Source organism: Cornus florida, unplaced genomic scaffold (genome assembly GCF_030987335.1).
Source record: "Cornus florida cultivar Cherokee Brave unplaced genomic scaffold, ASM3098733v1 CherokeeBrave_3.0.0_Hap2_Chr06, whole genome shotgun sequence".
NCBI classification, from domain to species: domain Eukaryota; kingdom Viridiplantae; phylum Streptophyta; class Magnoliopsida; order Cornales; family Cornaceae; genus Cornus; species Cornus florida.
The window spans coordinates 48,696,364-48,768,452 of NW_026775576.1; the positions used below are offsets into that span (position 1 = coordinate 48,696,364).

The 72,089-nt window shown below is 37.4% G+C and overlaps 1 protein-coding gene and 1 pseudogene across 1 annotated transcript; both read right to left on the reverse strand.

The window, feature by feature from the left end:
* Positions 1–26,922: 26,922 nt before the first annotated feature.
* On the reverse strand, positions 26,923–29,350 carry LOC132311461 (ubiquitin-conjugating enzyme E2 20-like). Its single transcript, XM_059809364.1, has 6 exons — positions 28,977–29,350; positions 28,076–28,103; positions 27,739–27,966; positions 27,572–27,635; positions 27,365–27,424; positions 26,923–27,247 (listed from the first exon to the last, which is right to left on the reverse strand). Exons 1-6 carry the CDS (start codon positions 29,087–29,089, stop codon positions 27,204–27,206), a joined length of 537 nt encoding a protein of 178 aa, XP_059665347.1. The 5' UTR covers positions 29,090–29,350; the 3' UTR covers positions 26,923–27,203.
* A 6,515-nt stretch (positions 29,351–35,865) lies between these two features.
* Positions 35,866–35,964, reverse strand: LOC132315175 (small nucleolar RNA R71; annotated as a pseudogene).
* Between the last annotated feature and the right edge of the window lie 36,125 nt (positions 35,965–72,089).

The window sequence follows — 72,089 nt, forward strand, 5'->3', positions numbered from 1 at the left end:
GTGTAGTTTCTTGGGTCTCTGAGTGTTATGTAGTTTGTGTAGAAAACTAAATAATAAAATTAAAAAAAAAGGGAAGTAAATGGGTTTGAGTTTTTATTTGTGTAGTTTGAATGCTCTATTGGTTGTCATTTGTCAATGATGAATAGAAAACTAAATAATAAAAAAATAATAATGAAGTAGATGGGTTTGAGTTTTTATCACGTATGTATAGTATATCCATTGAAATTCATTTTTGTAGTGGCCATGATTCAAGTGGCTCTAGCGGGGGACGGTGGAAAATGGAAACTACTCTTCATTTTCATATTAACACGCGCCACGCGATGGAAATTCCATTTACAAATTACAGGTAATTTTAAATTTTCGTCATTGTAGTTCTGGTGTGCTTTGTAGGAGTGATGCATAGTTGGTTTTTTTTTTTCTTTTTTTCCCCGGAATAGAATTGGTTTTAGTTTGGTACGTGCAGCTTTAATCCTTTTCTTTTTTCTTTAACAAAATTTTTTTTTTTTTTACTTTTTTAATCTTAGTGGAGATTTAAAAAAAATAAAAATAACTTCAACATTCTGTTTATAATGATATTTGGTAATTGGTATGTAACGACCCAGATTTCTCAACCCGGTGCGTTAGTGATGAACCGGAAGTTGACCCGATAACGGACCCGAAATGCGGAAGCGAAAGAAGCCAAATGACCTCAAGAGATGTACATCATCCCTAAGGCCCCAAAATGACTCTCCATGAAGCCACGGAACTCAAATGAGCCAAGCAAATGAAGCAAGAATGCCTAACCCGAAAAGAGATGAACTAAGGGCAAAATGGTTATTTCTCACTGAAAAGGGTGCCACCGTGCACACCATTGGAAGGACAATGAAAAATGAACAAAATTAGACTCAAGAATCGTTGGATTCTGAGTCTGGGCAGAAAATATATGAAATTCCAACACCCGATGCGAAAGTTATGAAGTAATGACTTAACATTTTCCAATATTTTCATAATAAACTTTGAAAACAAAAGTGCATAGAAAATGAGATACATGTCATTGGCCTCCGGCCTCATCTCATACATGTTAAATACATTGAAAAGAGTGCACTTACGTACACTTTACATATACGAATCAACGAATACAAGTTTAAACAAATAAGGCTACAAAGAGGCATCTTATGCTAACATTTGCATAAAATAGAAACTTAGAAACTGTAAGCCATCCAAGGAGCAATGGAATCTTCAAATCCTAAGTCCTATACCTGAAATATGCCCCAGTATCATCGGGGTGAGTAATATAAAGCTACTCGTACGAGATGAGCATGCATCGACCTAGCATTTTACAATTTTATCACCTTATGGTGAAACATGTTAAAGGGGCTCATGCCACCTAACGTCTATGTTAGAATGAGACCCAGGGAGCATCCTAAGCTACCTAGATCATTTCTATCATAATCACATTATTCATGCAATTCAAACAACATGGAAACATGTTATACAAGGCAACAAGATATAGATTCTCAAAATCTTCAACTTGAAATCCAAAACACGAAAACAATAAGTGTGGGTCATGCCACGTAACATCTATGTTCAAAATGAATCTATAAGGTCATTCATAAACTACATTTGAACATCAAAACACAAATTATGATATCGATACAATTTAACCAACAATGGAACTTCCAATACAACGCATGAAGCATGCTTTCACAAAGCTACATCTTAAGCTTAAAATAGGAAATCAAATAAGGAACAACAAGTTACGATATCATCTAGTTATCAACTTGAAATGAAATACAAAATCAAACAAAGTGGATACTCGGACGTCACGTCGGATCAGACCGACAACATAGTTACTTTAGGGTTACTAGCCCATGCGTAACCTCCCTATGTGCGCACTAGACTATATAGAGGGACAATCCCCCATACTAGAACCAAGTCCTAGCCGTAACCAAACAACGACATCCCCAAGTTTCCAAAATCAACAAATTGTGCAACAACGTATATATATCAACATGTATATACAAGATATCAACTATTTACCAAGCACAATCCAAATTTTGGAAACTTATACAATACATGCTCAAAATTTACAACTACCATGGCATATAAGATGTCAAATACAAAGTGTGCAATTCCTTACACATAACAACAATATATTCAATAAGGAAAAACATATTCTCATGAATATAAAAGTAACAACTATGTTATCCAATGCTCAAAAGTAATCAAGTGAACATACATCAAATCCAAATTCATGATTTAAATATAGAAACAACTTCCAAAATGCAATTAAATCCATGGAGTAATAAAGTAGAATATAATTAAACATAAATAGTTAAATTCTCTAAATTCCAAGTTAATCCAAATAACCTCAATTTAATATATATTGAAATACATGTCATGGTCATCATATATATAACATCAAATGACAAGTTAAGTGATTAAAACACTTAAAACAAAATTAATCAAGCTAATTAATTAATTTCCTCTAGATTTTTAAACAATTCCAAATGCCCTCAATTTAATCTATGTTAGAGAACATGCCAAGGCCTATTTAAATACCATATTACAACTTGATTTAATGCTTGATACAACCATGTGAATTAAACTTTCACTAAAGATAAATATCAAATAAAAGTTATAACTCTTAATCAAATGATCCAAATTTAATATATGTTAACCAACATATCTAAGCATAATTTTCTAGTATGTTACAATTCAAATCAAAGTTATACATCATCATAAATTTTAAATCTTATACAAAGAAATAAAAATTACTAACTTTCTAGATTTGATACACGACATACATATATGTTGTATAATCATGGCAAACACACAATACAACACACAAATAATCCTAAAACATTCCCTACCTCTATTGGAATGAAAATCCCAATTACCATCGAAATGAAATCGCCCCAAATTTTCGGTCCGCAAAACAGATTTTTCAACTTGCTACCTTCAACTTGTAAAATTCATAAAAAAATCAATTATAAACCAAATTGAATGAATCCAAAACCCAATGAAAGCTTAAACACTGTAATTTAATAATATCAATTTAGTTTAACAAAATATTTTCCCAATTAAAACAGTTTTGAACCACAACTTTGAAACAAATTCTGCCAAGAAAACACATTTTCAGCCTGTAGCTTCCAACTTTGAAAATTCATGAAAAATTCATTTGACATCCAAATTGGGCAAACCTAATTTATTTTGGAAGTAAGCATATGAGAGTGTAAAACTGAAAATTTAAGCCATGATCCAATGTCAAAAGGTTAGTGAAATAAATCATCTAAAAGTATGTTTTCTAGCTGCAATAAAAACATGGACAGCAGATAGTTTCGGATTTTTAAAAAAATTTAGAAATGCTCTAAAATTGTAAAAAAATTCTAAGTAGTGTAAAACCCATGAGGGAAGTTTCAGTAAAAATTTCAAGGCAATTGAAGCACCATATCTCTATACAAAAATTCATTTCTAGACCAAAAAAGAAAAGCTTCAAATTTCCAGCAACGAGCTTGCAACTTCAAAAATTCATAACTAATTCATTTTAAATCCAAATTATATGAAACCAAAACTAAATGAAAGCTAATTGAGTATATTTTTATATTCTATATTTAATTTGACAAGATTAATTTCAAGTTAAAATAGTTTAAGGGAAAAATATAAGTCCTTCTCTTCCATGCATGTAAAACACTCAATAATGACGTAAAAATACTTCAAAATAATAGATCAATACCTCACTAGAGAATTAAATCTCTAGATACCAAAACAAAACTAGGAGTTAGGCTAGATCCTTCAAGGGTTTTGAAGAGGAGGATGAGGGAAACAAAAAGTATTCCAAGTTCAAAGTTCTAAGGTGAGTGAAAGGGCACCAAAAATAAAGTCAAAGCTACTAGTCAAGCTTTTCTCCAATGGTGGCTTCCTTAGGGTTCTTGAGCGGAAAGTGATGAATGAATTAAAATGTGTAAACCCTAAGCTAAATTGGTGGGCTTCTCCACTCACTAGGTGCTCTTGCACTACCTCTCACACACACACTAATGCAAGACTAAAGGTGAGTCTTACACTTGTCATGAATCCAAGTAAGCTTCCAAGATTAAATATTAACCCTACACTTGTCAACCATCCATGCCAACAAGTGCACCAATCCTAGGACAACAAGTGGGTGAATCTCCACCCTCCATGTGTCATGAGATTAAGCCTCCAAGTGGTTCCACTACAAAATCAACAAGTGGCACCATAGAAATGTGACACTTGTCACATTTTCTGAAAATTGCAAAAAGGTCCTTTTTGAAAATATTTTCCAATTTAATTTGCAAAATGGTCTCTAAGATGAAAAAAATAATTACTTTACTTAATTACCCAAAAACCCCTCAAGTTATGGATAATTACAAGAAGTCTTGTTTTCATGGCTTTTACAAAGAAAGTAAGCATTTAATATGCATTTCTATCAAAGTAAAAATGTAGATGTCATGGAATTTAAATATCATGGACGTATGCCAAGCCGGAATCAAATCCTAGCACAAAAAGTGAGGTTAAGTAAGGAAAAATGAAAAATGACTAAAGGATGAAAAAGGGAAAAGACAAAAAAATGAATAGTGTCAAAAAAACAAAAAAATGTGGAAATGACTCGGTCCTCAAAGGAAGTTGTCAATCCAAAGGAAAGAGTCTCAGAAACCATTTCCGAGCACTCGAGACGACACTAAGAGGCAGGAAATTGAACCCGAAAAGGAAAAGATAATGAAAAAAAATTTATCCGCAAAATTTGAAGAAAGGGAAAGAAATGAAAATGACCGGGTCATTACATGGTATAACAAAACCTAGTTAACACAACCAAAATTTTCTGCACTTTCTATTGTTGATGTGTCTGAAGTTTTGTTATCTTTTATTTTTGTTTAACATTTTTATCTCTCACCATCTATGTAAATGAGATAGGTGTGTATTTATGGACTTTTCGTTGTCAAATACACTCCATACAAAGATAAAATACCTACAACCATTTAACTAAAAATGTCTAATGGTAAGTAGGGTCGAACCATGCATTCAAGTGAGTCTTTGTTTTAGAACATGAGATTTTAAAACATTGATTTTGAAGTTTGTCACTAACTAGAATTAACTCAAATCATAAAGAAATGAATGTTGAAAAACAAATATTTAAAGCAATATTAGAATAAGAAAATTCAAGTATATAAATTGAGAGCAACAAACTGATGAGTAATAAAACAACAATGCATTAATTGAGAAGAAAATTACAACTAGAACAAGAAGGAAAACTCTCTAAGAATCTATTATATCTCTATCTCTATCTCCTCTATTTTGTGCAAGAGGGTCACCTATTTATAGCCAGATGAACAACACGGATCCACTTACCTATTCCAACTTTTCCCATCAGAGGCTACCCACTTGCCTATTCCAACTTCTCTCATCAGAGCCCACTCCTTTTCATTGCCTAATCTAATATGTTGCTTCCTTACACACCACCGGTCCTTATCACTTTTTTTCTTTGTTGACTTTTAACCACCTCCTTCTCACTTCTTTACTTTTTTTTTCCTTTTCTAACTCATCATTATTTTTCCCTATTCTGCACTTCTTCTTCTTTTTATTTTTCTCTTTTCTTCTTCTTCAATGATGACGTGGTAAAAATATAACACCATTTTCTTGCACCTTGGATTTGAACTTGAAACCTCTTGAATAATAATTTGCACAACACACCAACTTTCTTACAATGCTCCTTGTTTACATTTTTTTGGTTATAAATAAGTATAATCTTCCTTTTACAGCCAATTCTTCACTTTCCCATTTTTATTTCTTTTCTTCTCATCCATGCTTTAACACCAACAAAACACAAACCAAGCATATAAGAATATTTAAATAATATAAAATTCTAATTAAAAGCTTATTTTGGTGCATGAAATAATAGGTTTTGTGTACTTATTACTAGGAATGTATGATATTGTTTTGAAACTCCTTAATTTATATGAATAAACTATATACATACTTTTTCTCCTGTAAATAAAGTGTGTATATATAAATTTGTTTACATATATTTGTTTGTTTGTATGTGTGTAAGAGTGAGTTGAAATAAAATTTCAATAAAAGTTTCTCATTTCTTTGACAATACACAGACCTCAATAATTTTTTTTTTTTTTTTTTTTTTTTTTTTTTTTTTTTTGTGCTGTCAGCTCTATAGGTGATAGGCAATTAGACATGCCCTTTATTTTTGTTTGTTGAAACACTACAAGGTAGGAATTTTCCACATTCGAGATGAAAATTTTGTTTTCATTTTATAAACGAAAAGATGATAAATCAGAAATTGGGGCAGCTTCTACGAGTACGAGTACCCATCCTAAGACTACAAGCTCTAATAAGCAGCAACAAAAGCCTCATTCAAAAATTCTAAGAGTTGAGCAAATGAAGGTTGATGATATGTTTTTTGTACGAGATCCTGGCTTGCATCTTCAAATATGAAAACACCCCATTAATGAACGTGATGAGCTTCAATGAAATTATATCTTAAGGGGGCCTTATCAACCAAATCTCCTTGTGTTTCCTTCCACTCAAGTTAGAACTCAATCTCGTCGATTTCAAAGTAGTTGTTATGAAAAATTCACTTAGATTGAGTATTCTCCTAAGAAAAATAAAGCATATTGTTTGCCATGTTTTCTCTTTGAAACTAATCCACCATCTCGTCTTGCTTTTACTGTCGAGGGGTTTAATAGTTGGAAAGGGGTTAATGATGGATCTAGGTGTACTCTTTTGCAACAAGTGGGAGGTCCTAATTTATTTCACTTGTGTGCCATAAGAGCTTCAGATGCTTTAATGAATCATTTACAACATATTGACAGAGTGTTGAATATATCATCTAGAGAAGTGGTGGAAAATAATCGATTACACCTTAAGACAACAATTGAAAGTGTTCGGTGGCTTGCATTCCAGACATGTGCATTTAGAGGTCACAATGAATCCGTTGAATCTTTGAATCGTGGCAAATTTATTGAATTCATAAAGTTTTCAGCAAAGTTAAATGACAAAGTTGCTGAAGTTGTCTTAGAGAATGCACTAAAAAATGCAAAGTACCTGTCACCAATGGTTCAAAAAGAGGTTTTATATATTCTTGGCAATAGGGTGAGACGAAAGATTTGTGAACAAGTTGGGGATGCAAAATTTTATATTTTGGTTAATGAAGAACAAGATTTGTCTAATATAGAGCAAATGGCCATTGTATTGAGATTTGTTGATAAGATTGGTTTGCTTAGAGAACGATTTTTTGGAATTGTAGGCGTTAAAGACACCACTGTCTTAAATTTTAAAAAAGAAATATCAGATGTCCTTACTCTTTATAATCTCCAAATTGATAACATGTGAGGCGAAGGGTATGATAGAGCAAGCAATATGTGTGGGGCGCGGAATGGATTGCAAGTGTTATTTCTTAAAGAATGTTATATGCATATTATGTACACTGCTTTGCTCACCAATTACAACTAGCATTAGTTGCTGCATCCAAAGATGTGCAAGATATATAGCTATTCTTTTCAAAGTTGAATTCTATTGTCAATCTTTTCAGTGCTTCTCTTAAGCGTTATAGTGAATTACAATCAACTCAAGTGATTTTATCCGCTAATAAGTTGGCTACTGGTGAACTTAAGAGTGGTAAAGGATTTAATCAGATTAAGACTTTGCAACGAGCACGTATCACTTGGTGGAGCTCTTATTTTGGTTCTGTTAGTAGCTTGATAGACTTATTTGGTCCATCTCGTGTAATTATTGAAAATCTTGCAAAGAATGGACTAACTAATTCTATACGTGGGAAAACAAAAAGTGTTTATCTTGCAATGCTATCATTTGAATTTGTATTTATCTTGCATTTGTTACGTGAGATGATGGGAATTACTGATATACTTTGTCAAGCATTGCAATGAAAAACTCAAGACATTGTAAATTTTATAAACCTAGTTTCAAGTACAAATGCACTCCTTCAAAATTTGAGAGAAAATGGGTGGTGTATTTTCTTTCAAAATATGGAATCATTTTGTAAAGAACATGGCATTGTAGTACCTGATATGAGTGCTTTTTATATGGTGGGTACAGGTCATTCTTGTCAACAAAATGATAGTATTACATTTAATCATCACTATCAAGTTAATATTTTCAATGCTGTCGTAGATTTTCAATTGATGGAGTTAAATCAAAGATTCTCTGAAAGTACGGTAGAACTCCATATTCTTGGCACAACTTTGAATCCTAAAGATGCTTATAAACCATTCAAAGTTGATGATATTTGCGATCTTGTAGGGAAATTTTATCCTAAGGATTTTTAAGATTAGATGTATGCTTTGAGAAGCCAGTTGGAGCATTATAAGATTGATGTACTCCATCATCTGAGTTTTCAAAATTTGTCCACCATTTCTGATTTATGCAAAATGTTAGCTGAAACAAGAAAGATAGAAACTTATTATCTGATTGATAGATTGATTCGTCACATATTGACTCTTCTTGTTTCTATAGCAACAACAGAACGAGCTTTTTGGGTAATGAAGTGTGTCAAAACTAAACTTCTCAACAAGATGGCTGATGAATTTCTTGCAGATTGTACGATTCTCAACATTGAAAGAGAACTTACTTAAGATATTTGTAATGTTTCTGATTTTTATTATTTTTCATTTTCTGGAATTTTCTGAATTTTTTTCGAGGGTATTTATGTCTTTTTTCATTTTTTGTGTTAGATACCATGGGGTGTGCCAGATGTGTCAGAGTGCTGTTTGGGATATTTCTTTGAGTTCAAGACTCTTAAAAATGCATTAATTGTCATTTCGGTATGTTTTTTGTTTTTCGGACCAGGAGGTCCTAGGTGGAACCTGCTATCGGGGTTGTTGTGCACGGGGTTGTGTCACGGATCCATTGCGTTTCATGCATGGTTATTTAATGCATTTTATATAATTACGTAATTGATTGTGTGGTTGTAATTTAATTAGAATATATATATATATATTATGATGTTATAAAGGTGATATATTTATAATTTTGTGGGACCCATTATTATACAACAATTATAATGGCCTTAAGGCCATTACAGAATCACCATTTCTCTCACTCTCTGCCACGGTTCTCTCTCTCTCTCTCTTTACTCTTTTTTTCCTTTTTTCTTTTTCTTTTTCTTCTTCAATCAAACCAAGATTTCTCTCTTACCTTTGGGAATTTGGTATTACCGCTTATGGCAAAGTTGGAAAGCTCGTCAAGATCTTCGTTTTGATCGAGACAAATATCCGTTTGGCCACCATTTGGGATTTCGAATATTGTGCATTTTTTTGGGCTTTTTCCTCAATTTGAGGTTGGGGTGCTCTAATCCACATTTTCTTTGGTTCTAGTGAAATTTTCCCTCTTGATTTGCTCCTAAGTATGTTTAATTCGGTTATTTAATTCATGTTACTAAGGTTTTACGTGATTATGTGGATTATATAAATATTTGGTTCAATTATATGTTTTTTGTGATGATGTGATGAAAAGAATATTAAATTTATGCCATGGTATGTTCTATATGATAAATTGTTTATTTGAAAGCATGATGTATAAGTATGTAGTTATTATTTGGAAACTTATCTGAAATTTAATTGTTGGCATAATAATTATGAAGCATGAGGCATTCATACATTCATTAGGAAAGAAAAAGGGAAAAGTGTTTTTGAAAAACAAAAGAAATTGTTTTGGGAGAAAAAGTTTTCAAAAAGTGTTTGTGAAAACCCGGACGCCTAGGAGTCGCCTTGGGTTGGACTGCACTAACGGTTTGGAAAGGTGAAACGGTTTTGTTTCGGAAATAGGGAGCGACATTTCATGGCATGGCATATATTGCACACTTGGTAATCGGATGACTTGTGTATGTATTTGTTGATATTATTACTGTTTTACTTGCTTCCCGAGGCATGATCCCGTTCAGTTGTATTCTATTCTTTATGTGGATTCACGGGGTCATAAGAGGTGTGTCTTAGATACTTCCTACGGAGTGGTTGGCTCACCCCTTTTATTATTAATATTTTCAGGGCACGGGAAAGAGGTGGCGGACGACAATCCACCACAAGTTTAGACGGGATTGGAGATCTATATTTTGCTATCTTTTGTAATTGAACTTTAATATTTTGTAAATATAATCTTGATTATTTTGTAAAACTTTAGTTTAAATTGTATAATGTTATAGTTATTGACTTTTAGTTGTAATTAAAGTGCATTCCTTGTAAAAGATTATGGGACTAGGTAGTGGACTGGTATTTTCATGTTTGGATGAGATGGAGGAACGGGACTCGTTTTATATGTATGTGTTGATTTTGAGAATATTGTATATTATTTGCATTTTGTGTTGGGACATGATAGATTAGTTTTAAGGTCAAGTGAGGCCATTGCATTTTATATGTATTTCAGTAGGTCGTAGTAGGACTTTTTCTGGAGAGGTCTTGCCAAATTATTTATTTATTTATTATTATTATTATTTGGTATCGTCGACCGGTATTTTTTGGGTCATTACAAATTTGGTATTAAAGTAATGGTTCGAATACCCATAGGATGACAGGTAAAGGCCTACCTATGATTACATGAGAAGTTGAATTGCATGCTTATATGCTTATGTGTGAAGTGTTTAAATATTTGAAAAACATGCATATTTGCTTAATTACTTAACTGCTTAACTGCTTATGTGATTACGTGCTAAGTGTTTAAAGTTAATGTATATTATTATCATGATCATGTTTATCATTGGTTGAGTATTCTGGGAGTATGTAAAGTGTTTAAGTGTTGTCATTTCATATCAATTCATTCGTGTGAGGACTCCATTTTCGTGCGTATTCTAGTGTCATCGTTTTTGACTCGTTTCCTTTTTCTTATAGCGTCATGCCACCAAGAAGGGATCCAGGTGAGAGTTCTAGCTCCAATCCCACGGAGAGGGATCAGGAGCAGGTTGAGGAGGATGTCTTGTTATATGATTTGGTCCCACCAAGAGGGGGACCGTTGAGCTGCCTACTCAAGTGGGGGAGATGGGGTTTTCGTGGGAAAGGTATAACCTTAGGAAGTTATTGTTTGTGACTTATGTCGCGGTTTGGTGCGAAGGTTCTTTTCAAACAAGTTTGTGATAGGTGTGATGGATGTTGCTAAAGTCACGACTGTAGTCTGTAAGTTGTAGAGGTGTATTCCAGGTATTCTAGTACGGTCCACGAAAGTGTGGTCGTTCTGACTGTTGAGGGGATTTATTGGACTCTATAAGTCTAGAATGGCGTGGGCATTAACTAGAGTCATGCCAATGCTGGTAATCAACGGTTAGAGGTGGTTCATTTTATGATCTTGTTTGAGTCTATTTTAGAGACTGGTTTACCGAGGAATGATTCCCATTACGGAGAGCTACGGGAGTGTGTTGCGGGTGATTGACTCTCGGTGAGTCGATTGCATAGCTCGGTCGATGAGCAGGGTTATGGGTTGGTACAGTTGTCGAAAGAGTCTCGTGGTGGTGTATAATGGTCAGTTTTTGCTATGTAGTGCATGATTGCATGATAAGGTAGCTAGTAAGGGGTCATTGAAGTGTTTGGTCATTTGCGGATGGAGTGATAGCTGATAGGTATTATGTACCAAATGGATTGTGTTTTGGAAATTAGAAGTTGTGGGATAGAGTTGTATTCCGGGTATGTTTGGAGTATCATGTGATAGTGCTGGGTGTTTGAGGATCCAAGAGATGTATTGTCGATTTGAAATGATTGGGATGAGGGTGATCCTGTAGGCTTAGCTGGTAACCCCATTTGACTTTGTCGGGGTCAAGAGTGTTCAGAGGAATGGTGAAGAGGGAAAATAATGATGTTGAACCAAAGGTGTGAAGTTTTCTTGCTTAGGTACGTAGATTGTCTTGGGAAGAATGGTCGGAGTATCCGATTAAGTGTTAATGATTGATTGTGTTGTAGATGGTTTGAAAAGACATTTAGATGTTGAGCATTCTGGTTTTTGTATTCATTTTTCCTTTGGGATTTGTTAGCATGGTATTGCCGTATGGAGGTTTTTTTTTTCTGATAATAAGTAGTGGTTGTTATGGGGAGTATCGAGAGTAAGGCATACTCTCTTGTTGTGATTATGTTATCCTAAGGACACTTGAGGGGAGATCGTTTGGCAGTAGCCTGTTAAGTTGGTGGGACATGAGTCTGAGTTGTCATTCGAGGATGATGGTAGTGGTAGTGTTGTGACGTGATGTCTTAGTATTGATGAGCAGAATGGTTCAAGGTATGATCCAACTGTGGTTTAGAGATTATGAGTTGTTTGTTGTGTGTTGTCAGGTAGGTAATGGGGTTGAGCGCCAATTGAGACGATTCTGGACGGTTTAGTTTTTAGAGCCAGTGAGGACGATGTTACCATATAGGCACCTTTTTCTTTTGACGAGTCTGTAATGACCCGGTCATTTTCTTCCTTTTCCTTTTTCCTCAAATTTTGTGGATAAATTTTTTCCGTTGTCTTTTCTTTTCTGTGGATGGTTTTTCGTCGCTTAGTGTCATCTCGAGTGCTCATAATTGGTTTCTGAGACTCTTTAATGTGAATTGACAACTTCCTTTGAGGACCGAGTCATTTTTGCATTTTTCGTTTTTAGACACTATGCGCTATTTCGTCTTTTCCCTATTCTGTCATTTTTCCTATTTCGTCTTATCTTCGTTTGTCAGTTTTTGGCACAACCTCACTTCTTATGCTCGGAGTTAGTTTTTGACTTCACGTATCCTTATCGTGAGTGGTTCCAAGAAATACGTATATTTACTTTTGCAAGAAAGTACTCTGGTTACTCCTGGTGCCCACAGGGGCATGGATGCATAATTCTTTGAAATTAATTTCTTTTCTTGGGGTATTTTTCATAAATATCTTTTGAAGATATTTTATTTCAGGGGTATCTAAGAAAATATCTTTTGGAAGATATTTTCATTCTGGGACAGTTTCGCAGTTAACCCTTTTTGTAGGGGTCATTGTGCAATTAACGAAAGTTATTGCAAAATATCTCGTCTGGAGCCTGGATCCTCTTATGGGATTCATTTCCACTTTTTGTTGACTTATAAATTCATAGAATTCCGTTCTAGTCGTTTTTCTCCAGTTTCTGAGTTTCTGGACCCGGTTGCTGCCGAACTTGTTCAGGGCATAACATTCTGCTCGGGACTCGGTTTTTGACGCCATTTCTTCCATTGTTCATATTTTCTCATTTTGAATCTTTTTTGTTCATGGAGTTTTTCCGTTTGAGCGCGTTTGCTCAAAATCTACTTATCCGAACCCAGCGGGACCCTTTCGGGGCACTTTTTGTGATTTACTATAAATAGGTGCCTTAAAGAAGAAAAATTAGATTTTCTTCTTCTTCCTCCTCTCCTTGCACGACCAAAGGCATCCATGGATGCCCATGGAGCTGCCATCTTCTCTCTCCTCCTTTAACCTACTTTTCCTAAGTGAAAATCTTTCGGCCTTTGTATTTGTTGTTCGCCTCGTCGTGCTCTATCATTACCCCTTATTAGAAACCATTTCTGACCAAATTTTGAGTCTGGGATTTAGGCCAAGTTTGGATTTTCATGGGGCTTCTTGGAGATTATATAGATCGTGTTGTCATCGACAAAACCTAGGAGTTTCGTCTGATCTGGAGCCGTTTCGTTTTGATGGCTTTTGGGATTTTCATCTCAAATTGAGGTAGGGGGTGCCTTAGGATTATATTTATATTGTATTGATTGTTATATGAGCATATACAATTTGTGAGCATATTTTGTTTAAGATTTAGAATTTAATTTAATTAATTTCTATATTTGAGATTTAATTCATATGGCTTTGTGTATAACATGGAATTAAATTGTGGCATGCTAGGAAATTAAGTTTTAGTATGTTGATTAACATATATTAAATTTGGGGTATTTGGATAAAAATTACAAAATTTATTTAATATTTATCTTTTGTGAAAGTTTAATTCACATGGTGATAGCAAACATGAAATCATGATGTAATGTGATATTTGGATAGGCCTTGGCATGTTCTCTAGCATAGATTAAATTGAGTGCATTTGGAATTGTTTAAAAATCTAGAGGAAATTAATTAATTAGCTTGATTAATTTTGTTTTAAGTGTTTTAGTCACTTAACTAGTCATTTGATGATATATATGTGATGACCATGACATGTCCTTCAAAATATATTAAATTGAGGTTATTTGGGATTAACTTGAGATTTAGAGAATTTAACTATTTATGTTTAATTAAATTCTATTTATTACTTCATGGATTTAATTGCATTTTGGAAGTTGTTTTTATATTTAAATCATGGATTTGGATTTGGTGTATGTTCAATTGATTACTTTTGAGCATTGGATAATATAGTTGTTACTTTTATATTCATGAGAATATGTTTTTTCCTTATTGAATATATTGTTGCTATGTGTAAGGAATTGCACACTTTGTATTTGACATCTTTCATGCCATAGTAGTTGTAGACTTTGAGCATGTATTGTATAAGTTTCCAAAATTGGATTATGCTTGGTAAATAGTTGATATCTTGTATATATATGTTGATATATATATACGTTATTGCACAATTTGTTGACTTTGGAAACTTGAAGATGTCATTGTTTGGCTACTGCTAGGACTTGGTTCTAGTACGGGGGATTGTCCCTCTATATAGTCTAGTACGCACATAGGGAGGTTACCCATGGGCTAGTAACCCTAAAGTAACTATGTTGTCGGTCTGATCCGGCGTGACGTCCGAGTATCCACTTTGTTTGATTTCGTATTTCATTTCAAGTTGATAACTAGATGATATCGTAATTTGTTGTTCTTTGTTTGATTTCCCATTTTAAGTTGCAAGATGTTAACTTTGAGAAATCATGCTTTAAGTGTTGTATTGGAAGTTCCAATGTTGGTTAAATTGCATCGATATCATAATTTGTGTTTTGATGTTCAATTGTAGTTTAGAATGATCCTATAGATTCACTTTGAACATAGACGTTAGGTGGCATGACCCACTCTTGTCGTTTTCGTATCTTGGATTTCAAGTTGAAGACTTTGAGAATCTATATCTTGTTGCTTTGTATAACATGTTTCCATATTGTTTGAATTGTATGAACAATGTGATTATGCTAGAAATGTTTTAAGGTGTTTATGATGCTTCCTGAGTCTCATTTTGACATAAACGTTAGATGGCATGAACTCCTTTGATATGTTTAACCTTAAGGTGATAAAATTGTAAAATATTAGGTCGATGCATGCTCATCTCCTACAAGTAGCTATATGTTACTCACCCCTACAATACTGGGGCATATTTCAGGTACAGGACTCAAGACTTGAAGATTTCATTGCCTTAGATCGTTTGGTAGCTTTATGTATCAAACTTGTATTCTTTGATTCTACGTATGTAAAGTGTACATAAGGACACTCTTTTTAATGCATTTGACATGTATGACATGAGGTCAAGCCATTAACTTGAAAGGTTACAAGTATGTTTCCTCTAAAACTCAAGTATTGCCATTGTAGCTTATTTACGAGAAATGGAGGCTTTGTATGCTAAAACTTGTTAATGGAATGTAAAGAGGGTTTAGACCATGTTGGTACATCTATTTTATTATATTGCGTGCACTTACATACTCACTTTGGCAAACAACACCATCCTTGATGAAACAAAAACTCTAAGTAGCATTTTTAGGGAGTTTTACCCTATTCTATTCCAGGGGCATTTTGGGTATTTCACAATGCATTTTTTTCATTTTTTCTCAAAAGTCACGTAGAAAACTCAATTTTGAGGGGGGTTTCTTCTTTGTGTTTTTCCAGAAAATGCCATCTTGGCCCTCAAAAATCCATATTTGTCCAAAAAATCCTTGCTGCCAGGTTTTGCAGATTTTTAGTGCAAATGTACTTGGTACTATTCATCGACTTTTTTTTGAAAAGTGTAACGACCGATCCGAAACTTCTGGGGGTCTTGTGGGTGTATTTTAAGATTGCATTTTCAATTTAGGCAATTTAAAAACCTCCCGAAGCCCTATTTCCTTTCTTTGGGCAGTAGCTCGGAGAAATTTTTACCCCCTTAACCAGATTTTTTTGGGGGCATTCTGGGCATTTTACAATGCATTTTTTTTGTTTCTGTTCATGAATGGGGTAAGAAACTCGATTTTAGGGGGGGTTTCTTCTTTGACTTTTTCCAGAAAAGTTCGTTTAGATGCCCGTTTTTACTCTCAGTTGCAGCAGTAGTGGGTTGACGACACTGTAGCTGTCACGGCCTTCGTCGGGCCGCCGCGACACTGTAGCTGTCACGGCCTTCTCCCTCATCTGGACTCCAAATCAATTGATTTTTTTTTTTAAATTGATTAATTTTTCATTTTCTATCCAACGGTGTGCTCAGTTGTGCCCAAATATTTCTGGATAATTACCAGTTTACCCCTTTTAGCTTTATTGCTCGTTTTTCTTTGTTTTGTCGTTTCTCCTTCGTCCAGAATCCGAATAATGAAATTCTTGAGTCCATCATGATTAGTTTTTCATTGTCTTCCCAGTGGTGTACTCGATAGCACTTGAATCCACTTTTTTTTTTTGCAAAATGTCCATTTTGCCCCTAGGTTCCTTTTTATCCGTTTTGAAACGACACTTCCGCATTTGTTTTTCTTTGGGTTCCATGACCTCATTGAGACTCACATTGGTGTCTTAGAGATACATTGTATCTCTAGAGATCGTTGTTTCACCTTTCGCTTTCGTATTTCGGATCCGTTATCGGGTCATCTTTTGGTCATCACTGACGCACCGGGTTTACAAAACTTGGGCCGTCACAGAGTCAGTGGGTTGTTATGACTAAGGTCAAGAATCTTGTGTGCACGGTGTTTGAGGCAGTGTCGCCTGGAAGGGTAGAGATGGAGTAGGTGATCAAATGTTGTTGGATGGTGTAATACCTCTAATTTTAAAATGATAGTCTCGGTATTTAATTAATTATTTTAATTACATTTTTAATTATTTATTTGATTTCTTGGCTATGTATTTAATTATTTATCTGAATTAACTAATTATGTGAATTAACTGATTATGTGTTTATTTGAAATACTTGCCTAGTTTGTTTAATTAAATTATTTCCCTGATGTTGTGTTATATGTAATTTAATTGTAAGGATTTAAATATTTTATTTTACGTTTTATATTTAAAGGAGTTAGATTTGGATAATAATAATGGACCAACCTAATGGGTTGCATGGACTACTTAGTTAGAAAGATAAATAGATACAGATATTACCCATGGATTGTTATATATATATATATATAAGGATAGTTGTATTATATATATATAATCCGATTAACATAAATAATAACATAATAATACTAATATTATTAATAATGTAAATAAGAATAATTATATATATATATATATATATATATATATATATATATATAATTTTACAAACTTAGTATATATTTATATATATTTAGTTGTATTTTCCTTCTCTTTTTCTTTTCTTAATCCTTAAGTAAATTAGAGTTGGAATGGGATGAGGATTTGTGTAGGGTTTATTTTGTATATACCTATATATATACAATTATAAGTCTGTAGAGATAGTTTTGGGCTATTCACGTACAAATCAGAGGTTGAATTTAGAGAGAGAAAGTAGGAGGCTTGGGTTTCAATCTGTAAATCCCTAAGGCAAGTTCTAATTTTATCTCTTCTCCTTTGACTTATGTTTTATACACGCTTAGTTCAGTTCCAGGATCAATTAATGGGATTAAAACAAACCTTCTTACATATTAAAAATCTGTTTTTCACAGTATGTTCATATATATAATGGGTTGTATAGTTTTTACATAATTCAATGATATGATGCATGAATTGTGATATAATTTGTTGTTTCGGTCGACCGAAGCGACTTAGCAGTGAGGGGTAGAGGTTGTTGTTACCCAAGAATTGACTCTAGAGGGGGGGTGAATAGAGTCAATGGCCAATTTTTTGCAAATTATAGATATACAATTTCTAATCAATAATATAACCTATTGTGCAATAATCAACATATGAAATCAAGATATAAAAGTAAACAATTTATAGCATAATTGTAAAAGAGATAAGGGAAAAGAAATTGCAAACTATAACACGGCGATTTTTGCGAGGTTCGGAAACTCCTACTCCTCGGCTCAAGATCCCTCTTGAGACTTCCCAATCCAATATAGCTTCTCCTTATGGGTGGAGAGCAAACCTTGATTAGAAGTAACTTCTTGCTAAGAGAAAACCTCTCTTAGTCTTCCTTTGGGTCACACCAACCCTTACAATATCCTTGCTAAGAGACCACCCTCTTAGTTTTACATAGGCCACACCAGCCCTTACAATTTCTTTGCTAAGAGAAACTCTTCCTCTTAGGCTTACAGTAGATTTGTAAATAGAATTTGTAGTACAAGAAATCCTCTCAAGAACTGATACAAATCAAACCTCACAATAGAGTATATATGAAATCAAGTGAAGCTCAAACTCTAAGTATGAAATGTATGAGAGATGATGAGGAAAATGCTGAACAAAAGCTCAGATGAAATACTAGAATAAAAGTTCAGCAAAGGCTCACGAAATGCTCTCTGAAGTTCACTTTGATTCAGCTATGGAAGCTTGTATATGAGATGAAGATCGATGTCTGAACAGAGGCTCTATGAGTGAGTAAAACCAGAACAAAAGCTATGTATAATGGTAGAGCCAAAAGCTCTCTTTAATGCACTTGAATGAATGTTCTTGAATGCTCTCTCAAGTAGTATAATAGAGCAAAAACTCTATGAAGATTAAAACAAGAGCAAAAGCCCTTTTAATCTTTACTAGAATCTCTCAAGATGGAATAAGAGTGAATGAGAGAGAGATGAAGAGAAGATTGAGAACAAAAGCTCTCTTTGCAATGTAATATAATGTCTCTTAAATGGTGTCAATTTGTTAGCAGACAACCCCTCTGTATATATATAAAATCGCAGCTCAATATAGCTGTTAGAAGTGGTTGGAGGAATTAAATGCAGGAAAATTGCCATTGTAATTCAAAACCCTCAAAGGAGCCGGCTCTTTGCAAAAGTGGAGGCGGCTCAATTTCAAATGGAGGCGGCTCTATTAAAAAAGTGGAGCAGGCTCTTTTCTGAAGGATTGTTTTACGAGCCAAGAAATGTTACTGGAGTAAAAGGAGCTGGCTCATTATTTTTGAGTGGAGGCGGCTCTTTTTCAAATGGAGGCGGCTCCAAAAAAATGGAGCAGGCTCATTTCTGAATGGAGGCGGCTCTATTAAAAGAATGGAGCAGGCTCCTTTTTTTGAATGGATGCGGCTCCATTTGCCTTGAGAGAGCTGACTCTATTTACATGAAGGCTGCTTTAGGATTGGACAGAAAAGAGTGTATGACTTCAAATGGACATAACTTAGTCCATGAAACTCCAAATGAGATGAAATTTAAGTCTAAATTTATTGCCTTGAAGTCAGCTTTCTAATCCAACTGGCCTTACTCAAAAATTCCAACCACAGAAGTAGATATGGCCGTTTTAGTGCAACCTGGTCAGAAATTTCGCATACCAGAATCATGTATTTTGTGAAGCTCATATTTCAGTCATTTTTAATCCAATTTAGGTGAAATTTGAGTCTAAACTCAAGGGCTCGAAGTCAGCTTTCTAATGCCACTGGCCTTGTGTAAAAATTCTAACTACACAAATAGTTATAGCAGTTTTAGTGTAAGCTGGTCTGAAATTTTCTAGGCTAAAAATAGCTTCTTTTGAGATATCCATCTTTCTAGCACCTAGGACTTTGATGAATGATTCAATTAAGTTCAAGGCCTATTTCTAAGAGTCTAAGGACATATGTAGATGATAAATTTCAAGTGCATTGTGTCCTAGAGTCATTTACCAAATTTTGGCAACAAAGGCTTTAAAGATGAAAAATTAATTCAATGCCTTTTCCTTTTCTTTTTAGAGACCAAAATAAATATAATGATTAATGTGCATGGTCCTAGAATTGCTAGCTTAAAAAATGAGTTCTTTCAAAGCTTATCAAGCTTGAATTAACTCTTTCTTAGCAAAGATTTCATATGACAATATATATAAATGAAGTTCCTAGTCTATTGCTAATGGTCATAGGAGCATATGAATGATATATGATATGCATGGTCCTATAATTTTGAGCTTCAAAAAATATTCAAATATACTTTGACATTGAATCTTAAGCTTTCACCATCCTATCTACCCTTTTCTTCATTCTTTAATCATGATCGTTTAGGCTTGATGAAGACTTGCTTTCTTTCTTTGAAATGCTTTGTGTGATCTTTGAAGTTCGAGTTTTTCTTTGATTTCTTGCAACTTTGATGCTTCCTTGAATCAATTGCTTGAATGTTTGGAATGCTTTGGAATACTTGGAATGGATCTTCTAGCTCATCATTGAGGATTGAATGTTGATCAACTATATATCACTCAATGAAAACATTAGTACATAAACATCATTAATGGTTTGTAATCATCAAAACATAAGATTGACCTTTAGATAAAATCCTTAGGCCAACAGTTGTATTTTGGCCGACCGGATTGGGTATTTCGGTCGATCGAAATAGCTGTATCGGCCGACTGGTTTGGTACTTCGCTCGACCGGTTTGGCACTGGGAACTGTTTCTATGATTTTTACATATTGTATATGCTTGTATGTGTTGAATCTATTTTAAATGTCTTAAATCTGTTTAAATATATTCATGGAGGTTTGGAATGCATAATTTAAATTACAATGCTAACGATTTGAACAATATAAAATTTTATAAATTTGCATATTGTTAAATGATGATTTAAGTTGCTTAAGAATTTAATCTAGCAATTTATGTGGATGTTGTATGATCTTAATCATGAGTTTGTAGTATAATATAATAATGTATATTATCAGATTTTATCATGCTTATATTCTGGAATTAATTAATGGATTGTTTAATTTTTCATCAACTGTTGGATATTTGTGGATCGAATGCACCAGTATGGGATGGTAGCATTTTAGGGACGGATTAACTTATCATTTAAGTCCTACCTATTTTTGTATAAGGGAATGAATTAACTAAAATGTTAAGTCCTATATGTGCGTTTTTGTATGTTGTCTACTATTCAGGTTGAGACAACCCTATAGTCTAGTGAGGTTCCTTTAGTGTGTGTGTGTGTGTATATATATATATATATACGGACTATATAGTTACTGTTGGATTGACTAAGATGTATACCTGTATCGGGTCTCTGTTTGGGATGTAGTAGATTAGAACTTGTTCGTGGACCTGAACCGCGATTAGTTTTCAAGTGTTCGTCAGATCCAACCATATAGGTGGTTCGTGCCTAGTAGAGACTATCCATTCATTCTTCTGATTCAACGTAGGAGTCTTCCTTATGTTTTAGTATTTGGATTCAATTTTATTTCATTTATTTATTTAGTTTCAGTTGGATTATGAATAGGGATCCACATGATGGATTCCCGAGTTGTAAAGTTATTAGAGATTTTGGATATTGTTATTTGGAGGATTATTTAATTAGTAACTCAAGGATTTATTATTTAGTTTTCTTTCCTCTTATTTTTATTTATTCTTATTTCTTTTTGTACTCAATGCTTGTTTAAATATTAATTGTTTGATATCCTTCGGTTCTGTGCTCGGACTTGATCACCCATGGCTCTAGAATCGAGGGGTATCACAGATGGTAGAAAGAATGACATATGGGAGTGACCGGTTCCAGGTGGTATGGGACACGGTTTCCGACGGGCTGTAATCTTTCCTAGTGATAGTATGCTATGAACATTGATGCTCTTATCTGATGGTCATGTTGTGAGTTGTATCCTAGTACTTGATGAATGAGTGGTATGGATCTGATTTGTTTTGGCTAGTATTGGTATTGTAGAGTAGTGTGTGCGAGGTTCTAGTGTTGATAATGGATGACGATCTGTTTATGGTGAGATTGCTTAGATTTGGGTTCGTAGTTCCGTACTGGTATCCAGTTGGTTCTTCTCCTTATGCATAAGGGGTTCAATTCATCTTAGGTGAGATTGGGTGTCTATTGTTGGATGAATGGTGAGTAGCGTGTGACAGGGTGTCAGGTGCATTCAGGTATGAATTATCAGCCTCTAGTGAGTGCGGGGTTCATTACCCTTCCATTTATTCTGGTCCTGACAAGAACTTTGTTTGTCGTAAGTCCTGGTCTTCGTTTAGGAGTTGTACGCGTTCGATGATGAACGGACCCGTGTGTGGTTTGTTTTACTGTTAGAGTTCACCGGTAAGGGTTTGGTTGTATTGGTCGACTCACTCCCACGGAGGGAGCTGAAGTCTTTGTTTTTTGTAGTGCTTGTTCTGAGAGTGGTTTTAACTGGTGGCGTGTGTGGCACGAGTTGTTGAATAAGGATTGTGTGTTTCCGGTGTCTGGTTGTGTCGTGAACTGTGCGTTCGAGGATGATTAGGTGATGTGATGTGAGTCATGTACTTGATGTTTTTTTTTTTGACATCTAATTTGAGCAGTGTTTTGAGGACTAGTGTCGGTATTGTCTCGGGATTTTATGATTTAAAATGTGAATGTATGATTCCTTTGAGGAGTAATCATAGTAATTGACTCTGGTTTCGAGATTTCAGGCATGAAATAGCCTTATTAAGTATTTTAATGAGACATGAATTAAATCAAATGATGTTATGATATCTACCTAGTGTGGATTTTATGAGGTGATCGGAGAGCTTTTAGGCTGGTCAATGATTGTGGTATTTGGCGCTATGTTGCTTTTAGCTTGTTATGATTAAGGCATGATTGGGATTTTTAAAGTAAGTATGTGACTGTATAGTCGTTGTGGTTACGTAAAGTGATTGATTGATAGTGAGTGGATCTAATAGTTGTCTTATGGACTGTGTGAGATTGTGTTTGAGGTTTGGACCTGAGGATAGGAACGACATCTGTGTTGAGACTTGATCGATGATGAGAATGGCCTGGCTAACCATTTCTCTTGAATCAATCCTTCTATAGCACGATGTCGCGTCAAAGGTCAATGATTGTTTCGATTTGTTAAGGACAGTGAGAGCATGGTATTGTGTGTTATGTCGGCGTGACAGTGTGGATTTAGGCAGTTAGTCGCGGGTAACAAGGTATGTTAGGTAAGACTAAGTGTCCGATAAAGGTTTTGTGGTGTGATCACTTAATTATCGAGGATCTTGTTTTTAGGATTTGTGTCTTGAATACAGGATAGTGCGCTTTACTGATTTGGTGACTTATGATTGTATAGTTGTTTGGAGATTCGTTGTTTAGTCATCTTAAGGTTGTTAAGTATAATGATTGTTGTATAGTGTGATTATTAGTCACTGGTGTGGATATGCGATGGTATAGTTATGTGTTAGATAGCGAGTGATTGGTCTGACAGGGATGTGCAGATTTGAATTTGAGCTTGATTGTGAGATGGACGGGGCTCCTTGTCTCGGGTTTTGTGTGTCCTTTTAGGGATGAATTGAGATTGAACGTTGTTATGTTCGGTGGTCTAGTGACCATTCTTCTTTCAGTCTTCGGAGTCTTGCGTTGCAGTGTAGAGTGGACCGATGCCCGTTTTGAGTTGGGTATAGCATAGGGCATACTAGTCGGTCTTGTGTTATGATGTTGTGAGTGGTGAGTATTGGGTTTTAGTGGCGGTGGTGCGTGATTGCTTATTAACATCTGGTGTCAAAGGCAATATGGTTGGCTAGTTCATAGTCTTGTGATCTTATAAGGTGTTTCTCGAGAATGTGTATGGCTGTAGGCCTCCTTCTTTAAGGAGGGTAAATTTTAAGGACAAAATCTTTTTAAGGAAGGTAGAATGTAATATTTTCGATTTTTATCAACTTTCATTTTCTGGAATTTTTTTATTTTTCTCGAGGATATTTTTGTCTTTTCTCGTTTTACGTGCCAGACACTATGGGGTGTGCCGGATGTGTCAGTACTGTTGGGACATTTCCTTGAGTTCAGGACTCTAGGAAATGCATTGGTTTCCATTGTGGCATTTTTTTCGTTTTTCTGACCGGGAGGTCCTAGGTGGCAGTCTGCTACCGAGATTGTTGTTCACGGGGATTGTGTCACAGGTCCATTTTATTTCATGCATGGTAATTTAATGCATTTTATATGGTTATATAGTCGATTGTGTGGTTGTAATTTAATTAGAATATATATATATATATATAATAATGTTATAAAGGTGATATATTTATAATTTTGTGGGACCTATTATTATACAAAAATTATAATGGCCTTAAAGCCATTACAGAATCACCATTTATCTCACTCTCTGCCACAGTTCTCCCTCCCCTTTTACTTTCTTTTTTCTTTTTCTTTTTCCTTCTTCAATCAAGCCAAGACTTCTCTCTTACCTTTGGGAATTTGGTATTGCTGCTTAAGGCAAAGTTGGAGAGCTCATCGAGATTTTCATTTTGATCGGAATAAATATCCGTTTGGCCACCATTGGGATTTCAAATTTTGTGCATTTTTTGGGTTTTTTCTTCAATGAGGTAGGGGTGCTCTAATCCACATTTTCTTTGGTTCTAGTGAAATTTTCCCTCTTAATTTGCCCCTAAGCATGTTTAATTTGGTTATTTAATTTATGTTACTTAAGGTTTTATGTGATTATGTGGATTATATGAATATTTGGTTCAATTACATGTTTCTTGTGATGAAAAGTATACTAAATTTATGCCATGGTATGTTCTATATGATAACTTGTTTATTTGAAAGCATGATGTATAAGTATGTGGTTATTATTTGGAAACTTATGTGAAATTTCATTGTTGGTATAATAATTATGAAGCATGAGGCATTCATGCATTCATTAAGAAAGAAAAAGAGAAAAGTGTTTTTGAAAAGCAAAAGAAATTGTTTTGAGAGAAAAAGTTTTCGAAAAGTGTTTGAGAAAACCCAGAAGCCTAGGAGTCGCCTAGTGGTCCGCGGCGTTATTGTAGTCTAGAGGGGACTAGAGAGAGACCCTAGCGTGGTTGAGTTACCTAGGATGGATACGACGCCTTGGAGTTGCCTTGTGGTCATGGATAGTTAGTCAATCCTCCTCTCGTGATGCCTTGGAGTCACCTTGGGTCGAACTGCACTAACGGTTTGGAAAGGTGAAACGGTATTGTTTCGGAAATGGGGAATGACATTTCATGGCATGGCATATCATTCGCATATATTGCACACTTGGTAGTCGGATGACTTGTGTATGTATTTGGTGATATTATTATTGTTTTACTTGCTTCTCGAGGCATGATCCCGTTCAGTTGTATTCTATTCTTTATGTGGATTCACGGGGTCGTAAGAGGTGTGTCTTAAACACTTACTACAAAGTAGTTGGCTCACCCCTTTCATTATTAATATTTTCAGGATACGGGAAAGAGATGGCGGACGACGATCCACCACAAGTTTAGACGAGATTAGAGATCTATATTTTGCTATCTTTTGTAATTGAACTTTAATATTTTGTAAATATAATCTTTACTATTTTGTAAAACTTTAGTTTAAATTGTATAATGTTGTAAGTGATGGACTTTTAATTTTAGCTATATTTTATGGACAGTAACTTGATGTAATTAAAGTGTATTCCTTATAAAGGATTATGGGACTAGGTAGTAGACTAGTATTTCCATGTTTAGATGAGATGGAGGAACGGTACTCTTTTTATATGTATGTATTGATTTTGGAAATGTTGTATATTATTTACATTGTGCGTTGAGACAAGATAAATTAGTTTTAAACCAAGTGAGGCCATAGCATTTTATATGTATTTAAGTAGGTCATAGTAAGACTTTTTCTGCAGACGTCATTCCGAATTTTTATTTATTTATTTATTATTATTATTATTTTTTAGTATCATTGACCGGTATCTTTTTGGGTCATTACAATATTGATATAGATCCGGTAGTTAATGAATTTTACTCTCTTCAAGATCGGAGGGTTCATTTTCAATAACTTAGGTTCATCTTCAATAGGTTACTTAAGAGAATGCTACATATGTTTTTGTTTCCAGATGTACTTGATTTGATATATGAAAACATCATCGTTTTTTTTTTATAAAAAAAAAATATATATATATATATATATATATAATATCTTTGTTATAAAAATTATTCTGTTCTTCAAATTTTCTTATGTTTTGGCCCCCTCCCCCCCAAATTTGAAATCCTGGCTCCGCCCCTATTTGAGACCCTTCTAAATTGAAGGGCGCTCAGAGCAGCCCTGGGTCCTATATGAATGCATCAAGTGGGCAGAAATAGCTTAGAGCCTTCGGCTAATTATTTCTGCCTGATAATCATTTTCATTAGAATTAGGCCGTGTCTTAGGACAGTCTTTGATGCCCTTAATGACCACTTGCGCTAAAACAGTGTTTCAATGAAGACTTGAATCCTTTACCTCTCTCATATGCTAGAATGAGGAAATACTACTTCACCTAAAGTAATGTAGCCGCATTCCATGTCATATGCATGCTGCTCTCACGCCCAAGGTTAATATGTCTAAAGACTCAAAACACCTTAAACTTCATTCTTAATTTGTGCTCATTGCTTTGCTACTATTGATCACCATGCAGAATTACTTATCTAAATCACTCTCCTTTTTGGCTTCTATTTTTTATAACCACAAATGATTTCTGATTACATAAGCCTCATGTTGCGAAGTTTTGGTTTTCACAGAGCTTCTTCCATTGAGTCATTCCCATTGACAACAAATATGATGATCAAGTCATTCTCCTTTCTTAAGTCGTTCTTTATTTATCTATTTCACCCATTCAATTGTGAAATTGCCCCCAAATCGGGGCATTGGTTAGGGTTTCTGGTACCCTATTTCAGTTCCATTTTACACATTTGAGAGTCCTAAAAGACTCCACTGCCAGATTGTGGAATTGATTTCAAATTAAGCCTCAAATTAGGGTTTCCGGTGATTTGCATTGGAGGGACATTGTTAAAAGAATTGGTATAAAGACATGGCCAAAACTCAAACACAAAAGGGGAAGTAAACAAAGAGAGATGTAATAAATCATCTTTATCTCCATATTCAAAACTAACAACAAGCTAGTAACATCCATATAAAATCCCTTTTTCTGTAAAGGGATAGCTGTAGATGCAAGGGAAAGTAAAAACAATGAATGAATTTGCATGCTGAAAAACACAATCTCAATTTAACCTTTCTTGCTACACAGAATGAAAGGGAATAATAATACACTCTCTGCGCATATACCTTTCTTGCTACTCAGAATGAAAAAGTGATACACTCTGCATAACTACACGAAACTTTTCACATCTCAAATACTAGGCAGCAGGCTTATATAGCTTTTCCACCATCTTCCTGTATTCTGCAAGAGATACAAAGAATAGGTTTCAAAATTTTATATTTGTGACTAGAAATGAAATAAAATAAATAAATAAAAGAAAACAAACAAACAAACATTGAACAAAAATGAACACAATACCTTCTTGATTAGCCCAAAGTGATGCTGCTTGAGTGTTCAGGGGTGAGCTTGTGTTTGGCTCTAAATATCAAATGAATAACAAAAATGGATGAAAAGAAAAATCAAATTATATGTCAAATCAAATAACTCAAATGGGTATTTGAGTTTTTTTTTCTAAAAAATGAGTTAAAAAACACATATTTAGTGAATTAATCACATAAAAATTACCTCCAAGCAGGCTCTGAATAGAGAGAAGTATGCTTCTCACATCATAAGCAGATGACCACTTATCCTGCAAGCATAATAATTTATAAGCAATCCCAACTTTATTAATTGAAAACCAGCAAAATCAATGCTATCAAGTCGAAAGAGACTTTTGATGCTATAGTCCTCACCTGAAGGATGTCCAAGCAAAGGTTCCCATAGACATCCACATTGGGATGGAAGCAGCAGGTTTCGAATTTCACCTTCGGAGGCTTGAATGGGTAGTCAGTAGGAAAGGAGAGTGAGAGCTTGTATTCGGTACCTTCAAATACTGTGTCTTTGCTACCAGCAATTGTCCCTTTCCAGCAAAATATGTTGTCTTCCTCAGGAAATGCAGATATCCCAGAATCCCCACTCATCTAAAGATTGTATTGCATAAAGAAAAACATAAATCAGAAATTCAAAGCTTCTACAAAGTAGTCAGACATTTATAGAGATTTTGAACAATAGGGAATTAGTGGTTCTTACCATTAGAGACATTAGTTCAGATTGCAACCTGTTTTATGAAAACAGAAACACAGAACAGAATCAGAAAATCTAGAAATCAAAAAATGAGCACACAGAAAAACAGAACCAGAAACACTAGAAATTACAAAAAAAATAAGAGCACAGAGGACCCGAGTAAGAGTTTTTACCCTAGAAACCACAAAACACTTCGAAGAAAACATAGAAAAAAGCTACATAGCAGAAGAGATTGAGATCTGGTTTATCAAAATAAAAACCCAATTTGTCAAAATCATAAACCCTAAGTCTCATTAATTGATCAAAAACAATAAATCAACTTCAAGAAAATTCAGGTCTTGAATTGCATAGGGCTTTATAGTAACAAAAACACAAAAATTAAAATAAAATAAAACAAAAATAACCAAAACCCTTGAATGTTGAACCCTCGAGCAATGCATATAAACCCTAGCCAATTGGAGGTTTTACCCTGAAGCCAATTTGATCCGTTTTACAAAAACAGAAACCCCAAAATAATCATAAACCCTAGGAACGATTTAATTCTTCAAAAAAACAACAAACTCAAGCTCAAGAAAATTCACAGCTTGATTTTCAATATGCTTTATAGAAACAAAATCACCGAAAAAAAAAAAAAACGAAGAAGGAACCCGAACTCTTGAAAAATTGAACGATCCAGAAAAACAAATAAACCGAAATGCGTATAAACCCTAACCAATCATGGGGTTTTCAAAAATATAGAATAAACGAAATTCAGGACAATTCAACAAAACCCAATTCAAGAAGTTAAAATTTTCATCCATAGAGAGAGAGAAACCGCTAGAATTTTTGAAGAAAAATTTCCCAAGCGATCAAAGATCAGATCTAGAATTAAAAATAAACAAAAGAAAAAGAAGAAGTAATAAACAACCTTTTGAGAACAGATTGGGTATCCACGCTCTTAGCCGTGGAGAGAGGCCCTTTCGAAGCCGGAGCAGTCGCCGGCGTGTTGTTGCCGTGATGCTGGTTGTTAACTGTAGTCATCTTCTTATTGCTTCTCTTTTCTGATTGGAACAGTAATAAAGAACGATCTGAAATAGACTTCACAGGAAACTATAGCTAGAATCGGAAGATTGTATATGACTCTGTGTGTGTATATATATATAGAGAGAGAGAGAGAGGGAGGGCGCAAAATCCAGATAGAGAGAAGAAAGAAGAAGAAAAGGAATAATGGGGTCTCTTCTTCCTCTTCTTGTGAAGCAATTAGAGAGAGAGAGAGGAGAGAGCGATAAGGGGGAAGGAGGCGTGAGGATTGATTTAAAACGGAACAAAACGACGTTGAAAAGGGGTTGTCTCAGGGAAATTCAAATTGTTTTTGACCGTTACACTGGCAGCGGCGTTGCTTTTCCTTTGCTGCGTTCCAACGGCTAGTTTTACCCACTCTCTTTGACCTAATTTTGCATCCTTTAAGCCTTTTATAACTGGGGTGGGCCGAATCAACCTTATGGACTTGGGACATTGAAGTAAAACGCATTGGACTGGACTATAGACTGTTGTAGCACCAAATTTAATTCCAGTTTGGGCCTACGTTTCAATTTTACTATTTTTCGAGTGTACGAACCAGCAAATAACACAGGCACAAACTAATCTCCTATGAAAAATTGAACTTACTATGTTTTGGCAACCGTTTTTATTTGGTATGTTTTTTTTGTTTCCAATAGTGCACTATAGGCACATAATTTTTTTCAACAGGTATCGCTGTCAGGCTCCGCGAGTTCTCGCTCAAATTCTCACTATTTATGACATAATTTTGCCGCTCTCACGCTTCTGCTCTCAAATTCACTTTCGCTCAAACTCCCGCTTTATGTGACTTAGAGCAAAACAAGTGTTTGATAATTTGGGATTTGAATACTACCAAACTTTTCATAAAGAGGTCAAATTTTGTACTTGTTATTATAGATAGTGGCAGTTTATAGGTACAAATATATACTAACTTACTCACCCTATATATATATATATATATATATATATATATATATAATTAGTGGATTTGAATATAGATTATGTTTTCAAAAATTCCTATTTAAGTATGTGTGTGTATTAATATATGAATGCTTAGAGCTGTATTCCGTAATCGAGTTATAACCGATTTCAAACATTTTTGGTCATGGCTGAGCCGAGTTCCAATTCATATATTGAAACTCGATCTCGGCTCGAGCACTAGTATTACATGATTGAGCTGAGCCCCTCGGCTTGGCTAGATTGCAATAAAAATTGATGATTCAGACATCCAAAATTGAACCTGGAGTGGTCCCACCATGTCACACAATGTGTTTTTTTTTACACACATAGTTATATTGCTGCTTCAATGGTAAGCAAAAGGCACTGAATGTGCATATGAAAGCTCACTCTTAATATTACAAGTTTGGTGGCTGAAAAGTTGAGAGTGATGAAGCTTGATAATGCAGGAAACCTTCTGAGAGAAGACCAGGCACATCCATGCTGAACATTAGAACAGCTTCCCTCATCCACTCCTAGGGATGGAACTTGGGCGAGCTAACCCAGCCCAACCCAAAATTTTAAAATTTGAACTTTAAGTTCACAAATCGGGCTCATGTTCGGGTTGAGTTTTGTCAAAACCCAGTCATATTCGGGTTGGTCTCTGGCTCAACCCGAACCTAAAATTTTAAAAAAAAAAAAAAAAACATTTTTTTTTCTCTCTCTCCTTTCTCTTTCTCTCTCTACCGTCATCCCCATACATTCAAGTTAGCAGTTGCAGCGGCTGAAACTTGCGAACGGCGAACCCGAACTAGAACAACAGGCGATGGAAACTGAAAGATCTGGGTTTTGATTTTTTGAACAATCTGAAATGATATGCCGATATGGGTTTTGAACTTCTTGCAGACAGATGGGTTTTGAAATATATGGGTTTTGAAGTTCTGATTCTTGTAAATTTTGTAGTTTGTAGTTGCGGGGAGAGAGAGAGAGAGAGCGAGGGAAAGTTTACAGAGAATAGAGATGGAGGCGATTGGGAAGGGTAAAATGAATATATATATATATATCCAAAAAAAAAAATTTATAAAAAAACCTCAACCCGACCCAACCCGCCCGAAAATATTCGACCAGGGTTATAACCCTAACCCATGTTGGGTACAATTCGGGTTGGCCTAACCCAATCCGATTCGGGTTGAAGTTGGGTTGGGACTAGGCTGGGTTGGGCCTACCTGAAACAACCCAAATCAGAGGTCCAGATCACTAACCGGGCCTTACCTGAACCCGAGGACATACTAGGGGTAAAATGGTCTTTTTACAATATGAAAGGATAATCCATCCTTAAACTAGTTAAATGAGGTTTAAAACAACTATTCTAGTCATTCCATGAAGCTCGATGAGGTTCTACAGTCACTGGATATGAATTCCCAAAAACGCCCTTACAGGTTCAAAGCAAATTCTGACACAGTTCCACTAAAACAACCATAACTGTCAACATGATTGGAATCTAAGGATGAGGTTAGTCCCATTGGAAATCCAACTGAAAATCCTTAAAAATGGACTCAAGAATGACCCTATTTGGGTATGAAATGAAAAAGTTATTACCGTCTGAAGTTAGGTGATCAAAGCTGATAAGCTGACAAGGCAATTTGTGCTTACTGGAGGACTTGAACAGGTTCAAGAATCCTGAACCGGTTCAAGATGGGTAGTATGCCCACTCGAGAACCATTTTCACCCCTTGAATCGGTTCAATTGGGGCTGAAGCGGTTCAAAATACCCAGAACCCTAAAAATGCCCCAAAAAGCTTAAAATCTTGGATTTTTACATATTTGCACTACTTTGGTCCCTATGTAACCTTATTCAAAGCCCAAACCTACCCCAAATCTTTCATTTGATAGTATGAAAACATAATTAAACTCTCGTTCATTCAAATGAACCGAATACAAGTCCAATACATCATTTAAAGACCGAATTACACAAGTATCATTTTATACAATTTCCAAAGAATTCAATACAAGAATGAGGCCTCCATGGCCAAAATTTATATAGCTTTAATATAAACAAAATGAAAGTGAATTCCTAACTACATCAATGTCCATGGATGCACTTCATTTACCGGCTCATCTCCGCATTCCTGAAAAATGTTAATAATGATAGTGTGAGCTCAATAGTTTAGTAGAGTAAGCTTAAAGTAGATTCCAAAAAATCCCGTGAGCCGCAACCAAAGGATGGGAATCGAAGAAAAGGGGTCATGGGATTAAGTCATTTCAACATTCATGAATTTCATAAATTCACAAGCCATACCATCAAATATGAAATGCAAATGTCCCCTTCTTTCTTTCTAACCCAACCTCACTAAAACCTTCCTAACCATCACCTTGGCTTACCATACAAACTATCATTTCATTTTCTAACCCTCTTTCCCACATCAACCTTCATCCTCTCAACTCACCCTCATGCCAAGAATATGCATGTCATACAACCATTCATCAATACACAAGTCATGGTTTACATCATAGTTATATTAAAACATTGAAACACAAAAATTGATCACACAATTCATACTTTCACATTTTCTCACAAAAAAATAGCATGCTTAACACAAATACAAGAAAACCATCATATTCTCAACTCAAATAATTAGATCAAAACCACCTCATGCTTAACATCACAACCAAAATTTCACAACTAAGCATGCTGATGAATGCTGAAAAGTGCGAATTTAAACCCCTTAAGCTTAGGTGTTCTATAATCTTTATCTATCTTATTTTCCCGCTTTAGATTGATTTTGTATTATTTCCATTTCAAGTAGTTATGCCCAAAATAAGCTAACTCAGCTAAATAAGAGCATAATTGAAACAATCTTGAGATGAATCAAAGAAAGGAGCAAAGTGAGAGCAAAAGGAAGCAAATGGTGGAAATTCAGCAAGTTTGATCGATCTCAAAAAATATTCGATCTATCGAAAGTTCATCGGTCTCAGCATTTCAAGATGGATCCAAGCTCTTTTGTCCTTATCCAAAGATCCCACAAAATTCGATCGATCCAACTTTCTTCCGATTGATCAAAAAGATTCCATCTTATCCAGTTGTACCACCCTACCTACCACATTTGTCTCTTTCCCAAAAATATCTTCAAAATATCTCAAATTTGTTTTTATCCAAAAAGGCGCCGCCATAGAGGATCGATCCAGCTTAAATTCGATAGATCTCAGCTATGTTCGATTGATCTCACCACAAGTTCGATCGATCGAACTTCCCAAAGCCCGAAAAAATTCAATTTCCAGCTCATTAAAAGTTGTCTCATATCTAATCATTGGAAGGAATATTGATGTATGAGCCCAACTCATTGGAGGTGATATTTAACCTACCTATATAAGGAATATGAGTCATTCTTGAGAGCATATACTTGATAGTAGATACATACACTAGAGACACAATTTCCATATTCTTAGTGAGGAAGAAAAGAAGAAAGGAGAAGGCTAGAGACACAAGCTTGGAGTTCTTCCATCAACCAAGAAGAGGAACAATCTCTACCATGAAGTTAGCCCTTGAGGATTGGAGGACACCATCAATGAGTGGCTAGACATCCTCCTGGGGCTAGAGTTAGCCCTAAGCATGCTTTCTACATCTTGATTTACGTATTTTTGAGGGAATTTGTATTGTGATAGATGTTTTGACATATTTATATACATAGATCTTGTTTATTCAATGATTTGTGTGGTTTAATGATTCCAATGGATCATTTCATTCTATCCATATGTCTATGTATGCTAGAATATATGTTCATGTGTTTGTCTCTATTTCTTGTGTTATTGATGCATGTTTATGTGTATTAATGTTATAGATCTAGAGATTGTCAAGACATAGTGCTTAATAGAATGTTTTTGTGGTTTATTTGATGGTTCATACTCATTTCTTGATGGATTGTGTCTCTCCCTTAGTTTAATTAGTTTAATTTCATGTCATTAACTTAATTGTAGTGTAGTTGTAGTTTAGATGTTAAATGGGAGGACAATCCATACTTGTTGTTTGATGTTCTATACTTATGAAAACAAGTAGTATATTTCTCTAACTTTGTGATGTGTTTGGATTGTGAGCTTAAAGAAGGGATTAATGGCCTAGTTTGATATATTTTGCTATCCACCATGTTGCTTAGACAATATATGCTTAATATGTCATCCATGCTTGTTGAAACAACCACACACACACACTATGTTGTAATATATGTTTTCCCCTTCATTAATCATTCATTAAGAGTGTAGAAAAGCTATGTTTAGTGGTGATCTCTAAACCCCAGGATTTCGCTCTCTTATTTTCTCCCTATTGCATTTAATTGTTTACTTTAGTTTAAATTGCATCTTAGTGTAATTCAACCACCAACCAATCTTTTTATCACTCGACCTACTAACCCTAATCTCGATTCCACAACCTAATACGACCCACCAATCTTTTGGGATGATCCCTACTCGTCCTAACTATATTTTTAGTGAAAGATAGTAGTGTCAATTTCTAAATGTAAAACTTGGCCACATTCATCATAGCCCTACACCACTATCTTTTGGTGCACAAACTTTGGATTGGGTTGACGACAACACCAAGTTTTTGGCGCCGTTGCCGGGGCTTGATGGAAGGCAACGTCATATTTGTGGAATCAATTAGGAATTAGTACTCTTTTGATCGTGTCTTTACATTATTTTCATTTTCATTTTGGTTACTTATTGTGTTGGTTCTTGTTTGACTAGGTGCATTAAGCTAGAAGGTGAGCAAAGGAGCATTTCAAGCAAGGAGCTAAGCAAAAGCAAGGAAAAAGCTAAAATCTAAAAATTTTGCAAAGCTAAAATTGAAAATTGAATTGAAGTGCTAAAGGACCCTTTGTGAGCTCTTTCTTAACTCAATCTTTAGTTAAATCGTTGGCCCGCGTGAAGGCTTCTATTTCAATTCTTAGATAAATCGTGAGCCCACGTGGAGGCAATTTACTTTTCTTTGCATATTGTTGATAGCATGGGAGTATGGGATCATTGTATATGGAGGAAGTTTGTTGATTATTGATTTGTTGCGAAGGTAAAGTGTTTGTTCATTGTTTGTTGCTTGTTGTGTTTTATTGTGCATGTATGGTCATAGATCATTGAAACCTACTCTTGTCCCTCTAAATTTTCATCTTGAATCCGTTGTTCAAAACCCTAGGGGAAGAGGAAGTTCTAGTCAATCCATTTCTTTAATGGAAGGACATAATGAGGACTATGTGGAGGACCTTGGTCACATAGACCAACAAGGCATCCTCCACCCCAATGTGCATCATGATAACATGCAAGTACCATTAGGCATGCCGAGACCATTCATTCACCCACCACAACAACAAGGCCAAGTTCCATTGAGAATGCCAAGGCCAATCTATGCTCCACAACCTCCCATCATTCAAGGCAATCAAGGTGCCCATGTTGCACCTCCAATTGCTAATCTTCCCCTTGTTTTAAAAGATCACTATGTGCCTAATGAATACAATACACCAACATGCATTCAATTGCCACCATTTAGAGCACACCACTATGAGATCAAACCACAAACCATTCAAATGCTTCCTAACTATTATGGACTTCCAAGTGAAGAACCTTACAAGCATTTGGATAAGTTTCTTGAAGTATGTTCCACCGTGAGATACACGGACATGCCGGAAGAAGTCTTAAGGCTTAAACTTTTTCCATTCACCCTTAAAGACAAACAAAATATTGGTTTAACAATCTTAGGCCTTTTTCAAAAACTTCTTGGGCAGAAATGCAACAAGAGTTCTTGAAGAAGTACTATCCGGTTTCTAAGACCAATGCCATGAGAACCTCAATTCGAGAGTTTTCACATGGGGATGGGGAAACGTTCCATGAGGCATGGGAAAGATTCAATGAATTGCTTAGGAAATGTCCACATCATGACATAACTAAATGGCAATAAGTTCAATATTTCTTTGAGAGCTTATCGGACAATTACAAGGGCATGGTTGATGCTTCCATGGGTGGCTCTTACATTGATAAGCATGAGGATGACGTGTGGCGTCTTTATGAGAGCATGAGTGAAAATTCTTTGCATCGAACTCTATCTTCTAAGAATAGTAGGAATTCAAGTGGAAGAAAGAGTGTTGACTTACATCAAGTTGACAATTCCAATGAAATAACTGCCGAGATGAAATCCTTATCTCAAAGGTTTGATCAATTCTTGATCAACCAAAACTCGGCAAATCAAGTATCTTCCGTCCCTAACCATTCCCATCATGCATCCAATGAGACAAGTATGACTTGTTCAAGTGTTTTACATTCTACTTCCAATTGTCCCCATGGACATGTGCAAAGTGAGCATCATGAACAAGTCAATGCAACTTTTGTTAATCAAGGGAACAATCCTTATGGCAATCATTATAATCCTAGTTGGAGGAATCACCCGAATTTCTCTTGGAGAAACCAAGGGGAAGGCTCAAACCCTCCCCAAGGTGGTTTCCAAGGGAAGTATGTTCCAACTCTGATGCAAAGCCAAGATTCTCAAGGTTTTAGATCATCATTTCAATCACAAAGAAATCAATTTTCTAATTCTCATTTTCCTAATCAACCATTATATTCTGAAGGAAATGCTAGGAGTTCCGCTTTTGAAGAGAAAGTTTTGACCGCTTTAGGCACTCTAGAGGCGAACACTCAATTGCTTCATTCTCATTCTCAATCCATTGCTAAGCTAAAAACCCAAGTAGGGCAAATAACTAGTACTTTAAATGTTAGAGAAAAAGGGAAAATGCCTTTGAATGCCCCACAAAAGCAACAATGTGTTGTGGAGACTCATTCCTCATCGGAAGGTCACACAATCGAGCATGTTAATGCGGTGACTACCTTGAGAAGTGGGAAGATTGTGGATAACCAAGTGGGTATGTCCAATGAAGAGAGTGAACCAGTGCAACCACAAGTTGACACCCGTCCCATTTCTCATCATATTCCTCCTTCATTGCATATGCATGATCTTTCAAATGAGAATATCTTGGAAAGTGATTTTGAAAAGAAAAATTTGCAAAATGATTTCAAAACTTCTTGTGTTGAAGAGACTTCAAAGAAAATGTCTGAAAAGGTTTATGAGCCAAGAGCTCCATTTCCGGATGCCTTAAAAGGATCCATTTCAATTGACAAGCAAAAGGCCAAAACAAATGAAATTATGGGTATGTTTAGGCAAGTGAAATCAATCTTCCACTTTTGGATGCAATCAAGAAAATTTCGACTTATGCCAAGTTTTTGAAAGACTTATGCACCCAAAAGAGGAAGAACAAAAGCCAAGCACCTAGGAAAGTGGTCTTAACCGAGCAAGTAAGCTCAATTTTGCAGCATAACACTCTTCCAAAGTTCAAGAACCCCGGTTCACCTACCACTTCATGTATCATTAGAGATCATATTATTAATCGGGCTCTTCTAGACTTAGGAACAAGTGTTAACCTTCTTCCATACTCGGTATATGTCAAATTAGGCTTAGGAGACTTGAAACCGACGTCGGTGGTTTTGCAACTTGCCGACCGATCCATCAAAAAGCCTAGGGGTATCATTGAGGACGTATTGATTAAGATTAATAAATTCTTCTTCCCCGTTGATTTCGTTGTCATTGACACGGAACAAATCCCGAATCCTAAGAGCCAAATTCCCGTTATCCTTGGCCGTCCTTTCTTGGAAACTGCGAATGCCAACATTAATTGTAGGACCGGGATAATGAAGATCTCATTTGGCTACATAAAGGTGAAGTTGAATATCTTCAATCCGACTCCCAATTCATTTGACAAACATGAAGAAGTGAATGTTGTAGAGAAATATCATAACCTTGAATGTGAAGGAATAGAGTCTTTGTGCAAAACCAAAATTCCAAAAAGTTCATCTTCAACCCTAAATTCCAATAAAGTTGTTTCAAAATCTTGTTTTGAAAGGGCGTGGAAGCCCAAGGATCATGTTGACCAAGAACCAAAAATTTCTTTTGAGCCTAATCCAACAAGTTCTCTAGGGAACCATTTGTTGGGTGGAGTTCAAAACACTTATCACCCCATCAAGGAAGGGATGCACTATAAGATGTTTGATCCGGGCTAAAAGAGCCCAACGTCTTGCTAGAGACGTTAAAGACTAGTACATTCCTAGGGTGTCACAACCCTATTCCTCCCTCATTTCTATTTTAAATTTAATTTCTTGCGAAGTCTAGATATTTACCTTAGGTTCATATACATTGCTAGGAACTGTGATTAGGATTGCATACACTTTCATGTTGAAAATGAGCATTTTGCATTAGTTCGATCGATCTCCAAGGAGGTTCGATCGATTGAACTCCATACCTACATCCACCTATATCCAATCACCTCTCTGTCCTATCATTCGAAGAAAACCTGCATATTTCAGCTTTCTGTCCCATCGTTCGAACTTGTTCTTAGATCGATCTTTAGTTCTTCAATCGATCCAACTTCATCTTGAATCGATCTGCAGTCTCAACACTTAAAAAATTTTTGAACCTGCATCCAACCTGCATCAAAAGGCTCTCTGTCCCATCGATCGAACATGTCTGCAGGTTTTTGCATGTTCGATCGATCGGAGTTCATCTGAGATCGATCTTAAAGAGATCGATCTCTGTTCTTTGACTTACTATTTTAAGTTTGATTTATTTTTTTTTTTGAATTTTAAATTTAAATTATATATATTTTATTTTGTTTTATATTCCAAAAATATTTTATTTTATTTTTATTTTATTTAGTTTTATTCTTATTCAAAAAAAAAAAAAAAATTCAAAAGCTTCAAAACAATTTTATCTTTTAGTGAGGAGAGATCGATCACAGTTCAATCAATCTGAGATTTTAATTCGATCGATCAAATTGGTAACGAAATGTTTTTAAAAAATCAAATCTAGGGTTGTTAGATCAATACCACAGATCGATCTAAAACCCTCCCCTTCGTCCCTTGCCGCTGCAACTCACTTCCCCACCCCCGGCGACTCTATCTCACGATCTTTCTCCTTCAGCTCGGATCTCCGATTCCATCTTCATCTCATCTCATCTCTCGGTTTTAGGTAAGATTTAAAACCCTTTTTTTGATTTCAAGCTCTATTTTCATGAATCCATGCCTTCTATGTTAGATCTATGATGTCTTGATGATGAATCTTGCCATTGATGAAGCTTTGAAGCTATGTATATATAGGTTTTATATATTTTTTATTTTAATTTCGATTTTTGGGGGGTCACGGGCCATGGAAAGTGACCAAATATGTTGATTTGTTGTGTAGAGGGGCCCACAAGCTTGTTTGTGAGGCCCCCGTGCCATCAAAGTCATAGATCTATGACTTTTTCGAATTTCACCTCACAGTTCGATCGATCGAACTTTTTCTCAGATTAATCTGTAACAAATTGATCTCACTTATTCCCAATTGATCGAACTTGCATCGATCTCACATTTTTGTGATCGATCGAACTTCACAAATTTACATCACACATTTCACACACCATCTCTTGTGTTTTATGCTATCTCATACATGCCTAATGCCTGTATTTTCTACATTGGATGCATTTTATACTTATACTGTCTAGCATGCTTCATATCATGTCACTCATTCCTTGCCACTTGCATAGATTCATGTTCCTTATCTGTTTTTTCTATGTTATTTGACATACATGATTCTATATACTGTGCTTTAATTCTTTATAACGGCATTGACTTCCTTTTTATAAGTTTTCCTTTTATTTTGCAGGCCATGGCTAGGGTCAAGACTATTGCTCGTGAACACTATCACCGCAGGGCCAGGTGGAGATTGGACGACGAGGCAGGTCCATCTCACGCCCAAGACCCCATTCATGAGTCCGAGCCAGAGCCCTCTCATATTCAGGAGGAGCCAACAGTGCCTACTCCACCTCAATCTCCATCCGCTGACAATAGACTACAGTTTTCAACCGAGGCATCTTCTTCACAGGCTGACGCAGAGGCTGAGCACATACCATCTCCATCACCACCACCAGCTCAGCCAGCCCAGGACTTAGACCGGCCATTGCCGAGATACTCACGCCTTCGAGTGGCGCATGAGTCGATCTTTGACATAGACTACTTCTCCCGGTCTGTTCTTACCAGAGTAGCATATGACGATATAGACCGGAGGGGCATCCCAGCCATACTAGCCCCTGTTTCATACCCAGTGTACCCGAGGTTGGTCCGGATGTTCTTCCAAAACCTCCGACCTGCCCCCGAGTAACTTGGCGGAGCTGCGAACTACCATTAACGGCTACTCTATTAGTATCACGGTGGACACTCTTTCCAGATCTTTTCGTTGTCCACACGTCTGCCCTCCTAATCTCCAAGATACCTATCATACTCTATGAAGACCCTCATATGCAAACATGGTCGTTGCACTCACAGGTCACTATGCCGGTGGCGAGACTTTCGCCACGCGGACTTATCTGCCAGACGACCTATGGTTTTTCGATTCGGTGCTATACCGAAATGTTTTTATAGCTGGCCACAAGATACAGAGGCGCAACAACTATCTTACAGCTTTATACACCTTCTATACAGGGCACTGGCTGTCCATTCTTGCGCTCATCTGGAGCATTATGATGAAGCTGTATGTTGACCATAACAGCAAGGCCAAGCCCAAACAGGCTAAGTATCTCCCATTCGGCCATCTCATCACACAGATTCTGAGAGACCAACGCTGTCCCTTCTAGCCACGAGAGCGTACTGAGTCTGGGGACTGCACATTCCAGAAGAAAGATTGGGATAAGAGCTACAAAGCTCTTATCAAGAGTCTACAGGACGACACTGTAGAGGCAGCTGAGGAGCTAGAGAGAGAGGAGTTGGAGCAGGCAGCGGACGATGTACCAGTCGATCCGACTGCCATACACATGGATATTGACTTGGAGCAGCCCGTAGAGGACCCAGAGCATCACTCTCCGATTGGGTCGCCCGTTAATGATGGAAAGCAGGCTCGAGATCATTATTCTCCCGCTCCAGCAGCACCTGAGGCTCTACTTCAAATACCCAGTTTCAAAGAGCGTCTTCAGACTCTGGAGGATGGTATGGTTTCCATCCGGGCTGATATTGCTTCACTCCGCACGGATGTCATAGCTGCATTACATGATCTATCCAGAGACATCCGCAGAGCACGCCCTGCTCGTCCTACCTCCTCTTCATGATTTCCATATCTTCTTCTCCTATTATATATCTGTGATATCTATCATATTTTTGCTACTGTTATATATTTGCGGCCATTCTGTTGGCCTAGACACTAAATGTACTGTACGATTCTTTATTTTTCTTTTATGCATACTTTGTTTATAGATGTCATATATGCGTATTAATATATCTGTCTATGATTGACTCCATCAAGTGCATCCCAGTGACTTCAGTGAGAGAAAGAACCACCCGAATTTTTCAGGACCACCCTTTTTCCTCTCTCCTTACTTCAATTTCTTATCCCATTCACACTTGCATTTCCACTGTGCACCTGTGATTATCCCCTTTATTGTCTAGTGAACTTTTATCCAGTGCCAATTTTTTAGGACCACAGTTAATCCCAAGTTTAGGGGGGCTATGCCACCTACTTTGGATACTTGTGTCCCGACCATTCTTTACTTAGCTGCACTGGTATACTCTTTTCTTTGTTCTCTTTGCACATTGAGGACATTGTGCCATTTAAGTTTGGGAGGGTAATGGTGTTAATTATAGTATTTGCTTTCAATTCACAATTTTGAGCATGACTTATGTATTTGAGGAATTTTTCTATGATTGGTCCATAACTAGTTATAATTTTGATCTTTTGATGATTATATTGCTTAAAATTTAAAAATTGCTTGACTTGAGAGTCCAATACTCCTTGTATGCCTTGTGGATGCCATTTAAGAGTAAATTTTTCGAAAAATTGATATTTTGCTTGCACTTGTGGTCCACATCATCTTGATTTTGTGATTATTTTGAGATTCACTTTAGGATTCTATACTAGCACAGGTGCACACTAGCATTCATTTGTGGGGTATATGCTTTGTTGACTATTGAATTGGTTATATCTCAATTGAGCTAATAATGCATTAAATGTTTTCATTTTGATAAAGGTGGATAACAACCCCTTTTCACTAAGTAGCCGGGATTTTAGCCTCATCAAGCACTGAACTTCTCGCGCCGAAAGGTGGAGGGCCCAAACTCTAGGTTAATAATTGAACTTGAAAAAAATAATAATAATAAAAATAAAAATAAAAACAGTTGCAAAAGCAATAAAAAAGTGAGGACTTCTCCTAAAAAGGTGAGAGGTGTGAAATGATTAGATGGAGGTTGTCTTGATTTGTAGCCTAGTTGATTTGAGCTTATAAGTCCTTAGGAGTGTTTGAACACCTAGTGCCCTAAAGCCGTCTGGTTTGGGAGCCATTGACCTAACGCTCGACCTCATGGATCGCTAGAAAGCTTAATAGATCAACACATTGCACCATGCTTCCATCTTTGATCCTAATATATATATATATATATATATATATATATATATATATATATATATATATATATATATATATATATCGAGTGAAAATAATAAGCGCACCTAGAACAATAAAGCTTTAATAAAAGGTCCACTTTTTTTCTTGATGATCGGGATTAGATTTGTATGCTAGTTTGAGGGTAAGGATGTGATCATTTCTTTAGTTGGCGTAGATAACAACATACTTGATGCCGGTCCACTCAAAAAGGATTCTAGAGTTATTTTGATTTGCATGATCATTTTCTTGATGTGTGGAGGACCATACTTGCTTGCTTGATGTTGAAATTTTGGGAGATTGCTTGAAAAGGGTTAAAAAATTGCATACTTGAGGTAGTTTTCTCCTAATGCTTGTTTGCAATATTGGTGCCTCTTTTATGAGAATGAGCTTAATGTTTGTAGGTATCATTTCTGAAAACCCTCACAAGACTTCATGTAATGTTTCTGATTTTTAACATTTTTCATTTTTCTAGAGATTATGTCACCGCAAGGGTATTTTCATCCTTTCACGTCTTGCGTACGGGGATTGTAGTAGAGTCCAATTGCATTGTGCATTTTAATTTATATGGTTATGTCGTGTTTACCTAGTGGTGCATGTATTGTATTTTGTGGAGCAATTTGAGACTAAAGAAAAATGGAAAAGAAAAGGAAATTCATGGGACCCACCACCACCAACTTTAAAGCCTTGAGATCACATTTTTGGTCTCTATCTTCTCTCTTCCCACTGGTTTCCCTTCTTGCTCCATTTTCTCGTCATTTTTCTTTCTCTTTTACATTAAACTTTAAATCTTGGTTCCATTCACAATCTTTGGAATTTTCGAGTGCCGTTTGAGGCAAAACGAAGTCCATGACGAGCTCTACGTGCTAGTACCAATAATTTCAGATTTGGACTTCGAAATTTGCATCCCATTTTAAAGGTTTTGTGCAATCTAGAGGTAGGGGCTCTTAATCCATGAGTTCTTGTGCTTTTGTGAGTTAATCTCTCTTTAATGATTGTTTGGTATGCTCAATTTGTATAGTTTATAGCCAATTGATTAGTTGTGATGTATACTTGTCAATTTTGTGTAGTTATGTGTAATGAATGGTTTATATGAAGAGCATGCCTATAAGTTGATTCTTTATATGCCTATCATATTAGATGCTATTGTATGAAAGCATGTTGTAGCTTCCTCAGAAATTCTTATGAATTGTGTTTTGCTAATTCAATTTGAGCTAATTGTGAAACGATGAATGTTGGCATGACATAAATGCATCTATGCATTTACATTGGGCAAGAAAGGGGAAGAATTGATTTTGAAATGAAAAAGGGGAGTTTTGGGGAAGAATGTATTGATGAAAGTGTTTTGATAAAACCCGGTCGTTGCGGAGTCACCAACGGGCCGGTATGTTAATGTAACCTAGAGGGAACTAGGGAGATTGCCCTAGCGTGGTTGAGCTATCTGGGCCCCAAAATGATGCTGCGGGGTCACCAAAGGTCAAGGACAGTAGCCAATCCTTCTCTCGCCACTGCGGAGTCACCAAAGGGGGTTACATTAACAATTTGGAAAGTGATGGATGAACGGTTTTGAAAATGGGGAGTGACATTGACATTCATTACATTCCATTGCATTATATTGTTAATGTTAAGCTCGGATATGATGTTGTATTTTTCCGACTTTGTATGACCCCGATTCATATCGCTCTATTCTTTGCTTGGTTTCACGGGGACACAAGAGATGTGTCTTAAGTGTCACCTACTGAGCATATTGCTCACCCCATCATATTCTACATTTTTCAGGTCATGGAAAAGAAGTAGTCGATGGTAATCTAACTTAGCCTTAGCTTGGAGTAGAGAAATGCATTTTTTCATATCTTTTGTAAATGAACCTAATTTTGTAAAATACTAACTCAAGGTGTATTAATTTGCAATGTGTGATGTATTGAGGTTCATTGTGTATATGGTTATTTGAGAGAATGTAATTAAGTTTTACTCACTCAAAATCAGTTTGTATATTTTAAGTAACGTGTGGTAAATTACGTTAATAACGTGGTTATTATTATTGCAATTTGGTGTTGAAATGTATTTAAAATAACACGTAAGTGTAGTGGCATGGGTGGTTGAATTACCAATGTTGGTGTATTTGGATTATCACTGGACAGTGAGAAAAGAAGTGAGAGATTCCCAGAACCGGTCGACGTGTGGCTTCCTATACGTCAACCAGTATCTTCACAGTGTGGGTCATTGTGGCTCACGTTGCAAACTAGTCGACGCATGGCTTCCCATACATCGACCGGTATCATGTCCCAAACCAGTCGACGTATGGCTTCCCATACGTTGTCCGGTATCCATTGTAACACACGTAATTATTTTATGACCCACTGAAATCCAATAATTATATTTTCACCACCGAAAGGACTATATTGCCCCGAACCTCACTTTATTTATTATGTGATTCACATAAATGACTATTACGTCCTTTGAGTCTTAATTTATTGGAATATGGCAAATTACCATTTTGCCCTTTTCGGACTATGATATGTAAATTTAACTTGAAATGACCGTTTTACCCTCGGACGTTTTTGGGTCGAGTAAGGACCCGTTTAATGATCCGAATCCAAGAGGAGCTGGGTCATTACAGAATGGTATCAGAGCAATGGTTCGAAAACCTTAGGACGACGGGTAGAGGCCTATGTAGGATTGCGTGGGAGGTTGTTTGCATTACGTATGAGATTAATTGTTACGTGTTTTGATATTTAAAGAAGCATGCTTTTTTGTTTAATTACTTATGTGATCACATGTTTACGTGTTTAAAATAATGTATGCTATTACCATGAGGATGATTGAAAACATGTTAATTTTGATGTGATGAGATGTATGAGAAGTATGTTAATGGCGAGCTGTGAGTACGGATTGTAGAAGTATGTGGTATGCGAAATGATGATGAGAATAGAAGTGATTATTTATTTCGCATAATAATTTAGTGAACTCATTGTTTAAACTAACGTGTTAGGACACGATCGTGTCAAGGGTTATGTTCTAGTTGTTTTGTATATATATATAAGTATGCCTTGTATATATACTTGTGTACCTTTATGCACGTATGCGGTCAAGTATAGAATAATTGTGTGTTTTGACCTGAGAAGGTGAGGAGCTTGGTTGCTCCAGGGTTGTTTGGGTGTTGGTACTCATCGAACTAGTGGCGTGGGTTTCTAGCTCGTGGATTGAGCTAATTTGTGTGCAATCATTTTGATCTTCTTGTCGCATTTGGTGAAGCGCTTAGAGCACGACAGTAGAACAGGTTCATATTTCATGGCTAGGTGTTCTTATTATGTGAGAATGTTCATAGCTTTGAATCAAGGTCGCATGATTGTATTGCATTGATCCGTTTTCTTTCCATTTTTAGAGTCATGCCTCCGAAGAGACGTAGAGAAGTAGATAATGATGGGGAGCAGGACGAGCTCTTTAAAGGGAATCTTTTGGTTAAGAATTTGGTTGAGGCTATGACAAACTTTGTACGTGCAATAGTCATAGAAACTCAGAGGTCGATGGCACAGTCAGAGAGAACAAGGGTTAGGGACGAATCAGGAGACAAGGATTTGTGGAATTAGGTTAAGGAAGTGGAGATGTTGTCCAAGAGTCATGTACAAAAGGTGTTAAAGGGTGATTCTTCTCATTCCCCCGTTGTTTTTACGTCATTGCTGGAGACATCCCTTAAGATTGAGAAGGCTTGTTATGAATACAAGCAGACAGATCATTTAAGAGCAGAGTGCCCTTGGGATCGGCCTAGTTCTGGAGTTTGTTTTAAATGTGGTCAACCTAATCATAGGAAGAAAGATTGTCCCAAAAGAGGTGGAATTCCAGTTGGCGAGGTAGATTCCGGGCAAGGACCGACTCGACCTTCAGTATCACAGACTAGTGTTTAGCCTGGAGCGTCACAAGAATGGGAGACTCAGGGTCGTATAGCCAGTCGGGTTGTTTCTCTTATTTAGTCACCAGAGAGACCTCCTGTAGTCAAAGGTATGTAAGTGCAATTATTTGTAGTATTCCATAAGTGTTTTCTTTTGGTAAGTGTTTGGTCTAACGAGTAATGGAGATGGTGATGGTAATGGCAAAGCTGTTGAACCTAGGACACGAAGTTTTCTTGCTTAGGCACATCGATCACCTTAGAAGGAGTGGATTAAGTAGTTGGTTAAGCATTTGTGAATGATTATGTCGTTGATGATTCTAAGGAGACAAATGGGTGTTGAGTATTCCGGATCTCATGCACATTTTGTTTGAGGATTTGTCAGCATGACATTGCCGTATGGAGATTCTTTTTTAACGTTATACAGTGATCATTATGGGGAGCATCGAGAGTAATGTTTGTTCTTTTGTTGCGATGATTTTGACTTAAAGATGTTTAAGGAAAAGTCATTTAGTTGTGGTTTGGTGGTCCAGTGGGACGATAGGTTTGGATTGTTATTTGGAAAGAATAGTAGTTGAGGTGTTATGACGTGATGTTTGGTATTGATGAGCGTGATAGTTTGAGGTATAATCCGAATGTAGGTTGAAAATTATGAGTGTTGTTGTGTGCTGACGGATATGTGATGGGATTGTGCATCAATCGAGGTAATGGTGGACAGCTTAGTCTTTAAGACCAGATCGGCAGGTGTTGCCATGTAGGCATCTTTTCTTTAAAGAATCAGTGGGTCATTGTGATTGAGGTCACAGGTCTTGCGCGCACAGCGATTGAGGCAGTGTCGACTTCAAGGGTAGAGGTGGAACACATGATTTGGTGTCATTGTATTTCATAGAGTTTTTCATTGGGAGATTGTCATTGCAATGATGGTTCCTAGTGTTGGTATGTTGAGGGCGTTGGTACTTCTATCTGATTAGTTCTGGTTAGCATAGCGTTGCGGAGAAGCGTGTACGAGGTTTTGTGTTGATTGTGTAAGACGGTCCGGTAATGGGAGAGGTCACTTAAATTAGTGTTCGTAGTCCCGTATGTGTTCTAAGTTGGCTCCTCTCCTTGGATGTAAGGACTTCCTTTCATCTCAGGTGAGATTAGATGTACATGGTTGAACAAGCGATGAACAGTGTGTGATAGGGTGTCGGATGTATTCAGGTGTGAGTCATTAGTCTCTTGTGAGCACGTGGTTCATTACCCCTCTTCATTTGTTTTGGTCCTGACAAGGACATTAGTTGTTGTGAGTCTTGTTCTCCAATTAGGAGTTGTGCGCGTCCGTGGGTGGACGGACCTGTGTGTGGTTTGTTATGTTGTTTGGGTTCAACGGTAGGAGCTTTGATTGAAGAGATTGACTCACTCCCATGAAGGGAGGTGGAGTCTCTGGTCTATGTAGTGCCCGTTCTGAGTGTGGTTTTGGTTGGTGGAACGTGAGGCAAGGGTTGCCAAATAGGGATTTTGTTTCAATGTCTGATGCTAATGGTGATGGCTAGGGATTATATCGTAAATGATAGATTGAGGATGATTGGGTGATCTGATATGAGTTTTGTACTCGGATGAGGTGATAGGTGTTCGATTTGAGCAGTACTTTGAGGATAAGTATTGATGTTACCTTAGAATTATGTGATTAAGGAAGTGAATGTGGGATTCCATTGAAGAATAATGAGATGATTAACTTTGGTTTTGAGGTTTTAGGCATGAGACAGTTGAAAGGTGCGTTTTAACGAAGTAAGACTTGAATCGAGTAATGATGAGTCGTTTACTTGATATTGGTGTTATGAGGAAATTAGAGATCTTTAGTGCTGATCGATGATTGTGACGTTTGGTGTTGTGTTACTTTTAACTTGTTATGGTTGTGTGATCGAGGAATGATTAGCATATTGTTTTGTGACTACGTGATCATTGAGGTTATATAGAGTGACGGATCGATTAGGGAATGGATCTTGTAGTGGTTTTGTGGACTGTGTAGGGTTGTGTTTGAGGTTTGAACCTGAGGACAGGAACGATATCTGTGTTGAGATCAGTGATAAGCGCCGAATATTGTATATTCAAGCGCCCTAAATTACATTAGTTAAGTTCTTTATTTGTGTATTTTATATAGATTATCTTCAATTGTATGTTTTTGCACATTTTCAGGTGAAATTGCAAAAAGGAAGCAAAAATAATGCTTTGTGGAGTTTTGAACATAGGAAGGTGCAATGCTGAATTCTGGCAGTAGTGAAATCCGGATTTGCTCACCATTTTTGACCTACCAAACTCGAGAACTGGACTTCCCTCATAACATCAAAGATTTAGAGCTCGTGCCACAACGAACTACCACCGGGTGGCGTGTGTGCATTGACTACCGGAAACTCAATTCGTCAACTAGGAAGGATCATTTCCCACTCCCATTTATTGATCAAATCCTAGAAAGGCTAGCCGGCCAAAGCTTTTATTGTTTTCTTGATGGTTATTCCGGCTATAACCAAGTGGCAATCGCCCCCTAAGATCAAGAGAAAACAACATTCACATGTCCCTTTGGTACGTTTGCCTATCGACGCATGCCTTTTGGGCTTTGCAATGCGCCGGCAACGTTCCAAAGGTGTATGATGTCTATATTCTCGGATATGGTTAAAAAGTTCTTGGAAGTTTTCATGGACGATTTTTCCGTATTTGGCTCCTCCTTTGACTCGTGTCTCAAAAATTTGTCTTTGGTGCTCCAAAGATGCAAAGAGACGAATCTCATTCTAAGTTGGGAGAAAAGCCACTTCATGGTCCAATAAGGCATTGTTTTAGGACATGTCATTTCTAAACGGGGAATCGAGGTAGACAAGGCAAAAGTTGAGTTGATCTCTAATCTTCCTCCTCCGAATTCCGTCCGTCAAATCCGTTCTTTTCTTGGCCATGCCGGATTCTATCGTCCCTTCATCAAAGATTTTAGCAAAATCTCACGGCCCTTGTGTAATCTCTTAGCCAAGGATGTTCCGTTCAATTTTGATGACGCTTGCATGGAAGCTTTCATTAAACTTCGCACTCTTCTCTCATCCGCCCCAATCATGAAACCGCCCAATTGGTCTCTTCCCTTTGAGATCATGTGTGATGCATCCGACTATGCATTAGGGGCTGTTTTGGGCCAACGTGTGGATAAACTTCCGCATGTCATTTATTATGCCAGCAAGACTCTCTGCAATGCCCAATTGAACTACACCACCACTGAAAAAGAATTGCTAGCTGTGGTGTACGATTTGGATAAATTTCGCTCTTATCTTCTTAGTTCCAAGGTCATCGTCTTTTCGGATCATGCCGCTCTTAGGCATTTGTTAGCGAAAAAAGAGACAAAACCCCGTTTAATTCGATGGATCCTCTTACTTCAAGAATTTGACATTGACATCCGGGACAAAAAAAGGACCGACAATGTTGTCGCCGATCATCTCTCTCACTTGCTTATTGAAAAATCTTCCGAATTCGCAGCCATCCGTGATTCTTTTCCGGATGAGCAACTTCTTCAAGTTTCACATTCCAATCTTCCATGGTTTGCGGATATTGTCAACTATCTTGCGATTGTCGAAATTCCAACTCATTGGTCCAAACAAAAGAAGGACCGGTTTTTCTCCCAAGTCAAGCATTTCTTTTGGGAAGATCCGGAACTATTCAAGTATTGCCCGGACCAAATCATCCGGCGATGCATTCCTGAAACCGAGGCCACAAGCATTCTAAATTTTTGCCATACTCTTGCTTGTGGAGGCCATTTCAGTGCCAAAAAGACCGCTAACAAAGTCCTTCAAAGCGGATTCTTTTGGCCTACCTTGTTTCGGGATGCATACAATTTTTGCAAATCGTGTGAACGATGTCAAAAACTTGGATCCATGTCCCGAAGAGACATGATGCCCCTCATTAACATTTTAATTGTTGAAATTTTTGATGTATGGGGGATTGACTTCATGGGACCATTTCCATCTTCTTATGGCTATGAGTACATCCTTGTAGCGGTGGATTATGTGTCTAAATGGGTTGAAGCCGAGGCTACCAAAACCGATGATCATAAAGTCGTGATCCAATTCATTCAGTCTCATATCTTTAGTCATTTTGGTACGCCCCGCGCAATCATTAGTGATTGCGGATCTCATTTTCGAAATCGTTATCTCAAATCCGTCCTTGCTAAGTATTCCGTCATTCATAAGGTTGCTACACCTTACCACCCTCAAACGAGTGGTCAAGTAGAGATTTCTAACCGGGAAATTAAGCACATTTTGGAAAAAATGGTTAGACCGAACCGCAAAGATTGGTCATTAGGGCTAAACGATGCGCTGTGGGCTTACCGGACAGCTTATAAGACACCCATTGGCATGTCGCCATATCGACTTGTCTTTGGCAAAGCATGTTATCTCCCAGTAGAATTAGAGCACCGTGCTTATTGGGCCATAAAAAGGTTCAATTTTGATCTCAAACAAGCCAGCTCTAATCGTGCGTTGCAATTAAATGAACTTGAGGAAATGCGTAATGATGCGTATGAAAGTGCCCAAATTTATAAGGCAAAGACTAAAGCTTTTCATGACAATCACATCGTCAAAAAGTCTTTTGCCCCGGGCCAAAAGGTTTGGCTTTTCAATTCCCGCTTGAAGCTCTTTCCCGGTAAACTCCGGTCAAAATGGGATGGTCCATACATTGTCACTACTGTCTTTCCTCATGGAGTAATCGAACTTCATGATCCTGCAAATGGATCACTCTTCAAGGTTAATGGCCAACGGCTTAAGCCTTGCATTGATGGCACAATCCCAACCCGAAAAGTTGAGGAAGTCCTTTTGACGGACCCAATTTATGAGGATTAGTGCCAACTCTAACTTCGTCTAGCTATCGACATTAAATTTAGCAAAGCAAGGGAATAAATTCTTTCGATGTTCCAAGCTTCCCTACCTTCTCAAATTGCTCGTGCCTTGAAATTTTCTGGGAAATGGTTTCGACAAGCCAAAATTTTGATTTTTTTTGGAATGCTCTTCAGTTGTGTTCCACAATTTTAGACTGGCTTCTTAGACCTTCTCAGCTCTAATTTTCATTCCCAAAAATTTCCATCGCTTTCTAGCAATTTCATAGGATCTTTGGCATGCAACTCATGTGCACAACCTCTCCCTTTCAATGCATTGTTGGATCATGGTTCCCCAAAATTTTCCATGCATTGGAGATGAAATTTGACATTTTTTCCAGGCCTTAGAAATGTTGAGCAATTTGACATTTTTTCCAAAAATATTCCATCCATGCATTACATTGGCATGAATTTACAAAGTTTTAAAATTTTTCTCCAGAAATTTCATTCATCCATGCTATGTGTGATGTTGTACAAGTTGGAAATTTTTCCATGCAATTGAAATTCATGCATACATCATTAAAGGAAAAAAATTTCCATGAAAAAAAATTTCCATGAAAAATTTCCATGAAAAATTTCAATTTTTCCATCCATGCAATATTTCAACTTTCAAGCCAATGCATCCAGGCAAATTGCAAATTGCATCATGTATACACAGTCTATCTATGCATAGGAATTTTGCATGCATTCACAATGCATAAGAATAAAAAATTCATGCATGCATCCAAAAAAAAAAAAAAATTTGCATTCTAAAATATGTATGCATAAGATATGTATGCATAAGTGCTCGGTTGGTCACTCATCATGTAAGATTTAAATTTTGCATTCATGCATGCATAAAAATGAAAACTTTTTGGATGCATCCATGCATCCATGTCGGATGAAAAATTCAACTTACATGATGCTCAAAACCCCTCACCTTTCTGTGCTCATTTCGAGCAATCCAAAGACCCTTTGGAGTGCTTGTAGCTTTCAACCCACAACCCCCTAGCCTACTGTCCTAATTTCGAGCATTCAAGATCCAAGTTAGAGTGCTCGCAGCTGCACACCAATGTCAGCACATCATCCTGAGGCTACTGTCTCCATTTCGCGCACTCGAAGTCCATTTTCGAGTGCTCGAACACTTCATGCATCACAACCCGAGACACTGCCTTCAATTCGAGTGCTCGCAAGCTCAATTCGAGCACTCGAATCTGCAACCCTCTCCTCTCGGCAAGCTCTCCCCCACACAAACCTCACCAAACTGAGCCAATCAAACCAACTTCCCTCTCCAACACCAAACCCATCTCGGCAACCTACTACATGCTCACCCATTCCACAACCATGCTCACACCCATGCACAAACCACACACCCCCCTCACCTCTCTGTCATATTTTCGAGTGCTCGCAATTGCTCGAATTCTCACATAAAAAGCAACCGACCCACTGCCAGATTTTAGAGCCAAGCCACCTCTCTTTTAAACCCAACCCAAACCACCCCATGCCACCCTCATTTCTCTCTCTCGGCTCCAACACCCCAACCCTCCTTACCACCATCCCATTCAACCACCAACACCCACCACCTCAAACCACACCACCTACCACCTTACCTTATTCCCAACTCTCCTCCAACCCAAGCACCATCACCTACCTCCTACCCATCACCACCACTTATCCCACGCACAAAGGGTCTTTGGTTCTCCATTGTTGGGTAAGTTTATTCCTTCTCTTTCTCTTTCACATTTTTGGTATAAATGGAGGATGGGCTTGCATGTAATGGAGATTTGTGATTGTTTGGGAGTAGTTATTGCAATTGCAGGGCCAAAAATTTTTGGGTTTCATCATCCATCCCACTCATTTTCACCTTCTCCTTTTTGTGGTGCACGCCAGGTGTTCGCTGAAATTCCTCAACCAAGTTCACCTCTCTAAATGTCTCGTGCCGGTCCTTCTTGCCCTCCTAAACCCTCTACGGGTGCCCGTGCTGTCAATCGTGAGCGACCACGTGATCCTTGGGTTGGCAAACAACTCAACTACGAGATTTCCTTTCCGCTCACGGATGCCTTTGACATTCTACCCACTACTTCGTGGGCTATAGCCGAATTGACTAACCGGCGTCTGCAGCACATTTGCGCGCCCCTAGCCAAGGTTGCCTACCCCCGTGTAGTGCGCCTCTTCTACCAGAATCTCCAATGCCCTGAAGAGCCACCCATTTCTCTCACTACATCCATTGATGGCACCACCTATGCTTTCACTATGACTGACATCATTCAGGTTTCTGGTTGCCCCATTGAGTGCCCCGCTGACCTTTTGGACCCTACTGGCCATACGTTGTATGAGCAGGTCGATGATATGACTGTCGAGCAGGTAGTGGCCGCCATCGGCAATGTCAACGATCCTAATAGGCCCCGGTCTTTTTTCCGCAAAACCAATCTTCCGGAACGCCTCTGGTTCATTGACATTGTTTTCAAGCACAATGTCTGCCCTTTGGCGCATAGCACCGAGCGTAGGGGCCTCCTTTTGCAAGCCTTATATGCTATGGACCAAGGCCAATGGTTCTCTATCCCGGAGCTCATTTGGACCACATTTATGAAGTTTTGGCATGACACTCATAATGCACGGGCTCCGCAAGTTGAAAATCGGAAATTGCCTTTGCCGTTTTTCATCACTCGGCTCCTAAAGCACAAAGGCTTCATTGTTCCTCCCCATGAACCAAAAGGCGAAAAGATTAAAAATTTTACCAAGCGCTGGTGGGTCAATGTTCTTAGCCATTCTAGTACCCCTCAGCCTGCTGCCCCCCTGTTCATCCAAGCTCCACCTCCTCCTCTTTCTGAGGATGCTTCCACGGCAACAGCCGCTGCAAGGGTAGAGCCTCCGGTCGACTCTCAGCAGGACCAGGCTTTCATCCGGGCTAGCATTGCTGGCATTCATGAGCGGATAGATCGTTTTGAGAATTCTTTATCCGCGTACACTCGGACTATGTGTGAGACTTCTTCACGTGCCGAAGAAGATCATCGTCTTGCTGCTAAAGACCGCCGTGTCGCAGCTGAGGAACGTCGTTTGGCTTTCGCCGAATGGCGTAAGACTCAATCTCTCCTCCATTCCATCCTCGCCCGTTTACCCTCTGGCCCGTAGCTTGTTGCGAGTGTTGGACCTTATCTTTTTGTTCATATGTAAATATTTCTCTTGTATCTTTTGTTTTACTTTTGAACTTTCAGAATTTGCTATGTATAGGTTGCTCTAGTAGACATGATCTATGTACAGCTCTTTTGTAATCATGTAAACTTCCTTTTGAATGCAAATTCTCTCTTTTCTGTTAACTTTTTGTTCATTATTTTTTTCTGTATATGTGCTTGTGCTATTAATGACCTTTGTGGTTGTTTCTTTTTGTTCTTCGTCATACTATCCAGGTGGCGCAATTCATTTCAAGTTTGGGGGTTTTGTTTCACCATGTCGTTTCCTCCCCCTGGGTATTTTTGTTCCTTTTTATTCTCTGTCATTTTTGTCATCAATTTTACTCCATATCCCACATTGAGGACACTGTGTATTTCAAGTTTGGGGGTGCAATATTGCATTTTTGGCATATTTTTGGGTTCATAATTTTTACTAAGCAATGATAATGGAATTTGAAACCTATTGGAGATGAAAGCATATATTTAAAACTTTGTGTATAGAAGTAGCTGATAATTTTGAAAATAAAGAAACTTTGAGTTGAAATGATCATGTAAATTCAAATTAGTCTGTATAAATGTCTCAATTAAATTCTCGCTAGATTTGACACTCTTTTAAGCCTCACAATGCACAGATGCACATTGGAAACTTAACTGTGAGGCATGCAACTTGATTGACCTTGACCTTGGCCTAGTTAATCTGATTTGATGAACCTGATAAATGAATATCTTTGGCATGATTTAATTTAGCTAAAAAAAAAAAAAAAAAAAAAACATTGAGAAAGAAAGAAAATAATGACCAGTTGACGTTCATAGCCTTTCCAACTCGAGCTATTAAGCCCTTTGGAGTGTCTCTACACTTAACACCCTAAAGCCATCTGGTTTGGGAGTTGTTGGCCTAACGCTTGCTACAGGGGTTGGTTAGAAAGCTTAAAGGACTTAAACATTGCACGGTCATTCAAAAAATAAACTGGTAATAAACATGGTTCGTTGGAGTTCGTAGCCTTTCTAACTTGAGCTATTAAGCCCTATGGAGTGTATCTACACTTAACACCCTAAAGCCATCTGGTTTGGGAGTTGCTGGCCTAACGCTTGCTACAGGGGTTGGTTAGAAAGCTTAAGGGACTTCAGCATTGCACAACCATTCTATGTTTCGCTTATGAGTTACAATAAATTGTCAACAAGCAGCAAAAGTTGTCTTGTAAATAAAACCATGCCTTAGGGACCTCATTTAAAGGGGAATTCAATGATTTAAAACTTGTCCTTTGGATTTGGAAAAGAAAGTAAAAATCGCATGTTGAGAATCCAATTCACTTTCACTGAAGCTAGAGTTGATTTCCATTCAAGAGATGATAATTGAGTTATTTATATAGACTTTGATGTTGATGCATGTATGTGGAAATGTATTTAGCCAATTTTTGTATCAATGCTTCATATATGCAAGGTAGTTTTCCCAATGACCCCATCTCCAGTTTTTGTCTGTTTCAAGTTGTATTTGAGCTATGTATCTATTTTATTTTACCATGGTAGATATTTTTGTAGTAGCAGTCCCATGTTTGTAATTCCATTGAATTTTGCATTTTGGTTTTGCTAAGGGACTAGCAAAATGTAAGTTTGGGGGTGTGATAAGCGCCGAATATTGTATATTCAAGCGCCCTAAATTGCATTAGTTAAGTTCTTTATTTGTGTATTTTATATAGATTATCTCCAATTGTATGTTTTTGCACATTTTCAGGTTAAATTGCAAAAAGGAAGCAAAAATGATGCTTTGTGGAGTTTTGAACATAGGAAGGTGCAATGCTGAATTCTGGCAGCAGTGAAATCTGGATTTACTCACCATTTTTAACCTACCAAACTCGAGAACTGGAATTCCCTCATAACATGAAAGATTTAGAGCTCTGAATCAGCTTTCCAAATCTTCAAGCGGTTCATCATTCGGAGTTTAGAGCAGAGAGTTATGATCTTCTTATTAGAGGTGCTTAGAACTGCCTGGCAGCAATAAGTTTCTGCCTTGCTCTTCAATTTCGACCAACTAGACTTGAGAATTGGATCTCCACCAAAACATAAAGTTTTTAGAGCTCTAAATCATATTTCCAAATCTTCAAATAGTTTGTCATTCGGAGTTTGGAGCACAAAGTTATAGCCATTTTACCAAAGTAGGTCCAGGCGAAGCAAAGCAAGCATGGAGCAATCTGCTCCATTTTCGAGTGCTCGAGGCCCTATTTCGAGCACTCGAGATTCAGGCAGAATGCAGCTCGGGACTCCTCATTTTCAGCCACTTGCTTCATTGGTTTCCTCAATTTGAATCTCCCTCTTTTATGAAGTGGTTGGCAATGTTTTTGGAGGGGGGAGAGAGGACTTTGTTGAAGGATATTAGGCAACCAAAGACTACACATATGCTATCCTTCATTTTTTGGAGAAGATTAGAGGAGAGAGAAGAGAGCAAAGAGGGTGGTGTTCTTGAGTGCTACAGTAGGAGCTCGAAAATGGAGATGGATTCTTCTTCTTCTTCTTCTATTTTTGTATCAATGGAGAGCTAAACCTCCATCTAGGGAGGTGATGAAGCCTCCCCTTTTGTTCATGTTCTAGATTAGGTTCTATTTTGGGGATTATAATGTATAAACTTTGGTCTTTTCATAGTTTAAGAGCTTATTACTTCTTGTAATGAATATTCATGTTTAAATGATTGATGTGAGTTATTTAGCTTGTCTTGATGATTCTTACATTAGTCTTATTGCTTTTATTTTCATAGTGACAATGAAGATATTAACTATGAATGGTTTTCAAGGCATGTTGATTTTGAAACTTGATATTCCATTGCTTAGGTACCTCCTTTGATGGACTATGCTTGATTTTTACCTTCATGTGCTTCATCATTTGATTGAATGCTTGATGGTCTTTTGCTTAAGTTAATGTATTTGATACTACACCCTAGTCTAGGTAGTTCAAATGTGTTGTCTTTTGATAGACCATTCTTGTTTTAATTTCATGAACTTTTTATTGGTTATGAAGCAACTATGTGTTGCTACATAATTCTTGATCATTACTTATATAGTGTTTATCCCCAATTTAGTCTTGATTTAGCATGTACTTAGGGCGTAGGTGGATTCACTTCCCTAGTTTCCCCTTTTATTATCTCTAACTCTCATTTACTAGCATTCTTGTTTTATGCACACTTCAATTACTAGCTTAGTAACAAACCAATCAACAACTCCTTATTACACCTTATCATTCTAAAATGACTCTAGATACTTAGGTTGCCTTAAGACTAGTGCAGTCCCAGTGGTTCGACTTACCCGTCCAATAGCCCTATTTTACAATGATTCGTGCTATTGCGAAGGTTGATGTATAGTTGATTAACCGATCAATCAGATTGAGGAGGAGAATGGCCTGGCCAACCATTTCTCCTAAGTCAATTCCTTTTTGACACGATGTCGGGTCAAAGGTCAATGATCATTCCAACTTGTTAGTGATAGTGGGAGTATGGTACTGTACGTTGTGTTGGTATGACAATGTGAACTTACATGATTTATCTTAGGTGACAAAAGGTGTTAGGTGGTATTGGGTGTTTAATAACGGGTTGGTGATACAATCATTGATTATTAAGAATCTCGTTTTGGGGATTTGTGTTCAGAATACAAGATAGTATAATTTATTATTTTGGTGATCCATAATTGTATGATTGTTGGTAAAATCACCGTTTAATCTTCTTGAGGTTGATCCGTATGATAATTACCGGTTGGCGTGATTGGTGGTCATTGTATGACCATGTAGTTGTATAGCCGTATATTGGATGGCAAGTGTTGATTTGATTGAGAGGTGTGAGTCTGAGTTTGAGTCTGATTGTGTGGTGGATAGGGTTCCTTGTCTAGGACTTGTGTGTCCTTTAAAAGAGGTTAATTGAGAAAGAATGTTGTCATGTTCAGGGATCTGGTGACCATTTTTCTTTCAAGCTTTGTATAGTGGTGTAGAGAAGACCAGTGTTAGTTTTAAGTCAAGTATTAAATTCAGCGGGTTTGGTGAATAGTGTTGTAAGTAATGAGTACCCTCATAAGGTGGTGATCATTGAGTTTTCTAGCGGCAGAGTGTGATTGCCTGTTGGCGCCGGTGTCAAAGGCAGTAAAGTTGTTGAGTCATTCGTATCGGAGTCTTGTGAGGTATTCTTAGAGAGTTATGGCTGCGGACCTTCTTCATAAGGAGGGTGGATTTCGAGGACGAAATCTCTTTAAGGAGGGTAGATTGTAACGTTTCCGATTTTTAACATTTTTTCATTTTTCTGGAGATTCTGTCGCCGCAAGGGTATTTTCGTCTTTTCACGTTTTGCGTACGGGGATTGTAGTAGAGTCCAATTGCATTTGTGCATTTTAATTTATATAGTTATGTGGTGTTTACCTAGTGGTGCATGTATTGTATTATGTGGAGCAATTTGAGACTAAAGAAAAATGAAAAAGAAAAGGAAATTCATGGGACACACCACCACCAACTTTAAAGCCTTGAGATCACATTTTTGGTCTCTATCTTCTCTCTTCCCGCTGGTTTCCCTTCCTGCTCCATTTTCTCTTCATTTTTCTTTTTCTTTTACATTAAACTTTGAATCTTGGTTCCATTCACAATCTTTAGAATTTTCGAGTGCCGTTTGAGGCAAAACGAAGTCCACAACGAGCTTTACATGCTAGTACCAACAATTTCAGATTTGGACTTCAAAATTTGCAACCCATTTTAAGGATTTTGTGCAATCTAGAGGTAGGGGCTCTTAATCCATGGGTTCTTGTGCTTTTGTGAGTTAATCTCTCTTTAATGATTGTTTGGTATGCTCAATTTGTATAGTTTCTAGCCATTTGATTAGTTGTGATATATACTTGTCCATTTTGTGTAGTTATGTGTAATGAATGGTCTATATGAAGAGCATGCCTATAAGTTAATTCTTTGTATGCCTATCATATTAGATGTTATTATATGAAAGCATGTTGTAGCTTCCTTAGAAATTCTTATGAATTATGTTTTGCTAATTAAATTTGAGCTAACTATGAAACGATGAATGTTGGCATGACATAAATGCATCTATGCATTTACATTGGGCAAGAAAGGGGAAGAATTGATTTTGAAATGAAAAAGGGGAGTTTTGGGGAAGAATGTATTGATGAAAGTGTTTTGATAAAACCAGGTCGCTGTGGAGTCACCAACGGGCCGGTAGGTTAATGTAACCTAGAGGGAACTAAGGAGATTGTCCTAGCGTGGTTGAGCTATCTGGGCCCCATAATGACACTACGGAGTCACCAAAGGTCAGGGACAGTAGCCAATCCTTCTCTCGGCGCTGCGGAGTCACCAAAGGGGGTTACATTAACAATTTGGAAAGTGATGGATGAACGGTTTTGAAAATAGGGAGTGATATTGACATGCATTACATTCCATTACATTATATTGTTAATGTTGAGCTCGGATATGATGTTGTATTTTCCCGACTTTGTATGACCCCGACTCCTATCGCTCTATTCTTTGCTTGGTTTCACGGGGACACAAGAGACGTATCTTAAGTGTCACCTACTGAGCATATTGCTCACCCCATCATATTCTACATTTTTCAGGTCATGGAAAAGAAGTAGCTGACGGTAATCCAACTTAGCGTTAGCTTGGAGTAGAGAAATGCCATTTTTCATATCTTTTGTAAATGAACCTAATTTTGTAAAATACTAACTCAGGGTGTATTAATTTACAATGTGTGATGTATTGAGGTTCATTGTGTATATGGTTATTTGAGAGAATGTAATTAAGTTTTACTCACTCAGAATCAGTTTGTATATTTTAAGTAACGTGTGGTAAATTACGTTAACAATGTGGTTGTTATTATTGCAATTTGGTGTTGAAATGTATTTAAAATAACACGTAAGTGTAGTGGTATGGGTGGTTGAATTACCAATGTTGGTGTATTTGGGTTATCACTGGACAGTGGGAAAAGAAGTGAGAGTTTACCAGAACCGGTCGACGTGTGGCTTCCCATACGATGACCGGTATCTTCACAGCGTGGCAAACCAGTCGAGGTATGGCTTCCCATACGTCAACCGGTATCATGTCCCAAACCAGTCGACGTATGGCTTCCCATACGTCGACTGATATCCATTGTAACACACGTTCCAAACCAGTCGACGTATGTTTCCCATACGTCGACCGGTATCTCGGCAGTGCGCTTTCCCACTGTTCATAGCCCAAACCAGTCGACGTATAATGTATACCGATTTCTGTCTCATATGTAATTGCTATTTTAAATTCTTAAATTACACTTTGGCACCCCAGTGAGGTTACACGTAATTATTTTATGACCCACTAAAATGCAATAATTATATTTTCACCACCGAAAGGACTATATTGCCCCGAACCTCACTTTATTTATTATGTGATTCATGTAAATGACTATTACTTCATTTGAGTCTTAATTTATTGGAATATGGTAAATTACCATTTTGCCCTTTTTGGACCTTGATATGTAAATTTAAAGTGAAATGACCGTTTTACCCTCGAACGTTTTTGGGTTGGGTAAGAACCCGTTTAATGATCCGAATCCAAGAGGAGCTGGGTCGTTACACTTCACTCGTCCACTAGGGGTAATCTAGGGGTTTAAAAGGCTTATTGCATATGCTAAATGCAATCGTGTTCCCTACGAAAGTGGCATTATCCATTTATTGTTTTCTAGTTCATAGTTGTATAGTTGGTCATTTCATTCCTTTACTTTCTAGTTCATTGCTAGGGACTAGCAATATTTAAGTTTGGGGGTGTGATGAGCGCTGAAAAGTGCACATTTAAACCCCTTAAGCTTAGGTGTTCTAGAACCTTTATCTATCTTATTTTCCCGCTTTAGATTAATTTTGTATTATTTTCATTTTCAGGTACTTATCCCCAAAATAAGCTAACTCAGCTAAATAAGAGCATAATTGAAGCAATCTTAAGATGAATCAAAGAAATGAGCAAAGTGGGAGCAAAAGGAAGCAAATGGTGGAAATTCAACAAGTTCGATCGATCTCAGAAAATATTCGATCAATCGAAAGTTCATCAATCTCAGCATTTCAAGATGGATCCAAGCACTTTTGTCCTTATCCAAAAATTCCACAAAGTTCGATCGATCCAACTTTCTTCTAATCAATCGAAAAGATTTCATCTTATCCAGTTGTACCACCCTACCTACCACATTTGTCTCTTTCCCAAAAATATCTTCAAAATATCTCAGATTTGTTTTTATCCAAAAAGGCGCCACCATAGAGGATCGATCCAGCTTAAATTCGATAGATCTCAGCCATGTTCGATTGATCTCATCACAAGTTCGATCGATCGAACTTCCCAAAGCCCGAAAAAAATCCAATTTCCAGCTCATTAAAAGTTGTCTCATATCCAATCATTGAAAGGAATATTGGTATACAAGCCCAGCTCATTGGGGGTGATACTTAACCTACCCATATAAGGAATATGAGCCATTCTTGAGAACATATACTTGATAGTAGATACATACACTAGAGACACAATTTCCATATTCTTAGTGAGGATGAAAAGAAGAAAGGAGGAGGCTAGAGACACAAGCTTAGAGTTCTTCCATCAACCAAGAAGAGAAGCAATCTCTACCATGGAGTTAGCCCTTGAGGGTTGGAGAACACCATCCATGAGTGGCTAGACATCCTCTTGGGGCTTGAGTTATCCCTAAGCATGCTTTCTACATCTTGATTTATGTATTTTTGAGGGGATTTGTATTGTGATAGATGTTTTGACATATTTATATACATATATCTTGTTTATTCAATGATTTGTGTGGTTTAATGCTTCCAATCGATTATTTCATTCTATCTATATGTCTATGTATGCTAGAATAGATGTTCATGTGTTTGTCTCTATTTCTTGTGTTATTGATGCATGTCTATGTGTATTAATGCTATAGATCTAGAGATTGTCAAGAGATAGTGCTTAATGGAATGTTTTTGTGGTTTATTTGATGGTTCATACTCATTTCTTGATGGATTGTGCCTCTCCCTTAGTTTAATTAGTTTAATTTCATGTCATTAACTTAATTGTAGTGTAATTGTAGTTTAGATGTTAAATGGGAGGACAATCCAATCTTGTTGTTTGATGTTCCATACTTATGAGAGCAAGTAGTATATTTCTCTAACCTTGTGATGTGTTTGGATTGTGAGCTTAAAGAAAGGATTAATGGCCTAGTTTGATATATTGTGTTATCCACCATGTTGTTTAGACAATATATGTTTAATTTGTCATCCATGATTGTTGAAACAACCACACACACACACTATGTTGCAATACATGTTTTCCCCTTCATTAATCATTCATTAAAAGTGTAGAAAAGCTATGGTTAGTGGTGATCTCTAAACCCCAAGATCTCTCACTCTTATTTTCTCCCTATTGCATTTAATTATTTACTTTAGTTTAAATTGCATCTTAGTGTAATTCAACCACCAACCAATCTTTTGATCACTCGACTTATTAACCCTAATCTCGATTCCACAACCTAATACGACCCACCAATCCCTTGGGATGATCCCTACTCGCCCCAACTATATTTTTAGTGAAAGGTAGTAGTGGCAATTTCTAAATGTAAAACTTGGCCACATTCATCATAACCCTACACCACTATCTTTTGGTGCACAAACTTTGGATTGGGTTGACGACAACACCACATGCTTCACAATATCAAGATATTCATGTAAGAAAATTCATAGAACTCACTAAAATCATAAGAATTTATACATTAAACTTCTCCTACCTCAATGAAGCTAGCCAAACAAGGCCTAAGGCCAACTAAAATTCAAAATCCTTCCAAATACAAGCAAGAGTGGTCTTAAATGAAAGCCTAAAAGATGATGAGCAACTTCCCTTCTTGATCTCAATTATATCTCACTTTAAACCCCAAAAAAAATTGGGTTAAAGTATGTAATATATATATAAGCATACATAGAGATTGAGAGAGAGAGAGAGAGAGAGAGAAGTCTAGAGAGAAAAGAATATTACGAAAATGAGGAGGAAAGGGTGGCTTGGCTTATCATCAATTTGGTTCCAAGGCCAAAAAATGTGTTATGTGTCCAATTCTTGTGGACTTCTAAATTTGGGCAAAGTTACCTCCTTACCCATGGTATTCCATTGTAATAACATTTCTACCCCCAAAATATCTACCTCTAATATAGATATAGATGTATACATAAATGTGAAAAAAAGTCCATTATGCTCCTTTCTTAAAATGACAAAACCGGGAAAAGTTCCCGAGTCCAGAAATCGTCTCAACCTCCAAAAATTCTAAAAATAAAACCGTTACTTCTAATTGACTTAAAATAATTTAAAATAAGCTTCTAAAACCCCCGGCTCAAAAAAATGATCAAAACGCCCCTCGAGGCCCGCGTGGCACGTTAAACGAGACAAGAATTAAAATAATCCAGAAAAATCAAATAAATTCCAAAAAATAGAAAATAGAGAAAATCGGTAATATTATAATCTCCCCAACTTCAAAAGATTTCATCCCCAAAATCAACCCACCTCACAAGAGAATGACGAAAGGATACAAAAACGGAGTACGTCTTCGAGTACCCCACGCAACACGCTATACCTCAAAATCCCAACACGAAGAATCTCACATCCTTTGTCACTCGCAACCTTATACTAGTGACCTAACGCAACAATGACCGGACGGTAACCACAGTCACACATAACCCTTCCCTCACAACACTAGCTAGGCATAAGGGCACACCCTATGCCGAACAAAATTCTCTATCGCCACATGCCAAGCACACGAGGCACAAGCCCCCAACCAACTCCTTGACTCCACTGAGTCCTGACCACTGAGAACCATTAGGATTGCCATCCTTCTAACCAGAACATACCACTAGTCGATACTAAATCTACAAACGACGACTTTAGTCAACCCACACGACAACACGCATCACAAAAAGAATCCTTCAATCCAAGTCACCACGACACTCAACCATCAACTTCCGTACTTGAGCTCAAGGGAACATACTCAACCCCGGTCAAAACCAACCCAACATATAAAATCGTACTACCAGGGAATTGTTGAATTCCACACACGGTAGGTCCAACCAGCAGCGCCTCATAGAATCTGCACTAAACCGCTCAACGAACCAATACGCGAGCTCAACCCATGATCCCAAATAAACTCTTAAAACCATCTTTGACAACTACTGCCTTCAATAACAACATTATAGCTGAACACCCACAACTGAAATCAAGAGAACCATCTGACCTATCAAATGTACCATCAAGTACCCGGGAAAACAACCCATCAGCATAGCTCAAGGATCAACTGATCCAACAATTGAAACTCCTTGGACACGTAGTCCCATACCTAGTACACCACCATCCACAACAAGTCACCTAAACACGTACAAAGAATACCATCCACCCCAAGCGAGACTTACTCTAAAATGGGATTGTACTACCACACGTACGCAACGCACAACATCGTACTCCGACTATCATGAAGAATACTAAAATTAATGATCATTGACCTTTGACCCGACATTGTGTTAAAGAAAGACTGACTTAGAGAAATGGTTGGCCAGGCCATTCCCATCGTTGATCTGACCTCAACATCAACATCGTTCTTGTCTTCAGGTCTAATCCTCAAGTATACATACACACCAATCTCTATGTCTACACTAGACACACGGTCTAACCATTCCCAACACAAAAGTCACATCACAGTTACTAGATGCCACTATTAGCTCCAAAACCCTAAGAAAACGTACACACCGGTAAACAAGTCACGCCTCACATCACATCAGTCACGATTTCTCGAAATGAATCCTTCAAAACTAAATACTTCACCTCCTACCATGGAGGTAAGTCGAACGATCAAGATCAAATCTTCGCTCGGGATCCCTAAAAAAAAAAAAAGGGAACTCTATAAAGTCCTTCTGTTCGCTAACACGCACAACCTCTTATATGGAAATACAAACTTACAGGCAACAATGTCCTTACTAGGACCAACATAAGAAGAAATAAGATCAAGTCCCTCTACCGCAACAGAACAGAACACGCACCTATCGATACCTTGCATGCACTATACCCAGAAAAAGGAACTGAACAAGGACGAAACAACTTGTACACTTATCATCCATATGTAAAAGAGAACAGTGCCCTTTCCCAACACTAGGGCTGGATAACGACTCCTAAGACATCGCATCCCATCCTGTCCAAAGAAGAACCTAACAAGCGGTAATCTACACCTCTCATTCATAGAAACAACTACGTAATGCCAACAACCACATCAAAAACCTTTAGAGTAGCATGACTAAAAACCCTTCTGTCACCAATTTATTAACAAAGCCAATGCATAAGAGCTCAATGGCTCATGAAATACACATCGTTATCCAATAAAACTGGCTAGAATACTTATACAATCTTACAAATACATCACTACTTTAATACATAACGATCATAACTGGTACATCATTACAACTTGAAACTCATACAAAATATTGATCGACGGTCGAAATCAATTATAAATCAACCCTCTTCGCAATAGCACGAATCATTGTAAAATAGGGCTATTGGACGGGTAAGTCGAACCACTGGGACTGCGCTAGTCTTAAGGCAACCTAAGTATCTAAAGTCATTTTAGAGTGATGAAGGGTTTATAAAGGGTTTGTGTTTTTGTCACTAAACTAAGAAATTAAAATGCATAAAACAATAAAATTGTAAGAAATTTAGAAAGAGAGATCTAGGTAGAGAAGACTAAGGAGATGAATTCACACTATACCCTAAGTACATGCTAGATTAAGTCTAAATTGGGGATGGACAATATATGCAATGGTCAAGAAATATATGACAACACTTAGTTACCATATATTTGTTAAGAGATCCATTAAATTGGCACAAGAATGATCCTTCAAAAGCTAACACATTGAACTACCTAAACTATGATGTAGAGTCAAATATATTATCTTAAGCTAAAGACCATCAAGCATTCAAGCAAATGACAAAGCACATGAAGTAGGAAACTAACATAACCCATCAAAGGAAGTTCCTAAGCAATGGACTATCCATTTTTCTATCAACATGCCTTGAAAACATTTCATAGTTTTCTCCCCATTGTCACCATGAGAATACAAGTAATAAGATTAATGTAAGAATCATCAAGTCAAGCTAAATAACTTACATCAATCATTTAAACATAATAGAGTTCATTACAAGAAGTAATATGCTCTAAACTATGAAAAGACCAAAATCTATACATTAAAATCCCCAAAATAGAACCTAATCTAGAACATGAACAACAAGGGGAGGCTTCATCACCTCCCTAGATAGAGTTTAGTTACCCATTGATGCACTAGAGGAAGGAGGAAGCTTGAAGAAAGACTCCATTTTCGTGCTCCTTCCTTTGCTTCTAGAACACACCTTTCTTGCTCTCTTCTCTCCCCTCTATCTTGTAAAAATGAAGCATAATATCTATGTGGTCCTCACTCTCTCTTATCAAGCTCAAGTCAAGGCTCTCTCTCTCCTCCAAGGAACACCTCCAACCACTTCATAAAGAAGGAAGATGGCATTGAGGAAACCAATGTGCAAGTGGCTGAAATTGAGCCATTCCCGAACAACAATCTGCCCAAAATTTGGGCACTCGAAGCAAGGCCTCGAGCACTCGAATTTAGTGTAAAAAAACTCCATGCTTCACTTGCTCCGCCCAGACCTACTTTGATGAAATAGCCATAACTTTGCGTTCCAAACTCCGAATGATGAACTGTTTGAAGATTTGGAGAGCTAATTCAGAGATTTAAATACTTCATGTTTTGGTGGAGATCCAATTCTCAAGGATGGTTGGTCGAAAATGAAGATCTAGGCAGAATTTCATTGCTGCCAGGCAGTTCTGCGCACCTCTGGTAACAAGGCCATAACTCTCTGCTCCGAGCTCCGAATGACAAACTGTTTAAAGATTTAGAAAGCTAATTCTGAGCTCTAAATCTTTCATGTTATGATGGAAGTCCAGTTCTTGAGTTTGCTAGGTCGAAAATGGCAACAAAATTCAGGTTCCACTGCTGCCAAACTTCAGCATTGTGCCTTTGCATTCAAAATTTCAACAAAACATCATTCTTGCTTCTTTTAAGCCAATGAACCTGAAAATAAACAAAAATGCACAAATGAAGATAATCTACATAATAAAATCAAATAAAGGACTTAACTAATGCAATTTAGGGCGCTTGAATATGCAATATTCGGCGCTTATCACACCCCCAAACTTACATTTTGCTAGTCCCTTAGCAAAACTACAATGAAAAACTTAATGAAAAGACAACCATGGTCATGCTACTACAAAAATATCATCCATGGTAAAATGAGATATATACATAGCTCAAAAATAACTTGAAACAGAAAAAGAGCTGGAGATGGGGTCATTGGGAAGACTACCTTGCATATATGAAGCATTGAAACTAAACACATTTCAACATGCATGTATCAACATCATAGTCCATATAAATAACTCAATTATCATCTCTTAAATGGAAAATCAACTCTAACTTCAGTGAAAGTGGATTGGATTCTCAACATGCGACTTTTACTTTCTTTTCCAATTTCCAAGCACAAGTTTTCAAATCATTGAATTCCCCTTTAAATGAGGTCCCTAAGGCATGATTTTATTTACAAGACAACTTTTGTTGCTTGTTGACAATTTATTGTAACTCAGAAGTGAAACATAAGATGGTTGTGCAATGCTGAAGTCCCTTAAGCTTTCTAACCAACCTATGTAGCAAGCGTTAGGCCAACAACTCCCAAACCAGATGGCTTTAGGGTGTTAAGTGTAGAGACACTCCAAAGGGCTTAATAGCTCAAGTTGGAAAGGCTACGAACTCCAACGAACCATGTTTATTACAAATTTTTTTGAATGACCGTGCAATGTTTAAGTCCTTTAAGCTTTCTAACCAACCCTTGTAGCGAGCGTTAGGTCAACAACTCCCAAACCAGATGGCTTTAGGGTGCTAAGTGTAGAGACACTCCAAAGGGCTTAATAGCTCAAGTTGGAAAGGCTACGAATGTCAACCGGTCATTATTTTCTTTCTTTCTCAGTTTTTTTTTTTTTTTTTTTTTTTTTTTTTCAAAATACATGCCAAAGGTTCCATCTATCAGGTTCATCAAATCAGATTAACTAGGCCAAGGTCAAGTTCAATCAAGTTGCATGCCTTACAGTTAAGTTTCTACTGTGCATCTGTGCATTGTGAAGCTTAAAAGAGTGTCAAATCCAGCGAGAATCTAATTGAGACATTATACAGACTAATTTGAATCCACATAATCATTTCAACTCAAATTTTTCTTTATTTTCAAAAATGTCAATAACTTCTATACACAAGGTATTATACATATGCTTCATCTCCGACAAGTTCAAATCATACTATCATTGCTTAGCAAAAATGTGAAACCAAAAATGTCCTATTGCACCCCCAAACTTGAATGTCACATTGTCCTCAATGTGAGAAGACAAGTAAATCAAAATAAGCGCAAAGAGGGTAAAAGAACAATATTACCAAGTAGAATGACGAATGCAAAAAAATCCATCGATGTAAATGCGCAAACGCGTCCCCCAAACTTGGACCCGAAGACCTGCCAAAACAGCACTAATATACACAGGTAAAAACATAGGTTTCGGAATGAAAAACTAAAAGAGAATGAATAACACAAACATGAAGTCTAGTAAAAATCCAAACAAAACATAAATTAGCACACATTAGTCATAAGGTTACAATGGATAACAAAACAATGCCAAGAATGGGGCCATTTAGAGAGATGAAGCTGGTTCAGGCATTGTGTCGAACAGGTAGTGTGCATGACAAAAAGGAAAAGGGCCAAAGGTTGATTAGAGTGATGAAAACCCAAAAAAAAATTTTAGACAAAATGTTCTCTAGCATAGAGCATAACAACAATCACACTCAAACTCCACAATTTCCATGCCCATACTCCTCAAAAGGATAACAACAACATAACAAAAAGAATAAAATAAAAAGGATGAGAAAGCATACCTTGAGAGAAGAATGGAGAGAAAGGAAAGATGGAATTAGGAAGGAGGATGGAGGTGCATGCATGAGGTGGTGGGTTGATTGGTTCCGAGGGTGGAGGGTGGTTGGTTTGGGGTTGAGGATGGTGAAAGCCGAGAGGAGGGTTGTGGTGAATGCCGAGAGGAATTGTGTTGGGGAAGGTGATGGTTAGGGAGTGAATTTGCCGAGAGGGGGGTTGAGTATGGGAAGGTGGTGGAGGAGTGTGCATGGTGGTTCATGCAGGAGGGTGAGAGGTGTTTGGTTGGTTTGAAGGTTTAAGAGGAGGATGGTGGAGGATGGAGAGAATGCCGAGAGAGGGAAAGAAGAGTGAGGTGGGTTGGTTTTAAAAGAGAGGTGGCTTGGTTCGAGCACTCGAAGTGTGTCTTCGAGTGCTCTAAAATGAGGCAGTGGGCTCGGGATGAATGGTGAGGAAGGTGTGTTGGGTTCGAGCAAGGAGGAAGGTGGCGGCGGGGTGTTGCCGAGATGGGTTTGGTGTTGGTGAAGGAGGGTGTGAGGTTTGCTTAGGTGAGGGTTGAGCAAGCTCGAGCAGGTGGGTTGGTGAATGCATGGGGTGGGTTGGTTTGCATGGAGAAGGGTTGCAGAGATGGTTGTTCTTGAGGAGTTGAGGTGGGTTTAAGATGAGGTTGGTTTAGAGGTGGAAGGAAGCCGAGATACGAAGTTGGAGTGGTGAGGTTGGATGGTTGTGGGTTTGGGTAGAGAGAGGAAATTGGTTGCATGGTGTGAGGGTTGATGGTGGTGGAAGATGAATGCCGAGAGCTTGTTGGTTTGAGAGAGATGTGGGTCGATGAGAGGGTGGGTGGTGTTATATGTTGGTTGTGAGGTGCATGCAAGTTGAGGAAGGTTGGTTAGTTTTTGAGAGAAAGATGGTTGTGAGATATGGTTTGTTTGTTTGGTTTGGGTTGGGTTGGTGCAGTAGGTTGGTATGGTTCATGGGTGGTAAAGGTGGTGGTTATGGAGGCTTGGGTTGTGAGAGAGAGGTTGGTTGAGTATGAGAAGGTTGGGTGGTTGTGTTGGTGGGTTGCTTGGGTGAGCAAGCTCGAGCACTCCAAATAAGAGCTTGGGGTGCTCGAGATTTTGACAGAGGCATGCTATGGAATTGGTGAAGCTTCGAGCACTCGAAGCTTGGCCTTCGAGTGCTCGATTCTGAGGCAGTAGCTGCGGAAGTTGGGCTAAAAATTTGGAGCAATCCAAAAGGAATTTAGAGTGCTCTAAAATTGGGCAGTGGTGCATGCAAGATTGGTTCACAATTGGAGCACTCTAAAATGGAAACTAGATTGCTCGAAATGAAGGCAGTGACTTCGGCAAGTTGGTGTGGTAATTTGGAGCAATCCAAATGGAAGCTAGAGTGCTCCAAAAATGGGCAGTGAGCTAGGGATTGATGGTGAAGACATTTGGAGCAATCCAAATGGAATTTAGGGTGCTCCAAAATGGGTAGTAGCTCATGGAATTTTGGTTAGATCATTCGAGCAATAGAATCTTGGCCTAGTGAGCATTTTGAATGGATGCAATTGCTGAAACAAATGTGTCAAACTTTGCAACATCTTGCTAATGCATGAATCAAATTGACAAAATTTTCAAAATGCAACACATTTCCAATGCATGGATGAATGTAGGAAAATTTTTAAACCTTTGCAACATCACACAATGCATGGATGATTTTGAGAAAATTTTGAAGCTTTGGAACATCTCTTCAATGCATGGATGAGATTAAGAACATTTCAACAATGCATTAAAAATGAGAGATTGCATATGAGTTGCATGCCAAAGATCCTATGAAATTGCTCGAAAGCGATGGAAATTTCCGGGAATGAAAATTAGAGCTGAGAAGGTCTAAGAGGCCAGTCTAAAATTGTGAAACACAACTGAAGACCATTTCAGAAAAATCAAATTTTTGGCTTATCGAAACCATTTCCCAGAAAATTTCAAGGCACGAGCAATTTAAGAAGGTAGAGAAGCTTGGAACATCGAAAGAATTTATTCCCTTGCTTTTCTAAATTTAATGTCGATAGCTAGACGAAGTTAGAGCAGGTACTAATCCTCAAAAATCTCGATAGCTAGACACACCGAGATCAGGTTAGTCCTCCTTACCCTATACCATGTCTCTCAAGAGATTCAAGCTTCCCCAAATAAGATAATTCTTTTAAAAGCGAAGGAGGAAGAGCTTGAAGACAAAAGTGGAAAAGAGGTAGCGGAAAGACCTCAACCCACTCTTCATCCTCAATGAAGAACTTTGGATTATGGGGCTTATTTGGATTATAGGAAGATGGATTAGATGAAGGTGCACTAAGCAACGACTTATGAAGGGTCATATTGAGCACGGGAATGCTCAACAAGTTATCCTTCAGACTTTCAACATCCTTCTCACACTTATCCGGCGGTTCGGGCTCAATAGCTTGAGATAACTCAGGAGAAGGAATGAGAGGAAGTGCAAGCTCCCAAGAGAGGGATACATTTGAATATTGCCCAAGGAAGAGAGAGAATAGGTGGAGGAATATCAAACAAAGAATTTACCTCCAAAATAGAATTATCAACATCAAAATCCTCATAATTGAAATGAGCTAAGCAAGCTTTTAGAGGATCCTCCATTAAAGGAGGTGCATCAAG

What these genes read in the sequence shown, in the direction of transcription:
- LOC132311461 (XM_059809364.1), bottom strand. Translation starts at nt 29,089, where the DNA reads ATGACTACAGTTAACAACCAGCATCACGGCAACAACACGCCGGCGACT. An exon ending in CTGAACTAATGTCTCTAATG is followed by an intron (nt 27,967 to 28,075) that starts GTAAGAACCACT and finishes TACAATCTTTAG; the next exon opens with ATGAGTGGGGATTCTGGGAT. An exon ending in TATTCAGAGCCTGCTTGGAG is followed by an intron (nt 27,425 to 27,571) that starts GTAATTTTTATG and finishes TTTGATATTTAG; the next exon opens with AGCCAAACACAAGCTCACCC.